General features: G+C 49.3%; 3 protein-coding genes across 15 annotated transcripts; all 3 read right to left on the reverse strand.

The window, feature by feature from the left end:
• Window positions 1–151: 151 nt before the first annotated feature.
• LOC132651446 (host cell factor 1-like) lies at window positions 152–13,711 on the reverse strand. 4 transcript variants are annotated; one of them, XM_060376650.1, is made up of 12 exons: window positions 13,482–13,711; window positions 12,971–13,069; window positions 12,527–12,585; window positions 7,829–7,977; window positions 7,189–7,349; window positions 6,323–6,531; window positions 4,755–4,839; window positions 4,174–4,280; window positions 3,374–3,553; window positions 2,364–2,723; window positions 1,899–2,059; window positions 152–475 (listed from the first exon to the last, which is right to left on the reverse strand). In XM_060376650.1, exons 2-12 carry the CDS (start codon window positions 12,988–12,990, stop codon window positions 167–169), a joined length of 1,800 nt encoding a protein of 599 aa, XP_060232633.1. In that variant the 5' UTR covers window positions 12,991–13,069; window positions 13,482–13,711; the 3' UTR covers window positions 152–166. The 4 variants fall into 4 exon arrangements, with proteins under 4 accessions (XP_060232633.1, XP_060232632.1, XP_060232631.1 ...); XM_060376649.1 differs by having other exon boundaries at window positions 12,971–13,711; XM_060376648.1 differs by lacking the exon at window positions 12,527–12,585 and having other exon boundaries at window positions 12,971–13,711.
• Window positions 13,712–13,839: 128 nt separating this feature from the next.
• Window positions 13,840–22,577, reverse strand: LOC110542610 (N-acylglucosamine 2-epimerase). 2 transcript variants are annotated; one of them, XM_021629164.2, is made up of 11 exons: window positions 22,431–22,577; window positions 22,108–22,217; window positions 21,870–21,945; window positions 21,684–21,759; window positions 21,352–21,524; window positions 20,649–20,873; window positions 19,897–19,978; window positions 18,859–19,034; window positions 17,995–18,126; window positions 14,059–14,146; window positions 13,840–13,980 (listed from the first exon to the last, which is right to left on the reverse strand). In XM_021629164.2, exons 2-11 carry the CDS (start codon window positions 22,212–22,214, stop codon window positions 13,889–13,891), a joined length of 1,227 nt encoding a protein of 408 aa, XP_021484839.1. In that variant the 5' UTR covers window positions 22,215–22,217; window positions 22,431–22,577; the 3' UTR covers window positions 13,840–13,888. The 2 variants fall into 2 exon arrangements, with proteins under 2 accessions (XP_021484839.1, XP_021484840.1); XM_021629165.2 differs by having other exon boundaries at window positions 22,356–22,524.
• Window positions 22,578–25,039: 2,462 nt separating this feature from the next.
• Window positions 25,040–49,242, reverse strand: LOC132651444 (host cell factor 1-like). 9 transcript variants are annotated; one of them, XM_060376642.1, is made up of 28 exons: window positions 49,061–49,240; window positions 48,550–48,648; window positions 48,106–48,164; window positions 43,408–43,556; window positions 42,768–42,928; window positions 41,902–42,110; window positions 40,334–40,418; window positions 39,753–39,859; window positions 38,953–39,132; window positions 37,943–38,302; window positions 37,478–37,638; window positions 35,858–36,055; window positions 35,324–35,548; window positions 35,060–35,164; window positions 34,614–34,833; window positions 34,366–34,508; window positions 34,111–34,249; window positions 33,623–33,843; window positions 31,568–33,071; window positions 31,272–31,429; window positions 30,192–30,768; window positions 29,554–29,883; window positions 29,291–29,409; window positions 29,057–29,194; window positions 28,446–28,631; window positions 27,464–27,764; window positions 26,939–27,002; window positions 25,040–26,768 (listed from the first exon to the last, which is right to left on the reverse strand). In XM_060376642.1, exons 2-28 carry the CDS (start codon window positions 48,567–48,569, stop codon window positions 26,729–26,731), a joined length of 6,159 nt encoding a protein of 2,052 aa, XP_060232625.1. In that variant the 5' UTR covers window positions 48,570–48,648; window positions 49,061–49,240; the 3' UTR covers window positions 25,040–26,728. The 9 variants fall into 9 exon arrangements, with proteins under 9 accessions (XP_060232625.1, XP_060232624.1, XP_060232626.1 ...); XM_060376641.1 differs by having other exon boundaries at window positions 48,550–49,240; XM_060376643.1 differs by lacking the exon at window positions 48,106–48,164 and having other exon boundaries at window positions 30,192–30,636; window positions 48,550–49,242.
• Between the last annotated feature and the right edge of the window lie 3,686 nt (window positions 49,243–52,928).

A 52,928-nucleotide genomic window follows, 5' to 3' on the forward strand; every position in this document is an offset into this window, starting at 1 on the left:
GCCAACATACTAGCTATAGCCCTGCTCGTCCACTTGTCCACTCTGCTTGGTTGGCTGAGCAAGAGAGCAGCCTTAACTCCCCATAGGTCTTACCTAAAGCTGGATACCCTTAATGGCAACTGCATGTTCCACAGCCCATACCAGGACCGATTTTAAACCAGTTGCCTCAAGGGTGGTCCAAAGCCCAGAACAAATGGCCACTGCTTGTTTGATCATAGAAGTCACCAAACCCAGGGCTGTGCAAGCTCATAACCAGGCTCAGAAGATAAATGCTCACCATTACAGGGGAGGAGGCCACCTTCACAGTGGCTGGAAGAGTGGTTGTGCCAGGTGTCACAGCCACTGTCTTAACAATGGTGGTGCCTGCTGGGACACTCAGCACTGTGGGTGCTGAGGAAGGAGGGATTTTCTGTGTGGCAGCAGCAGCAGCAGCCAATGCAGCCATCCCACTCATCTGTGGATTACTGCCAATCACCTGTGGTGGGCACAAAGCATGTGAGCTGCAGGGGTTCCACCTGCCACCTGCCTCCCAACTCAATGACCCCTTCAGAACCTGCCAGGAGGGCTCAGCAGCATCCCTTGACTTTTCCTAATGCAAACAAGTAGGCAGGTTGCCTGCCAAGTGCTCTTGAGTTGTTTTTGTTTGTTTGTTTGGTTGGTTTGTTTTGTTTTGTTTTTTTTCTTTTTGGTTTGTTTTGTTTTGTCTTTTGAAAAGGGGTTTCATGGTTGGCCTCAAACTTGCTCTGAAGAGGACCTTCAATTTCTGATCTTCCTGCTTCCTCCTCTCAAATGTTGGGATTACTAACATGCAAGCACATACTTGGCTTACACAGTGTTAGAAACTGAGCCTAAACTAAAGCTTTGTGCATGCTAGGCAAGCACACAACCAATTGAGCTATAACCCCAACCCCGGAACAGATTTTTAAGCAAAGAACCATAGTCAAGCTAGGCCTGGAATACATGCTTGTAATCATAGCTACTCAGGAAGCTGAAGCAGAGAGATCACAGCTCAGTGAGTCTCTGATTCAAAAGTAAAAGCTAGGGGTGTAGTTTGTCTGTGAAGTACTTTCCTAACAGGGTTCTGTCCTCAGCACTACAGAGATAAAGAAAAAGACCATAGCCAGAACTGGAGATGTAGCGCAGTATAAGAACTCATTCTTAGCATGCAGGGAGTAATGAGTTTCACATATAACACCATTAATACCACCACCACCATACTGCTGGGTGTGATGGTTCATGCTTAGAAGTCTAGCACTCAGGAGGCTGAGTCAGGAGAATCCCTCTAATCAGTAGAAGCTTGGGCTATAGAACAAGACTCAAACACTAAAACAAAGCACAATCTTTGCACTAAATAGAGCTCATTAGCACGGCCCTGGGTCAAATCCAGCTAACCAGATTTTCCCCGTTCCCTTCCAAATCAGGAAGGCTACACTGAAAATGCCTCAAGGATCACACTATCACAAGGCCCCCTTAAGGCATTAATTTTTTTTCTCTCTCTCTTTTTGGTTCTTTTGAGACAGGGTTTCTCTGTGTATCCCTGGCTGTCCTGGAACTCACAGAGATCCTCCTGCCTCAGCCTCCCGAGTACTAGGATTTAAGATGTGTGCCAGTTTTGATGCGATAGTACCTTACAAAACAACTAACGCATATGATGAGAGCTGGTAGGCTTCATGCACGATAGGCAAGCACTCTATCAATAAGCTATATTCCCAGGGTATGTGTGTGTGTGCTACATACACACACACATAATATATATATATATATATATATATATATATATATATATATATATATATATATATATTTTTTTTTTTTTTTTTTTTTTTTTACAGATCAGACAAGAACTATGTTTATACTTTTGGGTCACCACAAAGCCCCCCTCAGTAACAGATCCTCACCGTTCCCTGGGCACTCTGTGTGGGCACAACCATTCGCACACTGGCAGGCAAGGAGGTCACAGTGACAGGGGCTTTTCCAGCCTGGCTGGCAGGTCTCATCGTGACCAGTGGTGTTCCTGTTGTAGCCTGAGGACCAGTCACTTTGAGAACAGCAGGGACACCTGATGAGAAAGAGTGTTGATCCTTAGGAGGTCCTCTTCCACACATATCCCACCACTCTGCTCAGTTCTTTACGTATGAGTTTTCAAGGCCCTCAGCACAGTCCCTGCCAGCAAGACAGAACACTCTTACCCCTAATCTCAAGACTAAGCCTGAAGCTAAAATCCACCAAGAAGCCACCAGCAAGACAGAGCACTCTTACCCTTAATCTCAAGAATAAGCCTGAAGCTAAAATCCACCAAGAACAGCAGAGCACCCACTATTCAGGCAATGAATATCTTTAGTGACTAGGCCCTCATGACTTACCTTGAGTCCTGGCTGCAGTGGGCACAGAAATGGAGCTGCCTGGCACTGTTGGCAAGACCTGGATGGTGGTCGTGCTTGGAGGTGCAGTGGCAGCCTGGGGCACAAGTGTGATGCCTACTTGGGTCAGTGGCTGTACGGCAGGTGCAGCTGCTGCTGGCGCAGGGCTCTTGGGAGGGTTGGCAGGCACAGATGGAACTGGATTGGGAGTGGGGGAGCTGGCCGTAGCAGCCGTGGCAGGAATGTCATATTTCTGGAGTTGCAGAAGGTAACTGTCGGCTGTTGCCACTGGGCCCCAGCTAACCTCCAGCGAGTTGGTATTGGCTCGGACTAGTTGTACTCGAGCCGGGGGTGGTGGCTTTTCTGTAATACAACAAACCAGTTATTAAGATAGGTGTATAGATGACCTTCATTCACATTACATGAAGCTCTGTCTCTGCACATCAATCGGTAATTGCTGAACTTCTAAACTAGCAGTGAGCTAAATGAAAACAGATTCTGGTATTGTCATTACTTTCAAAGGATCTCCTGCCTCGATGTTGTGTAATAATTGTTCTCCGTTACCTCTGACTGGTCAATAAAGAGTAGAACAACATACAGGGCAGTTAAGGTGGGACTTATAATCCAGGTGTGTGTGGGGTCCCAGGTGGGAAAAGGGGGTGAAAGGGAGGGAGGAGAGAGAGAAGGTCGCTGGGACAGCATGGGGAGGTGTCCCTGGGGGTGTCATGGAGGTGTCCATGAGGGCAGGAGTAGCTAGGGCAAGACTAGAGGACAGGTAACAGGGAATGTGACTGGGAACTAGGCCAAGCTGGCACAGACAGGTTAGAATAAATGAGAATCTACCCAGCTAATGCTCATTATAAACGTTAACAGGTCTCCAATCTCATTATTTAGGAGCTAGAGATGGTATAGGAAAACAAAACAAAACAAAACAAAACAAAACAAAACACTAATTCAACAATAGGGAGTAGAGACGCTTTAGCAGCGGGAATAACAGTGGCCTAGCACCTTACCTGTTTCCAGATACCATAGGTCCTTGCAGCACACCTGGTTGTTCCAGGCCTTACGGTAGCCATCACGGCCACTCCAGATGTACAGGCGAGTATTGATGGCAACAGCACAGTGGCCAGCTCGAGCTCGAGGAATGTTGTCCTCCAGTGTATCCATCAGGATGGTTTCCCAGGCCATGGTATCTAGAGGTACACAGGTGCTAGAGTCACACAGAGGACAAAAGAAACCTGTCCCCCAAATCAAAAGTGGCCCTCTATTCTTTCACTGTCACGAAAGGTAAAGTTATTGGAGTATTAAATTAAAACTAAACAGAAAAATAAGGCAACACACCTAAGAAGAAAATTAAGCCATGAGCTGAAAAGTTATTTGGAATATATAACTCCTTGAACATTAAAGATCTTAAGAAAATGTGTGAATCCAATGTCAAAATAAAACAACTCAATTTTTTTGTTTGGTATTTTGTTTTTGGGATGGGGTTTCACTATGAAAAACTGGATGGTCTCAAACTTAAGAGATCCACTTGCCTCTGCCTCCTGGATGCTAGAAACAAAGGTGTATATCGTAATAAAGTGATAGCCAGGTGTGGTGGTGCACACTTGTGATCACAGCACTTGGGAAGGCAGAGGCGGGGGGTCGGTCTCCGTGACTTCAAGACCAGCCTGGTCTACAAAGCAAGCCCAGGACAGCCAAGGCTACAAAGAGAAACCCTGTCTCAAGATGAGCCCACCCCCCTAAAAAATGAGAATAAAAATGTCCCAGGGCCACCCCACCCCTCACCACTCTAAGCCTGAGAAGGCCATACCCAAGTTGAGACAAGCCAGTGTGTTGGTACACTTCCACTCCTTCTCGTGTGTGGCCACTTTGACATCGTCCATGACAAGAGGCACCCAGCCACCAAACACATACATTCTAGTAAAGCAAAGAAAAAGCAAGAGAGGACTGAAGCAGAACAAAGCTAGAGGATACATCTTTTACCTAGTAACTTTTGTACATGCTCAGTTCTCTAGAAGTCCTCGGAGTCCTTGACGGTACATGAAGCTGTTTAATATGGTACTTCCTATCTGATGGTTCATCTCTTACCTGAATCCCCATGGATCTAGTCCTTGGCAGTCACAAAGAATGCTATCTATATGATTCAGCAGCCTATACTCTGGATGGGGTAGAGCCTTACATGTCAAGGAAGGGACTGGGGCTGTTGCTGCAGTCCCTCCACCTTTAATCTGTCCTTTCTATGTTGGAATAAGGTGGGCATGGGGCTGTTGAATGCCAGACCTGCCAGAAAGAGGTCTTCTTGGGATTGAGGGACAGTTGACAAAACTTGCTTGAGAACCCTTCAGGAGTCAGGGGCAGCTCAGGTCAGGGAAGAGAAGAGCAGACACTCACTTGTTTCCTATGGTGGTTGCAGAGTGGAGGCTCCGAGGAAGAGGGGCCACCCCACTAAGGCTGGGCTTATTCCATGTCAGTGTCTCTGCAGAAATGGAGAAAGAGATTACCTAGGCTGGTTCAGATACCATAGTCCCAGGGCTGGGGCCAAGCGGGCCCCAAACCAACACAAGAACTGCATTCCTGTCTTCCTAAATACTTCTGCAGGCTCTCCAATTTATTGCCCTAACGGCTAGGCTTCAGCATTTCCAAAGCTCTTTGGATGACCTGGGCAAGATTTCTTCCCAAAAGTACTGTGTACCTGCTATAAGGCAGCACTATTCTCAGGGATGACATAGGGGTGTCAAGCTCACCTCAACCTCTCCTTTGCACGTCTACTCCCTGTACAGCATTTACGTCCATGCCACCTTAGCACTGAGCAGACCACACTTAAGGAAATATTGCTACTTAAGTTTTATTTCAATGCTTAGGTGCTCTGATCCACAGGGCAATATACCCCCACCCAATCTATCACCCACTTTGTAGCGTAGGTAAAAGATCTAACTGGTCTATGAGGAACAAATTTTTACTGTGCTAGCCATATAAGAATACCCCATTCTGGGCTGGAGAGATGGCTCAGAGGTTAAGAATACTGGCTGTTCTTCCAAAGGTCCTGACTTCAATTCCCAGCAACCACATGGTGGCTCACAACCATCTATAGTGACATCTGGTGCCCTCTTCTGGTACGCCGGCACACATGCAGACAGAACGCTGTTTAAATAATAAATAAATCCTTAAAACAAAACAAAACAAAAACCAACAATAGCACCATTCCACTCCATATACAGACTGTCCACTGAAGAGTTAGTAGGGACTGTAGTGGAAGTTTTGGTTTCTTTAAAAACTCAGTCATGTTTTACGTAAATATGCTTTTGTTTTAATCCCAAGTGTGGGAAATGGGACTGACTGCCTTAGTTTGTCCACAGCTGATAACTGCTTCATGCAGGGGCATGGTCTTTGCCAGCCGCAATTATTACAATCTGGGCGCTCAGAGCTCAAAGGAAGAAAGCATAGCAGCTTGGAGGAGACTGATGAATGAGAGGACACAGATGGAGAAAGAAAAAAGTTGCTGGTTACCTGGACGGCTAGATATCCTGACTATGACATTGCTACTGCCGCCAAAGAACCCAAAGACCCTAACCTACTGGAATTAAGTCTAAAGAGACCTACGTTCACTTTCCCTTCTAACCTTCTTTCCCTTCTACTTAGGGTTGGGTGACTGGAAGGGAGGTAGAGGCTTAAGGAACACGAAATAAAATAGGGTTAAAAATGATGTGACAAGGTACTCTACGTAGATTGAGAGAATTCCATTCTAAAGATTGTGCTCTCTCCCTATTCTCCTGAAAGCCGGTATGGTAGTGGAACCAATGATTCTTATTGTTTGTTTCCTATCCACTGGTAAGACTAAGGGGGGATACTACTAGCTCTCTCCATGAGCCCCACCTCACCAGGCAATGACAGCCACTCAAGGATAGCTATCCAGAAGACTGGCTTTGCTCTGAAGCTACTGAACAGCATCAACTTCTTACCAATGTCCAGGGTCCAAAGGTCCCCTAGCCTGCAGCCACTCATTCCTCCATAGATCACCAGCTTGGATTTCTTGTTCTCTTTTTCAGTGTAGACCACAGCAGTATGTGACTCCCGTGGTGGAGGCAGGACCCCGTAAGTGATGGGGATGTCCCAGGCAACCACTCCAGAGCCAGGCCGTAGTTCAAGAATATATAAGTCATTCAGGTACCTGAGGAAGATGTCATAGCAAACCTGGAGCACATGCACCACAGGCCTCAACAGGTTCTCAGTGAGCAGTACATTTGTTAGGACATAAAAGAGCAAGGGCCACGAAAATTCCAAACTCTACCATCCTTGCCCCCAAAGAGAGGACTGCCAGAAGCTCACAAGGGGAGTGCAGCATGATGGCAGCCTTAAGTTCAGACTCAGAGTAGGCCCCTTCAAGCAAGCATGTATACAATGCCAGGCATTATACCTGGGCCTCCCTAGATCAAGGGGGCATCAGCTTGCAACTACCTCCAGACAGTAAGATCTTTGGCCTTGGAAACAAGCAGCAGAAGCTGCAAAGAAAGCAACCAGGTCTAAGGTATGAGGGATAGGGACGAGCCCAAGGCAAAGCAGGCTTCTACCTCTTGCCCAGTTTTCTCCTGTAAGACCTACACAAAGGTTCAGATTTCAAAGTCAGAAACTTCTTGAAAGGACACTGAATGCACTGTTTCACTGACAACCCAGCACAGGAGAGAAACATGGCTCTAGTACAGTCAGTTGGCATAATCAACTTTAGAATTCCAGATGAGTCTTGTACCTATGGGAAGTAGAACCACTCTGATGGGGTTCTCCAGAAAAAAAAAAAAAAAAAAAAGAAAAAAGAAGGACAAAGACTCACCTTGGAATGTTGTTCTTGGGGTCTTCACTATCATTGGCCAGACCCCCAAATAGGTAACATTTATTGCCCACGAGGGAGAAGCTGTGTCCAAGTCGAGGACACGGAGGTGGCCCATTTTTGGGCGTCTTTGCTTTCAATCTCTTCCATTCCCAGCGACTTGCCTGCAAAATCAATACTTAAGAGAGTGACTCCTGACATGAGAAGGCCATTGGTGGGGAGCTTAGAGCATAGGACTGAGTGAGGACACTGCTGGAACATTTAAATCCTAAAGAATATGGTCCTGTTTTCTCCTCTGATACTGTTCATGAAGAACAGTCGTTATTTAAAATAAAATTATAATTTTTTAATGTTATTTTATGTGCGTTAGTGTGAAGGTGTCAGATCCCTTGGAATTGGCATTACAGACAATTGTGAGCCACCACGTGGATGCTGGGAATATGAACCCGGGTCCTTTGGAAGAGCAGACAGTGCTCTTAACCACTGAACTATCTCTCTAGCCCCCCTTGGTAGACTCTCAACTGACCCCTTCTACTGCTTCTCCTGTCTTAACCCTCAAACTATTGTAAGAAACATGGAGAGTCTCATGGGGCCTGAGGCAGTGTAAGAACCCAGGCCCACAGAAGCTTTAACTTATTATTACCTGGAGTTCATAGAGGTCGTTGCTGTATTTTCCATACTCCACCATCCCACCAAACACCAGCAGACGAGTACCATCACACACAAAGCCATAGGCTGCACACCCTGGCTGGATATCCCCTCTCACAGCTGGGATGAACCACTGGTTGGTCGCTGAAGAACAAAAGGAAACAGAAGTCAAAACATCCAGGAGCTTCTAGCCCTCGCCTCCTGACCATACTTCCTACTCATTAAGTCTTATATTCTCCCAACTCCTAGTCGTCAAATATAGCCAAGAGAGAAGGGGCTAAGCCAGCACACTGTCCTTTAAGAGCATTATCACCCCAAATCTCTAGCCACTCTAGCCAAGCCATCTGCAGAGCTCTGGCTTTCAAACTACTACACAACTGCATGCTTCTCATCAAGGTCATCTCAGAAGGCAGTAAAGGCACTAACCGAGGGCTGGAGAGATGGTCCAAAAGTTAAGAGTACTGTCTGCTCTTCCAGAGGTCCTGAGTTCAACTCCCAGCAACCACATGGGGGCTCACAACCATCTATAATGAGATCTGGTGCCCTCTTCTGGTGTGCAGGTGTATGTGTAGACAGAATATTGTAGACATAATAAATAAATCTTAAAAAAAAAAAAAAAGGCACTAACCGAGATAATTCATCAGCCTCTGGGAATCTGGTAGCCCTGACTTCCTTCCCCTGTTTACATGATTATCAAACTACTGTATCCCAGACGTCCTCCAGGGCCCAGGATTCTCTCCCGGTACCACAGAGTTAAGAAAGCCAGAGCCCACAGTACCTGTAGGTAGTCCTGGAGATACCAACTGTTACATGCAGATGCTTTTCCTCCATGTAAACAGCTGACAGCAAGGTAAGAGAATGCTCGCTAAGAAAAGCTTGAGTCCAGAATCAGCCTCTGCTGACCTCCCGAGCCTAGCTGTCTCTGCTTTGACTTCCCCACCCCCTAGACCAGGTGATGGTCCACACGCTCCGTGGCAGTACCCTACCACCACCATATCCGCACAAGTCCAGAATATGCTCAAGCCTCAAGTGGCAACCAAAGCAGTGATTCGGAGACAGAAACTTCTCAGGAGCCCCTCACATTGCCCGAGAAAGGGAAAAGCCTACCTCAGGGACCTTGTGGTTCTCCTAGGACAGTACAAGAGAACAATCATCCTTCAGCTGGAATGGCGCCCTTCCCTAGCTTGCCTGGCAGTTTGCTCTTTCACTTAGGTTCCTATGTCCTTCACATCTGCAGTGGCAAGGGTTCTGGGGATGTTACAGGCAAACATATTCTATCATGTCATATCTTTTAAAAATAGCATCTCCCCCATCTCTCTGTCTTTCTCCAAAATCTCTAAGACTGGGGCCCAGAGGCAGACCTGCTGCATGTGCATGTCAGTCAGGTGAGATCTGAGAGGGCTGTAGGATTTCAAGCCCCAGCTCTGGGCAAAGGGGGCTACAGCCAGCGTGGGGAAGGGCTTCAAAGTCAAGACCAGTCCCCCTCCTAGAAGTAGATGGGAAGTCAGGTTATGTTTTGGAGGAGGGGACACAGGAGGCTTCTGTGGACCAGTCTAGGCCTTTCATCTGCTTCTCAGCCATAGTGTCCATACAGGGAGGCAGATATACTTCTACAAGTTAAGAAATAGATGGTTAGCCAGGCACAGAGGCCTGTAATCCCAGCACTCTGGGAGGCAGAGGCAAGTGGCTCTCTGGTCTACAAAGTGAGTCCAGGATAGCCAAGGCTATCCAGAGAAGCCCTGTCTAATACATACATACATACATACATACATACATACATACATACATACATATATATTTGATGGAGGCCAATGTACTGAGAAAAAAAGGGAAACTGCTCGTTTTCCCTTTTCTCCTTTATTCAGATACATTTTGGAAAAAGCTCTCTCCCCTGATGCCATTTGTAAAATCCTGTGTTCTCACCTCCAAGGCTCCATAGGCAACAACTATGCCCCTGCCTTGCCTTAGAGGGGAGGGTCTCCTAGGGGCACCTGGAACAGCCAGCTATTAGACTCCTCGGCGGTTTAGCTGAGACAACAGGCTGCCTAAACCCCATCCTCTCTGCCATCTTCCTGCTGGAACAATACAGTTTGTACTGCTGCTGCACATGCATGCATGTGTCTACATACCCAAATGCTGCCTACTGTCCTCTTTTCTCACTCCTAGTTCAAACATGAAGAAATGCAGAAGCTTTCAATGCTGAGGTAAATCAACCTTGCACAAGTTGGGAGAGACAGCCTTAACAATCCACGGAAGGAGTTTCATCCAAATTACAAAGGTAAAGAAAGCCACAAGGAAAATCTGAGGCAGCCTCAATCTAGTTCTCAGTTAATAAAAGAGCGCAGAGCATGCCTGTAATCCTAGCACTTGAAAGGTGGAGGCAGAAAGAGCAGAAGACGTTCAGGGTTATTTAGCCTGGGCTATCTAATAAAGACCTTGTCTCAAAACAAAAACTCCCACAAACAAAAGACTGCAAGGAGGAAAAAAGCCCAGGAAGGGAAAGGACTCACCTCAAGTCAGAGTAGGACCCAACAGGGACATGAACCTGATTCAGTATTTTCCTCATGTATGGGCAGTACCTCACTCAGTTGAGAGCCTTTGTGTTAAGGCATATAGGTAGGGAGTCATGAGGCAAAACTACAGCTTTCCTGTCATGCTGATTCACTGACCCTGCTAGCCAGCCCAGAAGTTAACTACAATGTTCCTGAGCCTCCCAGATCACCAGCGTCTCCTGAGACCTAAGACGTACTTATCTGGCTTTAGCATGTTTCTTCTGGCAAGGAAGACCTTCCCAACGCCCACCAGGAGTCTGTCAGGGAGTACAGTTTCTGATATGGAGAGAATACTGCCTTCTTACCTCACCTATGAATCCCTATTTTACTCCCTGCAAGTGTGCAAGTATGTGAGCTCTTCTCTCCATCTTATAAATCTAACAGCTGCTCTCCATTGCCCTCAAACACCCAGTAGAGTATCATGTAACCTAATCCCTACATCCCTCCTTCTTGATATGCCCTGGCATGTCCCTGGCCTCCTAGCCTGACCCTCACCAGAAGACTGGAATTTTTAAGAAAGGAGGCCACCTGTTTGCAGGCTCCTGCGTGAGATGCTTTTTACTTTCCCTTTCTTCAGCCCAACTTCATTTACAGCTTCTGCCTCCCCATCACCACCTAGACTGATATCATGCATCAGAGAACACGGTGGACTTCAAGGAATTATCTTCCTTGCAGTGTGACTTGTTATACCAAAATAACTTCTCATGTTGCAGGCCCATGCTAAAAGACACAGAGGAGCCCCAGCCTCTTATTTCCCATCTGGTAGGTAGGCTGTGTACCCCTCCAAGGAAGAGAAGAGAACCTGGAAGGGCCTGGAACCACACCCAACCCTTGGGAGCAGAGCAAGGGTGATTGATGAAGTGTGTCCTAAAGTATCTCTGAGTAAAAAACATTTAAGCCAGAGCTTTGAAGAGTAAACAGGCTATCTCCTAATCAGCAAAATTAACAGGCCAATCAGGAAGTGAGCCTGCTAAGAAGTAGGGAGGGCCTGATATAGATGGGGGAACAGATGTGACAGATAGCCATTCGACTTAGTGAAATTTAGGTATATGGAGAGGAAATGGGTTACTTCTAAGAGGGTGGTTTTCAGCCTATTAACTAAGTTAAGAAACAAGTGCTACCACAATCAGCCTGAGAAAAGAAGAAGTGGGACCTCGGCTACTCATTCAATTATCTCCAGCCCATCTCGGCCAAACCGTCAGTAGCTCTACTCACCAGTGAGGTGATATGTCCATGGGGCACATCATCCGGGTCCTCTTCCCTAGAAGAGAAATCTAGAAAGGAGCCTGGTATGGGTGCAGTCTATCTGGGACGCCTGTGCACAGCAGGTGCACAGACTCTTTGTGGCTGATCCAACAACATCCCAGACCCAGGCAGAGAACTAGTAACTTCTGAATCAAAATAACCAAACATGCCCCACTCAAAGCTCCATGCTACACCCACCAGATATGTGCACTGTCAACAAAACATCACCATGTGATTGAAAAAAAAAAAAAAAAGTCAGCTGCCAAGCCACAAAAAGTAATGCTGAACGCAGAGCACTAAGTGAAGGGAGCCAGCATGAAAGAGCTATAAGGTACTATTCTAATTCTGCAACACCCGGAAAAGGTGTCCTTGTTGTCAAGAGGTTGAGGGAGGGATGAATGAAGATGGACATTCTTCAATTGTCCAACTCGGAGAGTGTGCAACACAGACAGAAGCACAACAATAAAAACACGAATTTGCTAGACAAAATCTGTTGGTTTCTCACTTCTAATGTGTGTACCACACATGGTAGCGAGAGAACAAATGTAGGGGTGTGTGGAAAGTCTCTGTACCTTCTGCTCAATTTGTCTGTCAATTTAGAGCTACCCTGCAAACCTGTTAATCAGAAAACAAAACACACAGCCAACTCTGCACAATTAATCCCAGGCTTTGAGGAGGCTATTGAAGAATGCTGTTTAAGTTTGAGGCCAGCCCGAGATACACAGTGAGAGCCAGTCTGGACAACAGAGTGAGAACCCTCTCAAACGAATTCACAGCAGCATTCATGAGACAGGGGAGGTGCTGGCTTCCCATCCCCTTCCCCAAAGGCTTTGCCCCAGTCCATCGACACCCAATCTTAGCATTAGGCTCCTTTATTTTCCTCCTTGGTGACTCACATTTTGGCCAAGACGTAGCCAACAATCTTCCCATTCTCATCCTCAGCAATATAAGAGAGCTGGTGACAGAAAGGAAAAGGAAGTCAGGCAGAGCAGGCAGCAGGCTAGAGCCAGCAGCCTCCTGCCGTGTGGGATAGTGGGAAGTCACAAAAATTGGTGAGTTGTGCCATCTGGTGACCAGGAATGCAAGGGGCTTGGTCTCCCTACTCCGCACTTGTGCCTTCTCTTTATCTGGAAGAGGGCAGGCACAGGTGGGAATTCCATCTCCGTCCCATGTCTAGCCTAGAGATCCTACACGCACCCTTTCACCTGTCAGGCTTCCCATCAGCCAGGTCCTCACGGAACCAAAGCTCTTACGGCCTTGCACACTGCCTTCAGCCCACTCGGATCTATGTTTTCCTCCTGCTGCGCCCTACACCCCTACAAGACGCAAAAGCTGCCCACCTGGGGCCAAGAAAGGCCATGATAGAAATAGTACTTCATCTGGTAGTTCTCGGGCAGGCAGAGGAGGTTGCAGTGCTGCGTGTTCATCAGGTCCTCGGGCTGCATGACAGCGGGACATGGTGAGTCTAGGGCTACACGGACTAAGGGGTCTCACACACGCGGGACCCCGTTCTGTGTCAACCTCTGGGCCGCCTCCCCTTCCCCCCAGGCAGGGCAGAGTTAAGACTCCTCGACTTTGAAAAATCCAGGTTTCTGTGTGCCGTGCAAAAACGTGCCAGTTCCAGGACTGAGCAACAGCGCCCGTAGGTTGTGCAGCTGGCTTAACGCAGTCCTGACATTAGGCAAATGTGGCAAATCGCGAGACGTCGAAAGCAGGTTGCAGCAGCAGCCTTAAAGTCTGGCGGCCGTAGACGTGCCGGGCCACAGCACCAGGTCCCTCGGTAGCATGCGCACACGATCACCCGGTAAGGCGCCCACGCTGCGCGCACAGGCTGGCTCCCCGTCACCTCACCCTAGCATTGCGGATGTTCATCACGGCGGCGGAGCTCGCGGGTCCTTGTGGGTCGTGAGCGCGCGCGCTCAGCGGCCACTCAGAGGCAGGGCACGGACGACAGGGGCCAGGGCTGGCTGGGACTGGGGCCAGGAACTCCAGGGCGGCGGCGGAAGGGGCGGGCAGCTCCAAATAGCCTGCAGCGGAAGTGCGCAGCTACGGGATCTGCTTCCTAACCACATGCAGTGAGCGAGGCACTTAGAACCAATAGGCGCCGAGGTGCTGTGTTTGAGGCCACTGCAAAGGCCCGACAGGGCGGGTAGCGTGGGCAGTAGTTATCCCCTCCCACAGGGCCCACAGAGGTGCGCACACAAGCACGCCAAGTAGCATCAGCTTTATTTCGAGCCTCCGCAGGTGGGGACAGCGGCTTAGGAGCCAGTAGGCGCGGGCCCAAGGCGGCGGAGGAGGTCTCCTAGAATCTGCTCGCACATGGCCAGGCACCGCGGTACATGGAAGCAGCCTGTGGGAAGAATGGTTGGGAGCACCAGGCAAGCCGGTTGCCACAAACCCCTGCAGTCTCGTCCAGTTCCTTGCTCACCTTTAAAAGGGCCTCCCTTGATGGTGAGGGCCACCTTTCCCTCTCGGTTCAGATAGCCAAACCATTCCCCGTACTCAGGATCACGAAACTAGAGGAAGGAGAGAACGAATGACAGCTAGTGTCTGGCAGGACCCATCCCAATGTCACTTTTGCGCTGCTAGCGGTAGTCAGAGTAAAAATGACATGGATTCACGATCAGTAAGTCCTTTTGACGGACCATAGCCGGGAAAGCCGGGGGTAGTAGGCAGCAGGCCTTCTCGACAAGTCACCTGATGGGGAAGGGGCTGCGGGCAGTGAGCTGCAACACTGAGAGAACAGCTGCTCTATATTCGATTGGGGCGTATTATCTAACACCTTGAATACTCAAAGACGGACACAGTTTACTGATTCTGGTCTTTACCACTTGTGGCTTCTTCTCCATCACTAGAAAGGAGAGCAAGAAGGATACAGAAGGAAAGACAACCCCCTCCCCCCAGCTTTTATAGACCCTCTGAAAAGTTCCCAGAATTCCAAACCTCACACAATTGCAGAAACTGTCTGCAGCTGGCAAATCAGTCAGCTGCTGCAAAACGGCCCCACATCCCCACACCTGGGATTAAAACAAAAATATATTCTTACACTATTTTGTGTTGTTTAATAACTTATTTACTGGAGGTAACCTAGAACCCCTGCACAGGTGCGGTCCATGGCAGTTTAGTGTCCAAGTGGGTCACATAGTGATGGGGAACAGGGAGTGCCTCTGACATAATCTGATTGGCCTGCTCTTTGATCACCTCCCCCTGAGGGGGGAGCAGCCTTACCAGGCCACAGAAGATGACAATGCAGCCACTCCTGATGTGATCTGACAGACTAAGATCAGAAGGAAGGAGAGGAAGACCTCCCCTATCAGGGGACTTGGGGAGGGGCATGCGTGAAGAAGGGGGAGGGAGGATGGAACAGGGAGGAGAGGAGGGAGGGGTTTATGGGTGGACACAATCTGAATAAAGTGTAATTAAAAAAATAATAATTTATTTGCTTTTATTTTTTGTGCATTGGTGTTTAGGCTGTGTATGTGTCTGTGTGAAGGTGTCAGCTCTTGGAGCTACAGACAGTTATGAGCAGCCATGTGGGTGCTGGGAATTGAACCCAGGTCTTCTGGAAGAGCAGTCAGTGCTCTTAACCACTGAGGCATCTCGCCATCTCTCCAGCCCTGTTCCTTTGTGTGTCTCTGTGTGTGTGTTTATGTGTTTAGACCAAAATTCTACAATTCTCACTACATTTTACCTTTTCTAAGTTAAAAAAGAAAGAAAGAAAGAATCCTAGGTTGATCTGCCAGCAAACTCTGCAAACCAGTGACTTCCCTGGAGTTCATGTCCTCTCCTTCACAGGCCTTTGGTCTAACAGGTCTTTGAATCATCAAGCAGAGACACATAACTCCTGTCCTTGGATACCAAGGTTTTTATGACAGGGTTTCCCAGACTTTCCTTTATCCCTGTGGAATGGGGCATGCCTTTAGTCCCAGAACTCAGGAAGCAGAGGGTGACACGTTTCTCTAAGTTTCAGGCCAACCTGGTCTTCTGCCTGTCTTCACCATGGGTTCTGAACATGTCTCTTACTTCTCTTGATCCTGTCCAGTGAGTCTGATGCTTCAGAGATGTGTGTGGAACAGCACCTCGGCTGTTTGGACAGACCCATTGTACACTCATTCTTGTGTCACTGAGACTTTTCGATTCCCCAAAATGTAGCCCAGGTTCTTTTCCTAGTTCCTTCCCATTTTCTACTCACTGATAAAATAGTTAAGTAGAACACCTTCTTAGAAAGCTTAAAGAACAAACCACTGAAATGCTCCCTTAAAATTGTGACATGAGTTGTAAATTTTAAGCTGTGTAATGGTTCATTTCTGTAATCGCAGCACTCAGGAGGCTGAGGCCGAACAGTCTCAAGTTTAAGGCCAAGTTTAAGATTTTGTCTCAAGGAGTGGTATATTCTTCAAGTGAAATATAACCAGCTCTCTATATATTCCTTGTAACTTTTGAGTAGTCTTGTCCTTATCATGTATTTAAATTTTGTTTGTTTGCTTTGGGGGAACAGGGTTTCTCTGTGTAGCCTTGGCTGTCCTGGACTTGCTTTGCAGACCAGACTGGCCTTGAACTCACAGACATCTGCCTGCCTCTGCCTTCCTGAGTACAGCAATTGCAGGCCTGCACTGCTGCGCCTGGCTTTATGTATGTATTTTTGAGATAGAATCTCACTATGTGTCCCTGGCTGTGCTGGAACTTGCTATGTGGCTCAGGCTGGCCTGGAACCCAGTAGAGTTCCTACCTCTGCTTCCCCAGTGCTGGGACTAAAGAAAGGCACGGTAACTGGCTCATGCCCTTATTTTTAACTACTTGATCTTGACACAAGATAACGGGTGGGTGCAGAGAGAAGGAAAACTTAACAAATTTCCAAGTTGCTTTTCTGTGGATTGTGCCTTAGCCATCTGAATTTTAGGCACTCAGTGACTATCTACCTATTGATTATTATACCTTTTGCAATTAATTTGCTTGGTTTTTTTTTGGCGGGGGAGGGGAGGTTGATACAGGGTTTCTCTGTGTAACGTTGGTAGTTCTGGAACTCACTTTGTGGACCAGGCTGGCCTTAAACTCACGGAGATCCACCTGGATCTGCCTCCAGAGTGCTGGGATTAAAGGCATGTTGTACCACCGCCTGGTGCAATTAATTGTCTTGCTTTCATCTGAGACAGCAGCATGGGCAGGCTTTGAACTCACAGTCCTCCTGCCTTGGCTTCCCAAGTGCTGAGATTACAGAGATGCACTCCACAATGGGCTCTTGGAATTGTTTGTCATGTCCACCTTCTTCAAGGGCATTCTTATTTCATTTTATGGTTAAGATTGGTGACTTGGAATCCTTACGCGTAACAAATATATTCACTATTCAGGCAGAGATGTAAACTAATGGCTCACGTTGTTTGGAAGTGGTGCTGAGTATCTGAGAGAATTCCAGTTGCTTGTTTACATACAATGTTGTTTGTTTGTTTGTTGGTTGGTTTGTTTTGCCTTTAATGATAAAAACCATGCTGGATTTCAGTTACAGTTAATACAAAACAGTCATATGTAGTGGCACACACCTGTCATCCCCAGCGGTCAGTCAAGGTGGAGGCAAGAAGAGCAGAATTACAAGATCGGGCTGGAGAGAGGGCTCAGAGGTTAAGAGCACTGGCTGTTCTACCAAGGGTCCTGAGTTCAATTCCTACCAACCACATGGCTGTGGCTCACAGCCATCTATAATGAGGACCTGTGCCGTCTTCTGGCATGGAGGTGTACATGCAGGCAGAATGATGTATTAATAATGAATAATTCTTTTTTTTAAAAAGTAGTACGAGATCGTCTTTAGCTATATAGTGAGTTTTAAGGCCAGCTTGGGTTACATGAGACATCTAAAAAAATAATCATGGGCTGGAGAGATGGCTCAGAGATTATAAGAGCACTGTCTGCTCTTCCAGAGGTCATGAGTTCAATTCCCAGCACCCACGTGGTGGCTCCCAACCATCTACACAGGGATGTGATGCCCTCTTCTGGTGTGCAGGTGTACATGCAGATAGAGCACTAATCTACATAAAATAAAATCTTTAAAAAAGAAAAAGTTCCGTATCATTTGCCATCGGCTTTGTTTTCCACAGCTCACTGGTCTCTGTGTTTGCTTGTTTGCTTGATTAGAGTCTGATCACCCCAGAAAGGTGAATTGCTTGAGGTAGGGCTTCTGGGTGCACCAAACAATAGGCACTCTTGGGACTCTCAGAGCAGCTGAGGTCAGCACCTGGTCAATGGGCTGGAAGGGGCTGAGGGAAAGCTTTCTGGATGCCCTTATACAGCCTGTTTCTCCATCTCCTGCTGCCTATCATAACCTTCATATCCCCCATACTGGGCTTCCAGGGGACAAAGACACAGCACTTACCTTGTGGAAAGTGTACTCAGCCACCTGACAGAAGAGGTGCAGCAAGGCAGGGTCCCCACTGTCACGGTAACCCATGAGGAAGGCAATCATGGCTTCACTGTGTGGCCACCACAGCTTCATGTCCCACTCCAGCTGAGAACAGAGCAGAGATGGGCAGCTGAGGTCCCTGTAGGCCTTAGAAGGACACCTAACACCCTCTGTTCTGGCTCAGGACTTGGTACTTAACCACGAGACATGCGCTGTGAGGTGTGAACAGTCCCGAAGAGGCAGGGCTAACATTCTGACCTGTATGTACCCCAGGCAGCTCCTTAGAAGAGACAAGTACTCCCTTTAGCCCTTGAATTGGAACGCTGTCTGCCTTGTCACACTGTCTTTAAGCCCCTTGGACACTGCTGCTACGAATGGCTGGGGATCCCCCTGCAGTTCTCCAGCAGGATTAGGAAACAACTGATCAGAGGAACCATTCCATTCCTGCCTGCCACCAAATGAGAGTCACCCAATATCCCTTCGAGCCACTGGCACCAGACAAAGGGGACATGTGTCTTGGCATCAGCCTATGCACAAACTCTCTTTAATGGCTTTTCCAGGATAGGGGCTGGAGAGAATTGGTCTCTAGGTTCAATTTTCTTGTTGATATTGCTGCTGGCTTTTGTTTTCTTTTGTTTTGTTTTCTTTTGTTTTGAGACAGGGTTTCATTATGTAGCTCTGGCTGTCCTGGGACTCTCTGTGTAGACCAGGTTTGCCTCAAGTTCACAAGGATCCTTCCCCCCCACCCCCGCCTCTGCTGGGATTAAAGGCATGCACAATTACACCTGGCTTCTACTACATGCCAGGCTTCCAGCAAGCTGCCCTGGGTGTTCCCACCTGGGTAGGGCAGAGATCATCAGCATCCTTGAAGTAGAAGAGGCCTCCATGCTCAGGGTCCCATCCAGAGTGGAAAGGCAACAAGAGAAACTTGTTGATAACGTGCATTCGAAGTTTGGGGTCACCTTTCCTGAGGGCATACTGAAGCAAGAACCAGCCAGCTTCCAGTGCATGGCCTAGTGAGGGTTGAGGGAAAAAGTAAGGCAGGAATCAGATTCCCCCTTCCAGGCATCTGAGGGCTTGAGTTCCTGGCACCTCCCTTCCTCCTCAAGGGTGAGAGATGCTTGAACTCTGTCATAGGACCCTGTCATATGACCTCTGTCATAGAACCCTGCCTTTCTGCCTAGACTCCATTCCCTGAAGAAAAATGAATTTCAAAAGCCCCAAACACAGACATGCACGTTCTTGCAGCCAATGCCCAGTCCTGGGCGGACTATGACCTCCCTGTGCTTAATCCTTGTTGAAGGGAGGAGGAGGGCAAGCCCTGTCCTGACATTCCTAAGAATTCTGGAATTTAGGTTGCTTTTCAAGGACACAGAAGTATTATGAGAATGTGTTTTTATTTTAATCCCAGGTGGAGGGATCTAGGGCTGCTTCAGACTGCTGCAGTGGACCATGAATTGCCTCATGAGCTAACAGAAGCATGCTTTGGCCAGCTGCAGAGAGTTTCTTTGATCGTGTGACATTTGCAATTCTGGGAACTTTTCAGAAGGTACATCAATTTGAGGGCCCTAAGAGGCGGGGTCATTGGTTGTTGGTCATTTAGGGAGGTTGGCTGTGGCTTGATGACAGCTGTGATCAAAGAAGAAACAAAAGGAAAGACAGTAGATTCAAGGATTTTCCTAATTCTTCTCTCCCCTCTGTCCTTGTTTCTCTCCTATCTAGGGATAGGGGGTGAAACAGTGAAGGGGGGAGGATAACGGGTGGGAAAAAGAGGAGCCCACAAAGTAGCGAAGACTACTACAAACCCCCTCCATCTGACGATGCCCCAAACTCAAAGATGAGCTTTTTCCTAACAGGTCCAGCACATGCCATCACCTGGGTTCTGGTGTCTTCCAAGGCAACCAGGAAGTTCTTTGCCATCCTGTGATACATTCTCCAGTACAGCTTGTCCCTCCCTCTGCCAAGAAAGGGACAAGAGATATTTTCAGTTCCCTGTCACCCAACCAGAAAGATCTAACTTCAAAAATCCCTTCAACAATCCACCTGCTCAATTGCTGTACCAGACATCCACCTGCTCAATAGCTCCAAAGGGGCACTTTTGGTTGTGTGCTTTGAGAGTCTTTGCTAGCCCAGGCTAGTCTCAGACTCACTGTGTGCAAGCAAGGCTGACCTTGGACTCTAGATTCTCCTGCTTCCACCTCCAGAGTTCTGGAATTACATTATATGTGTACCATGTCCTGCTCCAGAACATCTTTGGAATGGCTGATTGTCTCCCGTGGGCCTCGTAGGTTCTGATCCTTCCTTGAGGTCTGGGTCTCTCAAGTGAGGAGGGTAAAATACTGAATAAAGAGGCATGGCTAACTTGGATGTAACATAGTTGGGGTGTAACAGAGATCCTGATCTCAGGATGTGTCTGAGTTCTGTACTCTTGTTTTCTGTCTTCAGACCCACTCATCTCTGCCCCAAGCCAGCTGGGCTCTACCTTCCTGAGGACCCTGGGCTGTGTTTCAAATGATGAGCTTCCTTGGATCCACCTGTCTAGAAAGCTGGAGAACAGATGACTTCAGGCAGAGGGGCCCTGGAGAGTGGGAGAATGGGGTTCACTCTGCGCCTGTCTCTGTGCCCACCTGGACGTGCTGAAGAATCCTGTGGACACACCAGTCCCCTAGTTCTGCATACTTTCTGGTCAGCTCCTCGTTTTCCTCTCCAAGCTGCTCCACCAGGTTGAGCAGCATCATGGGCACCGCCATGGACTCTGCGTCCGGGGCCCCTGAGAGCTCAGGCCGGCCCAGCCCAGCTGGGTCCTCCCGCACCCAGTGGACGATCTGATCCATCATCTCCACAGCTTCGTTCTGTGGGGAGACCAGGCAGAGGCTACATGCCCTGTCCCGGACCCCCCAACCACTCGGGAAGGATGCAGGACTCAGTTTGTTCTCCGGGGACACCTGCTCTTCCTGCAGCTCTCCAGGGCCAGCCCTACAGCCAGGCACCGGAGGCAACGCTGCTTTGGGTGCGGGTGCGGGTGCGGGTGCGGGTGCGGGTGCGGGTGCGGGTGCGGGTGCGGGAGTTGGTGGACGACTATGGGATTCAGATCCACAGACAGAAGGGTCCAGGGAGGAAAGAGAGGACCTTTTCTACCTGGACACAGGGCACTGAGGGATCCCTGTTTGCCCAGGGTGCCTATGGTAGTACAAGAGGTGGGAGTGAGTTAGAGAGGCGAGGTGGTCACAAAACGGTAGGAAAGGAGTGAGTGGGACTGGTGGCAGGCTCCCAAGCCTGTCTTGAGAGTGCCCTCATACCCAACAGCCTGTGGCCATCCCTCCCACACACCTGATAATGCATTTCGCCGGTTACTTTCCACAGCTCGTCCATGGCCATGGTGTAGAAACACTCGCTGAAAATGGTCCGCTGCACCTTTATTGGACGGCCATCCCTAGTCAGCACAAAGGCACACTTCTTGGCAGGTGGTGCCACCCGGGCATAACGCAGCAAAAATTCACCACCTGGTAGTTGGGTGACATGCATACTAGGTGAAGACTCTGAATGTACCGCCTCTTGGGACCTACCGAGCCCCCCTCCTCGTCTAGATCCCTTTAGGTCCATTAAATAAACGACCCACCGAAGCTCCTAGGCAGATGGGAGATGGAGGTAGCAGAGGGTACCTGCTTTTGCTGCATTCAGAAGCTCAACACGACGGAAGCGCTCAAAACTGCGGTATAAGCGACAATACATCCACACCTGTGAGGGAACACAGTTTAAGCAGGAGCAGCTGTGGCGAGGGGAAGCCTAGGCATCCCTGAGTGGTATACACTATTTGTTACGTGACAGCCTAAAGTGTGCAAACTGACCTGCCTTCCCTGCAGCCAGACATACTTGAGGTGATCGTACACCTGTCCATCACGGCCAAGGCATGTGAAGAAGCCCCTGTGACACATGTATTGTTAGAAAAAGAGGGAAGGAGCCTTGCACCCTTCTTCACGGCGTCACTACTCTCCTAAAGCCAACAGATGTGTCAGTCACCTTCCAGTGAGCTTAAGGGTTTGGGAAGGGCAAAAGCCCTGGGAGGATCATGGTGGAAGAGCTAACCCGTGTTCCTGGTCATGGGAGTGCTCCATCCAGAAAGCGACCACACGATCCAGCTCTTGTCTCACACGTTCCTTCCAGACCTGCAATGTCTCCCATGCCTTCTCCATGTCCTGTGAAGTGAGTCTGGTCAGGGCATGGAGGCACAGCTCTTCCTTCACAGGGACTTCTTAAACCAGTTTGAGTGGCCACCAGAGCTGCTTGATCCCATCCCACCCCCATAGGGCCTCCAGCCAAGAACATCCTCCTACCTTTGCGATAGGCTTCTGACCCTACCGTTGGCTGGAACCGTCTAGAAAGCACCTCTCGGCAACACTACCACTGACCTGTAACTCTCAGAGTCCTCTGTCCGTCATTAGATTTCCTCCAGGAAACTGGAGTTGGTCGCTCTCCCGTGGCTGTAACTCAGCTGACTGAGCAGTGCCCCACCCACCTGCTCTTCCTCAGGGTTCTGCAGGGCCCTGACGTGGGGGCGGGACAAAGGGCGGGACAAAGGGCGGGGTCTCAAGCCCCGCCCCCTGCCCTCCTAGGTCTGGGGTGAGCGCCTTGGCTCCAGATGGTACCTGGGTGAGGAAGTCTGAGCCCAGAGGGCGGAGACTGGATCTGGGCCTGGCAGCTAAGGCTGGTGATCCCAACAGATACTGGATAAGGGCGCCCCTGCAAATGTCTGAATCCTGAGATCCTATGACCCTTTTCTGCCGATTTCGTCCTTCAGCTGCTTCAGTTTATCAAAGCATTTGTGACCATTGGCCCTGGTTAGAGAACTTCCCTCCAAAGGGAAACAGGGTAACCACAGAGCAGGGCAGGCATCCTCCAGCTTTCTGGGCTTGCCTCCTAGCTACACAGTATAGGTTGACTTGGAAACAGGCTGGTTGGTGTTCCCCATTCTTGCTACCCATTGGGCACCCTCACTGCTCAGCAGAATTCTGTGGAGGCAGAGTTCCAGCCAGAATGCCTGAGGTACTTTGGGGAGCTTCACCATGTTTTCAATGCTTTTTTGTTTGTTTGTTTGTTTGTTTGTTATGTTTTGTTTCCATTTTATGTTTTGGTAGGTTTCTGCCACCCCCCTCCTCCCAGCCCCCGTTTATGTCTGTGTATCACATGCATACACTATCTTCAGGCCAGAAGAGGGCATTGGACCCTGTGGGGCTAGAGTTACAGATGGCTTTGCGTCTCCACATGGGTGCTGGGGATCCAATCTGGGCCACCTGGAAGAGCTAATACTGCACTTCACTGCTGAGTCATCACTCCAATTTCTTGATCGTAATGGACTGCCACCCAGGAGAAGATGCTGGGAACTGACCTCCGGTCTCTTGCAAGAACAGTACTCTGTTGTTCCAGCCCTGTATATTCCTTGCCTCCCAGAGTAGGATGAGAAGCTGAGCGAGGGGAATAGGAGGGAGTGAGAAGTAATGGGAAGAACCCTTGCACTTCTGTCAGGCTTGTGTCCACGTCTTAAGAAACCTGCACAGGTCTCTCCAATGGGCAACTCACCTGCTGACCCATGTCCTCCTATTCCTGAACATTGCTCCCACAAGCTGCTACCTAAATGACAGGCTATCTATCGCTTCTCGTCCTGGGACTGAGGCACACTCGTGGAACTTCCCCTAGTGACAAGCAACACTCAGCAAGAAGCCTTGGAAGTTGTGGACCCAGTGAGACTGCGCTCCCAGCCCCAAGTTGTTTCTTAGCTCTCCCAGGCAGGGTTCCAACTAAGGCAGGGAAGAGCCTGGATGGGAGGACATGCTAGGAGGTGTTGCTGTGGAGCCCAGCGATGAGGTGAGCACCAAGGGCTCCTCAGAGGAGGCCTACCACACTGGGCCTGCACGCAGGCATCAGCATGCGCTGAGCGCACACACCTAGGTGCAGAGCAGCACCAAGCCCGCAGGAGACAACTTTTGGGACCAAAATGGGTTAGGAAGACTAGCAACACATGGGGCTGAAGAGACAGCCCAGTACTGGGTTAAGTGTGTACTGGTTTTGCAGAAGACCCAAGTTCAAGTCCCAGCAGCTCATAGCTACCTGTAACTCCACCTCCAGAGGACTGTGCCTTTGCTATCTGAGGGAACCTGCACACACTCTCCCACACATGTAAACAAAATTAAAAAAAACTGGTTGTGGTGTCCTTCACATGCAGCACTTGCGAAGCAGAGGCAGTTCGAGGCCTGCCTGGTCTACATAATGAGTGCCAGAGATGCACACTGAGACCCTGTCTCAAAAAATACATCTAAATAAAGGGAGTAGTTAACAGAAATGTCAGAAAGATGCTGAGGAAACATGTCCCCACATCCCTTTTTGTCTCTAGCTCAAGCACCTAGAGACATGGGAATGGTAGACTTGCTCCTCAGCTTTGCTGGCACCTGCCATTCACTTTCTGCCCCTAGTCAACTAAATCATAGCTGTACCACCCAACTGGCTGACTGCTGGGTTGCCAGGGTCAATGATTCGGCCTCTTCCTCCTTGGAGGGTTGACTTGTGCACAAGGCCACAGGATTTGGTCCTGCGGGAGTATCTGTCATGTGTCAGACATACCTATCCTGACACCCTGGGGCCTCCTGAACTCATGGAGGGAAGTTTATAGAGGCTGTCGCTTACTCACATGTCCAGGAAAGCCAATTGCCAATGTTCAGCTAGGTTTTCTAGGTTCTAGGTCTTTGCCTTGGTCTAGACCTTAGAGAGAACAGGCGAGGATTTCCAAATGCAAAATCAGCAAGTCCTCAAGAGGGCCCTCAGCCTTGGGGCCTAGCATGTCTCTAGAGGCCCCCCGGCCCTGGTGGTGTACTTTGGAGTCTTCTCAAAAGTGCAACTGGGAATTTCTCACCTATGGTTCCTTGCTACAAAAGGCCTCCAGTGGCTCAAGCAAACCTTGGGCAGGTCCCAGGTTCCCCCTCCCAAGGTCACAAGACACTCTTGACACAGGGGTAGATAGCAGATAGTTATTTCAAAAACAGTCTTTTTAATTGTTCAAAATAGCACAAAACAACATCGCACTATGGTAATATTGAGTCACAGGGGTTACTCTACAATAGATGAACAGGGTAGTACTGTTCTCAGAAATCAATGGGTGCTTGGGAGAGTGGATAGGGAAAACAAAGGGACCAGGTGAGTAGGCTCCAACTTGACTAAACAAGACGTTTTCCACAGAGAAATATAATACAAAACACTAGAGGCCCCAGGGGGTAGGGGCCAGAGTGGCTGAAAACATTGGCCGTCCATTTTCAAATCCTTCGGTAACGTTCTCGCAAGCATACTCACTGCCTAAAACTTGAGTACTGGAGAGAAAAAAATCCAGAGCTTCGGAACAATGCTACGAAATTAATTACTGAATTGGCATCAGGAACCTACCCTCACCCTCTGTGGGATATGGCTGTCTACCCCCTTCCTGGGCTGCCTTCAAGGGGGAGCAGATCCCACCTGTTCCCTGACCCTGCTGTGTTATGCAGTCTCTGTTAGCGATGCTGATGAAGGTGGACTCCACTCCATCTTCAAGCCCAAGCCTCTACCTACATGTTAAGTGCTAACCCACTGGGAATGGACTTCAAAAATGTCTCACGCTGTTCCAGAAACAGGCAGGGCTTAAGGAACAGGAAATTGGGCTGGGCATGTTTACCAGGTCCCACCCAGGACACTTGTTTCTCTCCTGCCCTAGCTGCTCTCTCGGCTTTTCCCCAGAAAGATCCCTGCCAATGATTAGCCAAGGGGGAGAGGGGAGAAGATACCATACACATTCTGTACACAGCTAACAGAAAGGGATCAAACCCCCACACGCTAAGGCTAAAATTACAATAAAAATGTTAACTTCATTAATTTCAACTTAAAAAAAAAATACAACAAATGCAGCAGTTGGTGATGTGGCCCCCAGGCTCAAAAAAGGTGGGCCAAAGCAAGGGTCACTGGGGTCCAGTCTGTGCCCGTTGGGAGGATTTCACAGCCACTGCTCAGACCACCTTAGGCTCGTTCTTTTCCCTCTTCTTTTTCATACGAGGGAGAGGTGTTAAGTGGGAGCGCAAAAGGTCTCTGAGACGTGTTACGCTTCATTCACGTGAGTTCACTGGGCAAGACAGTTCTGGCTAAGACTGAAGAAGGGATGGGAGGTGGCAAGAGATACAAGGGTAATAACAAAATACAAAAACAAAATAGAACCAGACACACACCCAGGATGGGGCACCTGCTGGGGAAAAACTCTGAGGGAAACTGAGGGACACCCCCCACCTCTAGCCCTTGGCTGAGGCAGCCAAGGGCGACCAACTACAGACAAGTGCAGGCTTAAGTGTGCGTGCTATCTCCTTTGTTTTCAGTTTTAATTTCTCTTCCCAAACTCTCTGAACTGTCCAATTGTACTCAGCCCGAGGAGGGCACCAGGTAGGGAGGAGGAAGGAGCACAACTTTCTCTCATTTGCTTACTCGCCACTCTTTCCAATGTGCCTTCTGCTTCCTCCCAACAGCAATGGTAATGTGCTTTCTTTATTGTAAAAACAGAGGGAAGGGGTGGGGGGCGACTGAATGACGGCCAGTGGCTGCTGAGGGTGAAGTGCAAAGACCGGGTGGGCAGGGTGGGAGGGGAGGCCCTATAGGGCATTCCTGAAGCAGAGGTGTCTGGAGATCCAGATGCTGGCCAGCTTCCTCACTGACCATCAGCCTTAGACTTCTTTGGAGCAGATTTCCTTAAGTGAGAAAGAAAAAAGGAATAGTTATAGATAGCCCCAAGAGCATCACAAGAACACCACCTCAGGACCCTGTGTGGATATTGTCCCAAGCAGCTGCTGAGAGGTGGCGCCTACTTCTACTCTAAATAACCCCTACAGAAGATTACTGATAGAGACTTGCTGCTTACATTTCTGGAGACGACATAGGCCGCTTGCTGGCCGGCTTGGTGCCCGAGCCGTCTTTACTGGTTTCTGAAAGGAACGGGATAGATGGTGAGCAGACCAGCAAGAAGCAGGAATACTTGGGTGTACCCCACTTGTCACGGTCCTGACCGCCCATCTCTTCCTTCAGGTCCCCGATTTTCCCAGGACAGGAGTCAGAAATCCTTCTGGTTCAGCTCCTGCCTTTCAATGTCCCTCCTGAGACAGATGCCTCCTGGAAGCTGGCCTCAGCCTGAGCTTCCCATTTTAAGGGCCTTACTTAGGACATGTTCTTGGTCCTGACAGCTTCTGCTTTCTTCTAGCTCTCCCTAACCTTTCATACTTTTAGATACCCCAGGGTTTCCCTGCAAACCCTCAGAGCACAAGAGGCCTCTCTAGTGTACTCTATCTACACCCTCTTATCCCACATCTAGTTAGGTATCTTTGCTCTACTCAGTGCTCACCCCTGTGTCTTCCCTAAAAATTGCCTCAAAAGCCTTATCACCACTCACCTTGCAACCACCTCACTTGTGTGGCGGGGCCGTAGCCCTTTTCATTGCGGGCGGCAATGCGGAAGATGATGGCAGGCTTGGTGGTATAGTCAATGTGGGCATTGGAGAGGCTGGAGGACTGCACGAGGCAGGAAGGGCTGGGCCCACAGTATACTCGCATGAAGGCCAGCTGGGCTGGGGTGGAGCTCTTGGCCTCACCACTGGCCTGTGATCTCTGGATGGCCAGGAACACAGAGTACTGGATGATCTTGCCGGAGGTCACAGATGGTGGCTCCCAGGTGAGGTGAGCACCATCTGGGCTCTAGAAACCAGGACATAAAGTCAAGCCTTGTCTTCTTCAGCCACTGTAGCTTCAGCCCACCCTGCCGGTGCCCAGAGCAAGAGGGCTAGAAGCCTCTAGAACTACTATTAACCCCCATAGACAACCTCCCCCCAACCCAACACAATAGATATTCCAGGGGCGGGTGAGATGGCTCAGAGGTACGGTAAAGCTGCCTGCTGCCGAGCCTGATAACTGACTTCCTTTGACATTCACACGCACACTGTGGCAAACCTACACCCTCCCACAAAATAAAAATGTAATAAAAAATTTAGAAACCAAAACAATCCAGATATTCCGCATCAAATTTCAAAGTACTTTAAAGAGGCTTTATAATCCCCACCCCCACCTCCCAACCCCCACCCCCACCCATTACCCAATCCTTAACTTGTCACTTAACTTCTTGGTGCTTCAGGTTCTGTATTTGGAAATAAGACTAGCGGGAACCAGGCCTCCCTGAGACTTTCAGGATTACACAAAAGATTTATCAACAGAGCCTAGAACACAACCTCTGTCTAATATGGGTGAGTGTGGCTACCTTGCCCTTGTCTGGTACACTCTTGGTTCAGCCACTCCCCTGGCTTTGTTCGTATGTACCTCCCTAGCGTAGCAGACGGTGGCAGACCAGTAGAGAACAGAAAAGCAGCCCACACAAAGACTCACCTTGCTGATTTTAATGGCACAAGGAGCCCCTGGGAAACCAGGCAGACAGGTCTTAAAGGCTGAGATCTCACTGAAGGGCCCCCGGCCACAAGCATTGATTCCGGCAACACGAAATTTGTAAGCTGTGCCTGGCTGCAACTCCTGCTTCTTCAGCTGGTTATAGTCGGGGATCGTGCCTGAGTCATCCTAGGGCAAGAGGTGGAAAACCAGAAAAGTAGAAGAAAACGGCATGGAGCATGCAGTGAAAAAGAATGCTCTGAAAACTAGAGGGCAGTTTAGTGCTAGAGTGCTTGTTAAGGCTAGTCGATATCCTTGGGGACCACGGGACCAACGGGCAGTTCAGTGATGAAAAGGCCGTAGGAACTTGGTAAGGTTAATTGGGGCCTGGTGCCCTTAACAATGGATCAAATTGTAACCTTCTTACTCTCTGAGGGGAAGGTCTCCATCTTGCTGCCCTCTCCTTTCCTAACTGTTCAAGTGGCACAAAAGGAGTTTTCCTGTGAAACCCTCTTGCAAGGCAGCAGAGCTAAGTTTGTTTCTGTAACAGTTGTTAAACAGGCAAAGCAGGATTCACCCCACTATCCAAGAGTGTCAATTACTGGCATACTTACATCTGACTGAACAGCATCATCTGGTGGCAGAAAATAGTGTGTCACCATTACATTGGTACCCTTAATGACCCCCACATCAAACCACTGGTTCTCCTTTTTCACAGGGGCTTTGCTGGGTGGGGGTGGCAAGTCCGGTTTCTGGAGAACAGAAATGAAATGATATCAAGTCCTTGGGGCCCAAAGGCAGTAGTGAGTGCTACCTACTATCCCCCGGGGCCACCGCACCGGACTCACCACACCCAGGGACTCGATGCCATTGGCCACTTCAGTTAAGGTAGCTGCAGCCTGAATCTTTGCTGGGCTGGCTACAACAACAGGCTGGGGAGTCACAAATGTGTTAGATGGAGCCAGGCCTGGGAAGAAACAAACTATCAGTGGGGAGAAGGCTGTGTTGAGGCAGAACCTCCATGCCACCCTTGCCACACTGTCTCCACCTCCAACCAGTTCAACTCTATCGACAATTTATACCTGCCCTGCCAAAAAACAGCCCAGCTTACTCTCAGTGGCTGTTGAGGGTAGCAAGGCCACAGTGCTGGGGACAGCACTAGCTAGCTCGTTGAGGCAGCTGCTCTCGATGGATGGGTCATTGAGACTGTCAGCTGGGGCCAGAGCCTCAGTAGGAAGGTGGTGCTGCTGCTGGGCTTGCACTTGAGCCTCCTGGAGCTGCTGCTGCTGCTGCTGCACCAGGGCTGCAAGCTCCTGCTGTGTCAGCACAATGGGTATGGTGGTGGCCTGACCCTCTTGGCCCTCAGCTGAAAAGTGACCCAGTTCTGCTTGTGTCACTGCTGCTGCTGCTTCCGACGTATCCATGGGCTCCCCAGTGCCTGCTCCAGGACCAAGAAAACTACTATTCAAAAGGAACACGAGTGTGCCTGGCCCAATGGACATCTATAGTGTCCCTGAGATCTCGTCTTCCTAAGCGGTGTTTTCCTGCTCACACCCTCACCACTAGGCCCTGCGTCACCTTCCTAGGACCACCTGCCCTACACGGGCTTCCCTTGAGGCCCACTGTCTATTCTCACAGGAAGCAGATCTTTTCGCCTCAAGTTGCCCCCACACGGTACCTTGACCCTCCCTGTAAGGCTGTCACTCATCCCAAGGGACCTATCTCTCAAAGCTCCCAGCTGATACCTACCCATGACGGCTTGCTGTGCAGCCTGGAGCACAGCCTGGATGGCCAAGGCTTGGGCTTCTTCAGTGGCAGCAGCTTGGGCAGCTGCTTCAGCAGCAGCGGTCACTGCCAGCTCCTCTGGGGTGAGCCCTGTTACCATAAGGGTTGTGGTGCCTGCCTGGGCCTCAACCATCAGTTCTTGGGGAAGTGATAACTGGTCTACTTCAGACTGTGTAGGTGGGGGTGGTTGGACCACCACAGTGGCCACAACAGCAGAGCTAGCAGGCTCCTGGCCTGAAGTTGGGTCCCCAGTGCTGCTCAGATCCATGGCGGCCTGGAGCTCAGGGGTCTGGGAGGCTGACCGGACCTCGGCGGACTCCCCCAACAGGGGCGCGGAGGCAGACTGCAGGAGTTGCCGTGGAGGCAGCTGTTGGCGAGGTCCTGGTGAGACCTGAAGTTCCTCTGGGGGCTGCAGGATGTCATCAGCAGAGAAGGGCATGTCAGAAGTTTCTGTGTTGGCTATAGTCACTGTTATCGTGGCTGGGATGGGGACTTTGGAAGTCAGAGCCCCTGGGGTAGTCTCAGTCAGTGATGAGATATTCTAGAAAGGGAGAGAAGCCCCCGTCAGAGGAAAAGGGCAGAAGTCAGAGGCTAGAACCAGGCAGTGGGATTGAAAAGCAAGATGGCTTTTGGTTTTGTTTTGTTTTTCTTTTTTTCTTTTTTTTATTTTTCTGTAGGCCTATGGTATCATCCATGAAAGGCTGGCCACCTTTTACCCCATGGTAAAAGTAGCTGGGGAAGGTGGGTCAAGAACCAGCATGAGGGGTTTGGTTAAGAGGAGAGCCCCTGGGTCAAGCTTCAACTCAGGCCCAGGAGGCTTCGCTCTAGAGACAAACAGGGACACAGCCAAGAAGAAAAACAGCAGCTGAAATAAAAGTACCGAAGCACCTCTAAGGGACCCTCTGGCATCCTGTCTCCCAGGCACTAAGACTGCCTGCCCTTTTATGGTCTGAAAGGACCAAGGAGCAACACCACGCCTGATACAAGGGCGACATCTGGTGTCCACCTCTGGACAGCACAGACGGGATCCTCTAGGGGGCTTACCGGCACAGAGGGACCTGGGACTGGTGTAGACTGTGTCACTGTGGTCACTGCTCGTGGCAGTGTGGAAGATACAGTTGTTGTGATGGCACTGGAGATGTTTGCGCTGTCACCTTGGGTGCTTACCGCCTCACCCTGGTCACTGGCAGCTGGTGGAGGGTCTGTGGAGGTGTCAAAGGGGAGACCAGTTGACTTCCACTTGCTTTTACCACCAGTTGTCCTAGAAACTCCCCGCCCCCCAACCCCATGGCTAAAACAGCCAGCGTATCTGCACCCTACTCTACTGGACACTTACTCACCTTGGTTTGAGCTCATGTTAGAGGTGACAGTAGTGGCTGTGTGCGTGGTGCCTGTCTCGTGGGTCTCGCAAGGAGGGTTGGAGCATACCCTCTGGGTTGGGAAAGAAGCCAGGATTGTGGTGCCGGCCTGGGAAGTGACAGTGGGCACTGCTACCACCTCTAAGCCAGACTCCAGGGTTCCATGAGAGGTGCTGGCATCAGGAAGCAGGGCACCCACACTGACTGACATGGTGGTGCCAGTGGAAGTGGTCTGGTGCGTCTCGCAGAGACGGCCACCAGAAGGCTGCTGTCCGCCCTCAGGCTGGCCTGCACCTCCATTTGATGTGGCAGTGGTAGCTGTGTGTGTGGTGCCCGTCTCATGAGTCTCACAAGGTGGGTTGGAGCATACCCGCTGAGCACTGCCCGCATTGGAGGTAGTGGCGGTGTTGGTGGTACCCGTGTCATGGGTCTCACATGGCGGGTTGGTGCAGACTTGGGTCTCGGGAGCCGAAGGGCACAGAAGTGCCTCTAAGGCTGTCACAGTCACGGTGCTGTTGGGAGAGCTTGCCTGGAGGCTCTCATATGTAGACGTAGGGACCACCCGGGCTGCACCAAGTTCCCCAGCACCCATGATAAAGCGGGCCGTGGTTGGGGTACTGGTGGTGTAAGTATGATATGTCTCTGGCTGGCGCCCTGTGGGCATGTCCTTGCTGCTGGGGCCACTCAGCCCAACTCTGACACTTGGAATCGATAGCTGCACAAAGGCAGGGCTGTGGCTCCCAGCCTCCAGTGCCACACTTGGCCTGAGCAGTGGACCAGCTGAGCATGGCGCTCCGGTGGCCTGCACAGTCATGGTGGTGCTGGTCATGCTGGTCTGCTGGGTTTGGCACTGAGGCTTCACAGTACCCTGGGCTCTCTCCAACGGCCCAGGAGCCACAGTGATCCGCACTACAGTGGGGGTGTTAGAGGCACGACGAGTGTCTCGCTGCTGCCCAGTGCCCATGCTGGACATTGCTGTAGTGGCAGTGCTGACGGTGCCTGTTTCATGAGTCTCGCAGGGGGGATTCGAGCAGCCATGCTGCTCAGCCATATTGGAGGTCGTCGTTGTGGCAGTGTTGGTGGTGCCTGTCTCGTGCGTCTCACAGGGGGGGTTTGAACAGACACGGACCACATTACCATTCTGTTGTCCCACAGCCGAGGTCACAAGAGAAGCAGCTGCCTCCTGTCTGTCACAAACAAACTGTACTTGGGTAGGCTGAGGATGTCCCCCAAGGTTAGCCACGACAGTGGTGGTGGCTGTGTTGGTGGTGCCTGTTTCGTGGGTTTCACAGGGTGGGTTGGAGCACACCAGTGTCACAGTACCAGGCTGTACATCGCTCTGGCCTGAGTCTGCAATGGTGACTGTTGCCGTGGGCTGCTCTGTAGTAGGTGAGGCCAAAATGGACACAGGAAGGTCATGGACAGGCTGGGCCTCAACCCCGCTGGGTGCTGTGATCAGAGTCACCTGGGTAGGCTGGGAGACAGGCTGGGGACACAGAACAGAGGAGTTGGTAGCTAAAATATGTGATTTCTCATTTGCTTCTCCTACCAGCCTATGCTTGTGCATGCTGACTTGGACCACCAACTCTGCTAACCAAACCAGGCAAATATACCCAGGATTCACTTGCCCCGTGATCTCAAAACAATGACTTACTCAGAGACAAGGATGGAGGGGCTGTGAGCAGAGATAAGGCAAAAGAGGGAGTTGGGCTACAGTCAAGCCCTTGTCCTGACAATGTGCAAAGGCCAGCAAGAGAGCCCTCCTTACCACTTCTCGTCCATTTTGAGAAAAAAAAAAAAAAAATGACAACATGACAAATACCATATGCACATACAGTACTATGTTATGAGATTCTAGTGTCACAAAAGACATGTCACCAGGAAAGACTGACACAGAGATCACACCACAGTAAAAGAGCTGTTTTAAATGCATAGAGCTGCAGGACACCATCTGGAAAGGGGAGAAAGGACAAAATGCCCCCTACTTTCATGCAGGAAGTGCTGTTGTATGGTGGTAAATCCTTGGGACCCACTTACCTGCATCGTGATTGTAGGTGTGGTGAGCCCACCAGCAGCTGTTAGTGTCGTCTGTGCGGCTGACACGGTGATGGCAGTAGGGTTTATCACCTGGCTTGAGAGAGTGGCAATGGTGCCCAAGGTGGTGATAGGTGTGGCCAGGGAAGCACTGGTGCTATGGGCCCCAGCTCCTGCAAGGCTGGTAGAGACAGTACCTGTCACTGTGCCTAGAGTTGTGACACCTAAAGGGATAAAAAAAATAAAATAAAATAAAATAAATAAAAGAAGCAGAGGTAGAATGAGGCCTATTGCTACCATCTTCTATCTAACAGCATGTCTCTCTAGAGAGGGCTGGTGAACAAGAGCCCTGCCATGTAGCCACCACGGAGAGAAGGCTCTGGAGAGAGCACCTGCCATCCTCCCCCAGCCAGACTAGAGGTGATACCCACAGGAAGAGTAGAGGGACAGAGCCCCGCCACGGCTGAGGACGTGGCCTGCGAGCTACGCACCTGTGGTGCCCTTCACAACCAATGTGGTGACGGCTGGCTTGACAGCAGAGACGGTGACAGGGGTAACCAGGCGAACACCACTCATGGGCACAGTGCGGAGGATGGTGCCTGGCTGTCCAGGGGCCCCCTTTAGCACCACCTGAAACACCAGAGCAAAGCGCCACCAATGTCACTTTCAGGCCGACTGGACCGTGCCGTCCCTCTTAGGCCTGTTACGAGGACACATGCGGTCTGCACGAGATTGAGGTGCCTCACCTGGGTCACTCCTTGCTGCCCATGGCCAGTAGCAATCTTGGGGACAGCAGTGATGATTTTGGCAGGTGCACCTGTTCCCGAAGTCATCACCTTAGTGGTGATAATTGTGATGGGGGACTTAATGCCAGGACTGCTGGAAACACCTACGTTGGGGGAGGGTCCAGAGAAAATAAGCTCTGTGAGGGCTTCTCATCTTCTTGATTTACATTCTGCAGCACAAGCCTTTTGAAATCTGTATGTTTGTTTACCTGTGGCACCCGCCTGGGTGATAATGGCGGACATGGGAATTGTCTTAATGATGGTAGTTGTGCCAGGTTTGGTGGTGCTGGGGGAGACACTACTAATGCCCAGGATGGTAGGCTTGGTTCCTGCCCCACTAGCCTGTGTAGTGGTGATGATGGTTGTGGGCTTGCCATCCGCTGATGTCACCAGCTTTAGGATAGTCCCCGCTGGAAGGGGCCCTTTGGTCTGAAAGGGACAAGTTTTAAATAAATAATAGGAACTTATGCCAGAAAGGAACATTAGGTTTAGCTACTCTACTCGGAGAGTAATTCTGAATAGCGTGGGTGCCGTGATATCAGCAGGCTTTTGAGCCACTTGTTCTCACGGGATCTTCTGTCTTTATTTCCCTGCGCGCATTCGCCCCCATGAGCATGGAGTTTAAGGATGAAAGAGAGAGAGAGAGAGAGCTCACCTGGATGATCTGAGTCACAGGACCTGTAGACGCTTGGCCTGTGACTGCTGAAGTCTGAACTGGTTTGGTCTGGACCACTGACATCACTTTTCCCAGATTGGAAATCTAAAAAGGAAAGGATGGAGTAGGCAGTGATCTGGAACCAAACAAGGGCATGGCCTGGGCTAGGACTATACTGGAGTTGGCCCAAGACAGCAATCCACCAGTGGCATTCACTATAGCCTGGCAGCTGTCACACACAGCCAGGTGGTGCCTGTCACTCACCAGAGCACTGCCTCCTGGGACAGAGATGGGGCTCTTCACTAAGGTGATGGTCTTGGTGACTCCGCCTACCACTGTAGTCACCACCTGGGCTTGCTGGGCCACTGTCACAGTCCCGGATTTGTGTACCGTGATGATAGGGCGAGCAGATGTGTTGGCAGCAGAGGACACAGATGTCCCCACTTGGGCAGCTGCAGTCTTTAGCATGCGAGTGGCTGGGTTGCTCACCTGGAGAAGCAGAGATGAGCGATGGACAGAATGCCAACATACTAGCTATAGCCCTGCTCGTCCACTTGTCCACTCTGCTTGGTTGGCTGAGCAAGAGAGCAGCCTTAACTCCCCATAGGTCTTACCTAAAGCTGGATACCCTTAATGGCAACTGCATGTTCCACAGCCCATACCAGGACCGATTTTAAACCAGTTGCCTCAAGGGTGGTCCAAAGCCCAGAACAAATGGCCACTGCTTGTTTGATCATAGAAGTCACCAAACCCAGGGCTGTGCAAGCTCATAACCAGGCTCAGAAGATAAATGCTCACCATTACAGGGGAGGAGGCCACCTTCACAGTGGCTGGAAGAGTGGTTGTGCCAGGTGTCACAGCCACTGTCTTAACAATGGTGGTGCCTGCTGGGACACTCAGCACTGTGGGTGCTGAGGAAGGAGGGATTTTCTGTGTGGCAGCAGCAGCAGCAGCCAATGCAGCCATCCCACTCATCTGTGGATTACTGCCAATCACCTGTGGTGGGCACAAAGCATGTGAGCTGCAGGGGTTCCACCTGCCACCTGCCTCCCAACTCAATGACCCCTTCAGAACCTGCCAGGAGGGCTCAGCAGCATCCCTTGACTTTTCCTAATGCAAACAAGTAGGCAGGTTGCCTGCCAAGTGCTCTTGAGTTGTTTTTGTTTGTTTGTTTGGTTGGTTTGTTTTGTTTTGTTTTTTTTCTTTTTGGTTTGTTTTGTTTTGTCTTTTGAAAAGGGGTTTCATGGTTGGCCTCAAACTTGCTCTGAAGAGGACCTTCAATTTCTGATCTTCCTGCTTCCTCCTCTCAAATGTTGGGATTACTAACATGCAAGCACATACTTGGCTTACACAGTGTTAGAAACTGAGCCTAAACTAAAGCTTTGTGCATGCTAGGCAAGCACACAACCAATTGAGCTATAACCCCAACCCCGGAACAGATTTTTAAGCAAAGAACCATAGTCAAGCTAGGCCTGGAATACATGCTTGTAATCATAGCTACTCAGGAAGCTGAAGCAGAGAGATCACAGCTCAGTGAGTCTCTGATTCAAAAGTAAAAGCTAGGGGTGTAGTTTGTCTGTGAAGTACTTTCCTAACAGGGTTCTGTCCTCAGCACTACAGAGATAAAGAAAAAGACCATAGCCAGAACTGGAGATGTAGCGCAGTATAAGAACTCATTCTTAGCATGCAGGGAGTAATGAGTTTCACATATAACACCATTAATACCACCACCACCATACTGCTGGGTGTGATGGTTCATGCTTAGAAGTCTAGCACTCAGGAGGCTGAGTCAGGAGAATCCCTCTAATCAGTAGAAGCTTGGGCTATAGAACAAGACTCAAACACTAAAACAAAGCACAATCTTTGCACTAAATAGAGCTCATTAGCACGGCCCTGGGTCAAATCCAGCTAACCAGATTTTCCCCGTTCCCTTCCAAATCAGGAAGGCTACACTGAAAATGCCTCAAGGATCACACTATCACAAGGCCCCCTTAAGGCATTAATTTTTTTTCTCTCTCTCTTTTTGGTTCTTTTGAGACAGGGTTTCTCTGTGTATCCCTGGCTGTCCTGGAACTCACAGAGATCCTCCTGCCTCAGCCTCCCGAGTACTAGGATTTAAGATGTGTGCCAGTTTTGATGCGATAGTACCTTACAAAACAACTAACGCATATGATGAGAGCTGGTAGGCTTCATGCACGATAGGCAAGCACTCTATCAATAAGCTATATTCCCAGGGTATGTGTGTGTGTGCTACATACACACACACATAATATATATATATATATATATATATATATATATATATATATATATATATATATATATTTTTTTTTTTTTTTTTTTTTTTTACAGATCAGACAAGAACTATGTTTATACTTTTGGGTCACCACAAAGCCCCCCTCAGTAACAGATCCTCACCGTTCCCTGGGCACTCTGTGTGGGCACAACCATTCGCACACTGGCAGGCAAGGAGGTCACAGTGACAGGGGCTTTTCCAGCCTGGCTGGCAGGTCTCATCGTGACCAGTGGTGTTCCTGTTGTAGCCTGAGGACCAGTCACTTTGAGAACAGCAGGGACACCTGATGAGAAAGAGTGTTGATCCTTAGGAGGTCCTCTTCCACACATATCCCACCACTCTGCTCAGTTCTTTACGTATGAGTTTTCAAGGCCCTCAGCACAGTCCCTGCCAGCAAGACAGAACACTCTTACCCCTAATCTCAAGACTAAGCCTGAAGCTAAAATCCACCAAGAAGCCACCAGCAAGACAGAGCACTCTTACCCTTAATCTCAAGAATAAGCCTGAAGCTAAAATCCACCAAGAACAGCAGAGCACCCACTATTCAGGCAATGAATATCTTTAGTGACTAGGCCCTCATGACTTACCTTGAGTCCTGGCTGCAGTGGGCACAGAAATGGAGCTGCCTGGCACTGTTGGCAAGACCTGGATGGTGGTCGTGCTTGGAGGTGCAGTGGCAGCCTGGGGCACAAGTGTGATGCCTACTTGGGTCAGTGGCTGTACGGCAGGTGCAGCTGCTGCTGGCGCAGGGCTCTTGGGAGGGTTGGCAGGCACAGATGGAACTGGATTGGGAGTGGGGGAGCTGGCCGTAGCAGCCGTGGCAGGAATGTCATATTTCTGGAGTTGCAGAAGGTAACTGTCGGCTGTTGCCACTGGGCCCCAGCTAACCTCCAGCGAGTTGGTATTGGCTCGGACTAGTTGTACTCGAGCCGGGGGTGGTGGCTTTTCTGTAATACAACAAACCAGTTATTAAGATAGGTGTATAGATGACCTTCATTCACATTACATGAAGCTCTGTCTCTGCACATCAATCGGTAATTGCTGAACTTCTAAACTAGCAGTGAGCTAAATGAAAACAGATTCTGGTATTGTCATTACTTTCAAAGGATCTCCTGCCTCGATGTTGTGTAATAATTGTTCTCCGTTACCTCTGACTGGTCAATAAAGAGTAGAACAACATACAGGGCAGTTAAGGTGGGACTTATAATCCAGGTGTGTGTGGGGTCCCAGGTGGGAAAAGGGGGTGAAAGGGAGGGAGGAGAGAGAGAAGGTCGCTGGGACAGCATGGGGAGGTGTCCCTGGGGGTGTCATGGAGGTGTCCATGAGGGCAGGAGTAGCTAGGGCAAGACTAGAGGACAGGTAACAGGGAATGTGACTGGGAACTAGGCCAAGCTGGCACAGACAGGTTAGAATAAATGAGAATCTACCCAGCTAATGCTCATTATAAACGTTAACAGGTCTCCAATCTCATTATTTAGGAGCTAGAGATGGTATAGGAAAACAAAACAAAACAAAACAAAACAAAACAAAACACTAATTCAACAATAGGGAGTAGAGACGCTTTAGCAGCGGGAATAACAGTGGCCTAGCACCTTACCTGTTTCCAGATACCATAGGTCCTTGCAGCACACCTGGTTGTTCCAGGCCTTACGGTAGCCATCACGGCCACTCCAGATGTACAGGCGAGTATTGATGGCAACAGCACAGTGGCCAGCTCGAGCTCGAGGAATGTTGTCCTCCAGTGTATCCATCAGGATGGTTTCCCAGGCCATGGTATCTAGAGGTACACAGGTGCTAGAGTCACACAGAGGACAAAAGAAACCTGTCCCCCAAATCAAAAGTGGCCCTCTATTCTTTCACTGTCACGAAAGGTAAAGTTATTGGAGTATTAAATTAAAACTAAACAGAAAAATAAGGCAACACACCTAAGAAGAAAATTAAGCCATGAGCTGAAAAGTTATTTGGAATATATAACTCCTTGAACATTAAAGATCTTAAGAAAATGTGTGAATCCAATGTCAAAATAAAACAACTCAATTTTTTTGTTTGGTATTTTGTTTTTGGGATGGGGTTTCACTATGAAAAACTGGATGGTCTCAAACTTAAGAGATCCACTTGCCTCTGCCTCCTGGATGCTAGAAACAAAGGTGTATATCGTAATAAAGTGATAGCCAGGTGTGGTGGTGCACACTTGTGATCACAGCACTTGGGAAGGCAGAGGCGGGGGGTCGGTCTCCGTGACTTCAAGACCAGCCTGGTCTACAAAGCAAGCCCAGGACAGCCAAGGCTACAAAGAGAAACCCTGTCTCAAGATGAGCCCACCCCCCTAAAAAATGAGAATAAAAATGTCCCAGGGCCACCCCACCCCTCACCACTCTAAGCCTGAGAAGGCCATACCCAAGTTGAGACAAGCCAGTGTGTTGGTACACTTCCACTCCTTCTCGTGTGTGGCCACTTTGACATCGTCCATGACAAGAGGCACCCAGCCACCAAACACATACATTCTAGTAAAGCAAAGAAAAAGCAAGAGAGGACTGAAGCAGAACAAAGCTAGAGGATACATCTTTTACCTAGTAACTTTTGTACATGCTCAGTTCTCTAGAAGTCCTCGGAGTCCTTGACGGTACATGAAGCTGTTTAATATGGTACTTCCTATCTGATGGTTCATCTCTTACCTGAATCCCCATGGATCTAGTCCTTGGCAGTCACAAAGAATGCTATCTATATGATTCAGCAGCCTATACTCTGGATGGGGTAGAGCCTTACATGTCAAGGAAGGGACTGGGGCTGTTGCTGCAGTCCCTCCACCTTTAATCTGTCCTTTCTATGTTGGAATAAGGTGGGCATGGGGCTGTTGAATGCCAGACCTGCCAGAAAGAGGTCTTCTTGGGATTGAGGGACAGTTGACAAAACTTGCTTGAGAACCCTTCAGGAGTCAGGGGCAGCTCAGGTCAGGGAAGAGAAGAGCAGACACTCACTTGTTTCCTATGGTGGTTGCAGAGTGGAGGCTCCGAGGAAGAGGGGCCACCCCACTAAGGCTGGGCTTATTCCATGTCAGTGTCTCTGCAGAAATGGAGAAAGAGATTACCTAGGCTGGTTCAGATACCATAGTCCCAGGGCTGGGGCCAAGCGGGCCCCAAACCAACACAAGAACTGCATTCCTGTCTTCCTAAATACTTCTGCAGGCTCTCCAATTTATTGCCCTAACGGCTAGGCTTCAGCATTTCCAAAGCTCTTTGGATGACCTGGGCAAGATTTCTTCCCAAAAGTACTGTGTACCTGCTATAAGGCAGCACTATTCTCAGGGATGACATAGGGGTGTCAAGCTCACCTCAACCTCTCCTTTGCACGTCTACTCCCTGTACAGCATTTACGTCCATGCCACCTTAGCACTGAGCAGACCACACTTAAGGAAATATTGCTACTTAAGTTTTATTTCAATGCTTAGGTGCTCTGATCCACAGGGCAATATACCCCCACCCAATCTATCACCCACTTTGTAGCGTAGGTAAAAGATCTAACTGGTCTATGAGGAACAAATTTTTACTGTGCTAGCCATATAAGAATACCCCATTCTGGGCTGGAGAGATGGCTCAGAGGTTAAGAATACTGGCTGTTCTTCCAAAGGTCCTGACTTCAATTCCCAGCAACCACATGGTGGCTCACAACCATCTATAGTGACATCTGGTGCCCTCTTCTGGTACGCCGGCACACATGCAGACAGAACGCTGTTTAAATAATAAATAAATCCTTAAAACAAAACAAAACAAAAACCAACAATAGCACCATTCCACTCCATATACAGACTGTCCACTGAAGAGTTAGTAGGGACTGTAGTGGAAGTTTTGGTTTCTTTAAAAACTCAGTCATGTTTTACGTAAATATGCTTTTGTTTTAATCCCAAGTGTGGGAAATGGGACTGACTGCCTTAGTTTGTCCACAGCTGATAACTGCTTCATGCAGGGGCATGGTCTTTGCCAGCCGCAATTATTACAATCTGGGCGCTCAGAGCTCAAAGGAAGAAAGCATAGCAGCTTGGAGGAGACTGATGAATGAGAGGACACAGATGGAGAAAGAAAAAAGTTGCTGGTTACCTGGACGGCTAGATATCCTGACTATGACATTGCTACTGCCGCCAAAGAACCCAAAGACCCTAACCTACTGGAATTAAGTCTAAAGAGACCTACGTTCACTTTCCCTTCTAACCTTCTTTCCCTTCTACTTAGGGTTGGGTGACTGGAAGGGAGGTAGAGGCTTAAGGAACACGAAATAAAATAGGGTTAAAAATGATGTGACAAGGTACTCTACGTAGATTGAGAGAATTCCATTCTAAAGATTGTGCTCTCTCCCTATTCTCCTGAAAGCCGGTATGGTAGTGGAACCAATGATTCTTATTGTTTGTTTCCTATCCACTGGTAAGACTAAGGGGGGATACTACTAGCTCTCTCCATGAGCCCCACCTCACCAGGCAATGACAGCCACTCAAGGATAGCTATCCAGAAGACTGGCTTTGCTCTGAAGCTACTGAACAGCATCAACTTCTTACCAATGTCCAGGGTCCAAAGGTCCCCTAGCCTGCAGCCACTCATTCCTCCATAGATCACCAGCTTGGATTTCTTGTTCTCTTTTTCAGTGTAGACCACAGCAGTATGTGACTCCCGTGGTGGAGGCAGGACCCCGTAAGTGATGGGGATGTCCCAGGCAACCACTCCAGAGCCAGGCCGTAGTTCAAGAATATATAAGTCATTCAGGTACCTGAGGAAGATGTCATAGCAAACCTGGAGCACATGCACCACAGGCCTCAACAGGTTCTCAGTGAGCAGTACATTTGTTAGGACATAAAAGAGCAAGGGCCACGAAAATTCCAAACTCTACCATCCTTGCCCCCAAAGAGAGGACTGCCAGAAGCTCACAAGGGGAGTGCAGCATGATGGCAGCCTTAAGTTCAGACTCAGAGTAGGCCCCTTCAAGCAAGCATGTATACAATGCCAGGCATTATACCTGGGCCTCCCTAGATCAAGGGGGCATCAGCTTGCAACTACCTCCAGACAGTAAGATCTTTGGCCTTGGAAACAAGCAGCAGAAGCTGCAAAGAAAGCAACCAGGTCTAAGGTATGAGGGATAGGGACGAGCCCAAGGCAAAGCAGGCTTCTACCTCTTGCCCAGTTTTCTCCTGTAAGACCTACACAAAGGTTCAGATTTCAAAGTCAGAAACTTCTTGAAAGGACACTGAATGCACTGTTTCACTGACAACCCAGCACAGGAGAGAAACATGGCTCTAGTACAGTCAGTTGGCATAATCAACTTTAGAATTCCAGATGAGTCTTGTACCTATGGGAAGTAGAACCACTCTGATGGGGTTCTCCAGAAAAAAAAAAAAAAAAAAAAGAAAAAAGAAGGACAAAGACTCACCTTGGAATGTTGTTCTTGGGGTCTTCACTATCATTGGCCAGACCCCCAAATAGGTAACATTTATTGCCCACGAGGGAGAAGCTGTGTCCAAGTCGAGGACACGGAGGTGGCCCATTTTTGGGCGTCTTTGCTTTCAATCTCTTCCATTCCCAGCGACTTGCCTGCAAAATCAATACTTAAGAGAGTGACTCCTGACATGAGAAGGCCATTGGTGGGGAGCTTAGAGCATAGGACTGAGTGAGGACACTGCTGGAACATTTAAATCCTAAAGAATATGGTCCTGTTTTCTCCTCTGATACTGTTCATGAAGAACAGTCGTTATTTAAAATAAAATTATAATTTTTTAATGTTATTTTATGTGCGTTAGTGTGAAGGTGTCAGATCCCTTGGAATTGGCATTACAGACAATTGTGAGCCACCACGTGGATGCTGGGAATATGAACCCGGGTCCTTTGGAAGAGCAGACAGTGCTCTTAACCACTGAACTATCTCTCTAGCCCCCCTTGGTAGACTCTCAACTGACCCCTTCTACTGCTTCTCCTGTCTTAACCCTCAAACTATTGTAAGAAACATGGAGAGTCTCATGGGGCCTGAGGCAGTGTAAGAACCCAGGCCCACAGAAGCTTTAACTTATTATTACCTGGAGTTCATAGAGGTCGTTGCTGTATTTTCCATACTCCACCATCCCACCAAACACCAGCAGACGAGTACCATCACACACAAAGCCATAGGCTGCACACCCTGGCTGGATATCCCCTCTCACAGCTGGGATGAACCACTGGTTGGTCGCTGAAGAACAAAAGGAAACAGAAGTCAAAACATCCAGGAGCTTCTAGCCCTCGCCTCCTGACCATACTTCCTACTCATTAAGTCTTATATTCTCCCAACTCCTAGTCGTCAAATATAGCCAAGAGAGAAGGGGCTAAGCCAGCACACTGTCCTTTAAGAGCATTATCACCCCAAATCTCTAGCCACTCTAGCCAAGCCATCTGCAGAGCTCTGGCTTTCAAACTACTACACAACTGCATGCTTCTCATCAAGGTCATCTCAGAAGGCAGTAAAGGCACTAACCGAGGGCTGGAGAGATGGTCCAAAAGTTAAGAGTACTGTCTGCTCTTCCAGAGGTCCTGAGTTCAACTCCCAGCAACCACATGGGGGCTCACAACCATCTATAATGAGATCTGGTGCCCTCTTCTGGTGTGCAGGTGTATGTGTAGACAGAATATTGTAGACATAATAAATAAATCTTAAAAAAAAAAAAAAAGGCACTAACCGAGATAATTCATCAGCCTCTGGGAATCTGGTAGCCCTGACTTCCTTCCCCTGTTTACATGATTATCAAACTACTGTATCCCAGACGTCCTCCAGGGCCCAGGATTCTCTCCCGGTACCACAGAGTTAAGAAAGCCAGAGCCCACAGTACCTGTAGGTAGTCCTGGAGATACCAACTGTTACATGCAGATGCTTTTCCTCCATGTAAACAGCTGACAGCAAGGTAAGAGAATGCTCGCTAAGAAAAGCTTGAGTCCAGAATCAGCCTCTGCTGACCTCCCGAGCCTAGCTGTCTCTGCTTTGACTTCCCCACCCCCTAGACCAGGTGATGGTCCACACGCTCCGTGGCAGTACCCTACCACCACCATATCCGCACAAGTCCAGAATATGCTCAAGCCTCAAGTGGCAACCAAAGCAGTGATTCGGAGACAGAAACTTCTCAGGAGCCCCTCACATTGCCCGAGAAAGGGAAAAGCCTACCTCAGGGACCTTGTGGTTCTCCTAGGACAGTACAAGAGAACAATCATCCTTCAGCTGGAATGGCGCCCTTCCCTAGCTTGCCTGGCAGTTTGCTCTTTCACTTAGGTTCCTATGTCCTTCACATCTGCAGTGGCAAGGGTTCTGGGGATGTTACAGGCAAACATATTCTATCATGTCATATCTTTTAAAAATAGCATCTCCCCCATCTCTCTGTCTTTCTCCAAAATCTCTAAGACTGGGGCCCAGAGGCAGACCTGCTGCATGTGCATGTCAGTCAGGTGAGATCTGAGAGGGCTGTAGGATTTCAAGCCCCAGCTCTGGGCAAAGGGGGCTACAGCCAGCGTGGGGAAGGGCTTCAAAGTCAAGACCAGTCCCCCTCCTAGAAGTAGATGGGAAGTCAGGTTATGTTTTGGAGGAGGGGACACAGGAGGCTTCTGTGGACCAGTCTAGGCCTTTCATCTGCTTCTCAGCCATAGTGTCCATACAGGGAGGCAGATATACTTCTACAAGTTAAGAAATAGATGGTTAGCCAGGCACAGAGGCCTGTAATCCCAGCACTCTGGGAGGCAGAGGCAAGTGGCTCTCTGGTCTACAAAGTGAGTCCAGGATAGCCAAGGCTATCCAGAGAAGCCCTGTCTAATACATACATACATACATACATACATACATACATACATACATACATATATATTTGATGGAGGCCAATGTACTGAGAAAAAAAGGGAAACTGCTCGTTTTCCCTTTTCTCCTTTATTCAGATACATTTTGGAAAAAGCTCTCTCCCCTGATGCCATTTGTAAAATCCTGTGTTCTCACCTCCAAGGCTCCATAGGCAACAACTATGCCCCTGCCTTGCCTTAGAGGGGAGGGTCTCCTAGGGGCACCTGGAACAGCCAGCTATTAGACTCCTCGGCGGTTTAGCTGAGACAACAGGCTGCCTAAACCCCATCCTCTCTGCCATCTTCCTGCTGGAACAATACAGTTTGTACTGCTGCTGCACATGCATGCATGTGTCTACATACCCAAATGCTGCCTACTGTCCTCTTTTCTCACTCCTAGTTCAAACATGAAGAAATGCAGAAGCTTTCAATGCTGAGGTAAATCAACCTTGCACAAGTTGGGAGAGACAGCCTTAACAATCCACGGAAGGAGTTTCATCCAAATTACAAAGGTAAAGAAAGCCACAAGGAAAATCTGAGGCAGCCTCAATCTAGTTCTCAGTTAATAAAAGAGCGCAGAGCATGCCTGTAATCCTAGCACTTGAAAGGTGGAGGCAGAAAGAGCAGAAGACGTTCAGGGTTATTTAGCCTGGGCTATCTAATAAAGACCTTGTCTCAAAACAAAAACTCCCACAAACAAAAGACTGCAAGGAGGAAAAAAGCCCAGGAAGGGAAAGGACTCACCTCAAGTCAGAGTAGGACCCAACAGGGACATGAACCTGATTCAGTATTTTCCTCATGTATGGGCAGTACCTCACTCAGTTGAGAGCCTTTGTGTTAAGGCATATAGGTAGGGAGTCATGAGGCAAAACTACAGCTTTCCTGTCATGCTGATTCACTGACCCTGCTAGCCAGCCCAGAAGTTAACTACAATGTTCCTGAGCCTCCCAGATCACCAGCGTCTCCTGAGACCTAAGACGTACTTATCTGGCTTTAGCATGTTTCTTCTGGCAAGGAAGACCTTCCCAACGCCCACCAGGAGTCTGTCAGGGAGTACAGTTTCTGATATGGAGAGAATACTGCCTTCTTACCTCACCTATGAATCCCTATTTTACTCCCTGCAAGTGTGCAAGTATGTGAGCTCTTCTCTCCATCTTATAAATCTAACAGCTGCTCTCCATTGCCCTCAAACACCCAGTAGAGTATCATGTAACCTAATCCCTACATCCCTCCTTCTTGATATGCCCTGGCATGTCCCTGGCCTCCTAGCCTGACCCTCACCAGAAGACTGGAATTTTTAAGAAAGGAGGCCACCTGTTTGCAGGCTCCTGCGTGAGATGCTTTTTACTTTCCCTTTCTTCAGCCCAACTTCATTTACAGCTTCTGCCTCCCCATCACCACCTAGACTGATATCATGCATCAGAGAACACGGTGGACTTCAAGGAATTATCTTCCTTGCAGTGTGACTTGTTATACCAAAATAACTTCTCATGTTGCAGGCCCATGCTAAAAGACACAGAGGAGCCCCAGCCTCTTATTTCCCATCTGGTAGGTAGGCTGTGTACCCCTCCAAGGAAGAGAAGAGAACCTGGAAGGGCCTGGAACCACACCCAACCCTTGGGAGCAGAGCAAGGGTGATTGATGAAGTGTGTCCTAAAGTATCTCTGAGTAAAAAACATTTAAGCCAGAGCTTTGAAGAGTAAACAGGCTATCTCCTAATCAGCAAAATTAACAGGCCAATCAGGAAGTGAGCCTGCTAAGAAGTAGGGAGGGCCTGATATAGATGGGGGAACAGATGTGACAGATAGCCATTCGACTTAGTGAAATTTAGGTATATGGAGAGGAAATGGGTTACTTCTAAGAGGGTGGTTTTCAGCCTATTAACTAAGTTAAGAAACAAGTGCTACCACAATCAGCCTGAGAAAAGAAGAAGTGGGACCTCGGCTACTCATTCAATTATCTCCAGCCCATCTCGGCCAAACCGTCAGTAGCTCTACTCACCAGTGAGGTGATATGTCCATGGGGCACATCATCCGGGTCCTCTTCCCTAGAAGAGAAATCTAGAAAGGAGCCTGGTATGGGTGCAGTCTATCTGGGACGCCTGTGCACAGCAGGTGCACAGACTCTTTGTGGCTGATCCAACAACATCCCAGACCCAGGCAGAGAACTAGTAACTTCTGAATCAAAATAACCAAACATGCCCCACTCAAAGCTCCATGCTACACCCACCAGATATGTGCACTGTCAACAAAACATCACCATGTGATTGAAAAAAAAAAAAAAAAGTCAGCTGCCAAGCCACAAAAAGTAATGCTGAACGCAGAGCACTAAGTGAAGGGAGCCAGCATGAAAGAGCTATAAGGTACTATTCTAATTCTGCAACACCCGGAAAAGGTGTCCTTGTTGTCAAGAGGTTGAGGGAGGGATGAATGAAGATGGACATTCTTCAATTGTCCAACTCGGAGAGTGTGCAACACAGACAGAAGCACAACAATAAAAACACGAATTTGCTAGACAAAATCTGTTGGTTTCTCACTTCTAATGTGTGTACCACACATGGTAGCGAGAGAACAAATGTAGGGGTGTGTGGAAAGTCTCTGTACCTTCTGCTCAATTTGTCTGTCAATTTAGAGCTACCCTGCAAACCTGTTAATCAGAAAACAAAACACACAGCCAACTCTGCACAATTAATCCCAGGCTTTGAGGAGGCTATTGAAGAATGCTGTTTAAGTTTGAGGCCAGCCCGAGATACACAGTGAGAGCCAGTCTGGACAACAGAGTGAGAACCCTCTCAAACGAATTCACAGCAGCATTCATGAGACAGGGGAGGTGCTGGCTTCCCATCCCCTTCCCCAAAGGCTTTGCCCCAGTCCATCGACACCCAATCTTAGCATTAGGCTCCTTTATTTTCCTCCTTGGTGACTCACATTTTGGCCAAGACGTAGCCAACAATCTTCCCATTCTCATCCTCAGCAATATAAGAGAGCTGGTGACAGAAAGGAAAAGGAAGTCAGGCAGAGCAGGCAGCAGGCTAGAGCCAGCAGCCTCCTGCCGTGTGGGATAGTGGGAAGTCACAAAAATTGGTGAGTTGTGCCATCTGGTGACCAGGAATGCAAGGGGCTTGGTCTCCCTACTCCGCACTTGTGCCTTCTCTTTATCTGGAAGAGGGCAGGCACAGGTGGGAATTCCATCTCCGTCCCATGTCTAGCCTAGAGATCCTACACGCACCCTTTCACCTGTCAGGCTTCCCATCAGCCAGGTCCTCACGGAACCAAAGCTCTTACGGCCTTGCACACTGCCTTCAGCCCACTCGGATCTATGTTTTCCTCCTGCTGCGCCCTACACCCCTACAAGACGCAAAAGCTGCCCACCTGGGGCCAAGAAAGGCCATGATAGAAATAGTACTTCATCTGGTAGTTCTCGGGCAGGCAGAGGAGGTTGCAGTGCTGCGTGTTCATCAGGTCCTCGGGCTGCATGACAGCGGGACATGGTGAGTCTAGGGCTACACGGACTAAGGGGTCTCACACACGCGGGACCCCGTTCTGTGTCAACCTCTGGGCCGCCTCCCCTTCCCCCCAGGCAGGGCAGAGTTAAGACTCCTCGACTTTGAAAAATCCAGGTTTCTGTGTGCCGTGCAAAAACGTGCCAGTTCCAGGACTGAGCAACAGCGCCCGTAGGTTGTGCAGCTGGCTTAACGCAGTCCTGACATTAGGCAAATGTGGCAAATCGCGAGACGTCGAAAGCAGGTTGCAGCAGCAGCCTTAAAGTCTGGCGGCCGTAGACGTGCCGGGCCACAGCACCAGGTCCCTCGGTAGCATGCGCACACGATCACCCGGTAAGGCGCCCACGCTGCGCGCACAGGCTGGCTCCCCGTCACCTCACCCTAGCATTGCGGATGTTCATCACGGCGGCGGAGCTCGCGGGTCCTTGTGGGTCGTGAGCGCGCGCGCTCAGCGGCCACTCAGAGGCAGGGCACGGACGACAGGGGCCAGGGCTGGCTGGGACTGGGGCCAGGAACTCCAGGGCGGCGGCGGAAGGGGCGGGCAGCTCCAAATAGCCTGCAGCGGAAGTGCGCAGCTACGGGATCTGCTTCCTAACCACATGCAGTGAGCGAGGCACTTAGAACCAATAGGCGCCGAGGTGCTGTGTTTGAGGCCACTGCAAAGGCCCGACAGGGCGGGTAGCGTGGGCAGTAGTTATCCCCTCCCACAGGGCCCACAGAGGTGCGCACACAAGCACGCCAAGTAGCATCAGCTTTATTTCGAGCCTCCGCAGGTGGGGACAGCGGCTTAGGAGCCAGTAGGCGCGGGCCCAAGGCGGCGGAGGAGGTCTCCTAGAATCTGCTCGCACATGGCCAGGCACCGCGGTACATGGAAGCAGCCTGTGGGAAGAATGGTTGGGAGCACCAGGCAAGCCGGTTGCCACAAACCCCTGCAGTCTCGTCCAGTTCCTTGCTCACCTTTAAAAGGGCCTCCCTTGATGGTGAGGGCCACCTTTCCCTCTCGGTTCAGATAGCCAAACCATTCCCCGTACTCAGGATCACGAAACTAGAGGAAGGAGAGAACGAATGACAGCTAGTGTCTGGCAGGACCCATCCCAATGTCACTTTTGCGCTGCTAGCGGTAGTCAGAGTAAAAATGACATGGATTCACGATCAGTAAGTCCTTTTGACGGACCATAGCCGGGAAAGCCGGGGGTAGTAGGCAGCAGGCCTTCTCGACAAGTCACCTGATGGGGAAGGGGCTGCGGGCAGTGAGCTGCAACACTGAGAGAACAGCTGCTCTATATTCGATTGGGGCGTATTATCTAACACCTTGAATACTCAAAGACGGACACAGTTTACTGATTCTGGTCTTTACCACTTGTGGCTTCTTCTCCATCACTAGAAAGGAGAGCAAGAAGGATACAGAAGGAAAGACAACCCCCTCCCCCCAGCTTTTATAGACCCTCTGAAAAGTTCCCAGAATTCCAAACCTCACACAATTGCAGAAACTGTCTGCAGCTGGCAAATCAGTCAGCTGCTGCAAAACGGCCCCACATCCCCACACCTGGGATTAAAACAAAAATATATTCTTACACTATTTTGTGTTGTTTAATAACTTATTTACTGGAGGTAACCTAGAACCCCTGCACAGGTGCGGTCCATGGCAGTTTAGTGTCCAAGTGGGTCACATAGTGATGGGGAACAGGGAGTGCCTCTGACATAATCTGATTGGCCTGCTCTTTGATCACCTCCCCCTGAGGGGGGAGCAGCCTTACCAGGCCACAGAAGATGACAATGCAGCCACTCCTGATGTGATCTGACAGACTAAGATCAGAAGGAAGGAGAGGAAGACCTCCCCTATCAGGGGACTTGGGGAGGGGCATGCGTGAAGAAGGGGGAGGGAGGATGGAACAGGGAGGAGAGGAGGGAGGGGTTTATGGGTGGACACAATCTGAATAAAGTGTAATTAAAAAAATAATAATTTATTTGCTTTTATTTTTTGTGCATTGGTGTTTAGGCTGTGTATGTGTCTGTGTGAAGGTGTCAGCTCTTGGAGCTACAGACAGTTATGAGCAGCCATGTGGGTGCTGGGAATTGAACCCAGGTCTTCTGGAAGAGCAGTCAGTGCTCTTAACCACTGAGGCATCTCGCCATCTCTCCAGCCCTGTTCCTTTGTGTGTCTCTGTGTGTGTGTTTATGTGTTTAGACCAAAATTCTACAATTCTCACTACATTTTACCTTTTCTAAGTTAAAAAAGAAAGAAAGAAAGAATCCTAGGTTGATCTGCCAGCAAACTCTGCAAACCAGTGACTTCCCTGGAGTTCATGTCCTCTCCTTCACAGGCCTTTGGTCTAACAGGTCTTTGAATCATCAAGCAGAGACACATAACTCCTGTCCTTGGATACCAAGGTTTTTATGACAGGGTTTCCCAGACTTTCCTTTATCCCTGTGGAATGGGGCATGCCTTTAGTCCCAGAACTCAGGAAGCAGAGGGTGACACGTTTCTCTAAGTTTCAGGCCAACCTGGTCTTCTGCCTGTCTTCACCATGGGTTCTGAACATGTCTCTTACTTCTCTTGATCCTGTCCAGTGAGTCTGATGCTTCAGAGATGTGTGTGGAACAGCACCTCGGCTGTTTGGACAGACCCATTGTACACTCATTCTTGTGTCACTGAGACTTTTCGATTCCCCAAAATGTAGCCCAGGTTCTTTTCCTAGTTCCTTCCCATTTTCTACTCACTGATAAAATAGTTAAGTAGAACACCTTCTTAGAAAGCTTAAAGAACAAACCACTGAAATGCTCCCTTAAAATTGTGACATGAGTTGTAAATTTTAAGCTGTGTAATGGTTCATTTCTGTAATCGCAGCACTCAGGAGGCTGAGGCCGAACAGTCTCAAGTTTAAGGCCAAGTTTAAGATTTTGTCTCAAGGAGTGGTATATTCTTCAAGTGAAATATAACCAGCTCTCTATATATTCCTTGTAACTTTTGAGTAGTCTTGTCCTTATCATGTATTTAAATTTTGTTTGTTTGCTTTGGGGGAACAGGGTTTCTCTGTGTAGCCTTGGCTGTCCTGGACTTGCTTTGCAGACCAGACTGGCCTTGAACTCACAGACATCTGCCTGCCTCTGCCTTCCTGAGTACAGCAATTGCAGGCCTGCACTGCTGCGCCTGGCTTTATGTATGTATTTTTGAGATAGAATCTCACTATGTGTCCCTGGCTGTGCTGGAACTTGCTATGTGGCTCAGGCTGGCCTGGAACCCAGTAGAGTTCCTACCTCTGCTTCCCCAGTGCTGGGACTAAAGAAAGGCACGGTAACTGGCTCATGCCCTTATTTTTAACTACTTGATCTTGACACAAGATAACGGGTGGGTGCAGAGAGAAGGAAAACTTAACAAATTTCCAAGTTGCTTTTCTGTGGATTGTGCCTTAGCCATCTGAATTTTAGGCACTCAGTGACTATCTACCTATTGATTATTATACCTTTTGCAATTAATTTGCTTGGTTTTTTTTTGGCGGGGGAGGGGAGGTTGATACAGGGTTTCTCTGTGTAACGTTGGTAGTTCTGGAACTCACTTTGTGGACCAGGCTGGCCTTAAACTCACGGAGATCCACCTGGATCTGCCTCCAGAGTGCTGGGATTAAAGGCATGTTGTACCACCGCCTGGTGCAATTAATTGTCTTGCTTTCATCTGAGACAGCAGCATGGGCAGGCTTTGAACTCACAGTCCTCCTGCCTTGGCTTCCCAAGTGCTGAGATTACAGAGATGCACTCCACAATGGGCTCTTGGAATTGTTTGTCATGTCCACCTTCTTCAAGGGCATTCTTATTTCATTTTATGGTTAAGATTGGTGACTTGGAATCCTTACGCGTAACAAATATATTCACTATTCAGGCAGAGATGTAAACTAATGGCTCACGTTGTTTGGAAGTGGTGCTGAGTATCTGAGAGAATTCCAGTTGCTTGTTTACATACAATGTTGTTTGTTTGTTTGTTGGTTGGTTTGTTTTGCCTTTAATGATAAAAACCATGCTGGATTTCAGTTACAGTTAATACAAAACAGTCATATGTAGTGGCACACACCTGTCATCCCCAGCGGTCAGTCAAGGTGGAGGCAAGAAGAGCAGAATTACAAGATCGGGCTGGAGAGAGGGCTCAGAGGTTAAGAGCACTGGCTGTTCTACCAAGGGTCCTGAGTTCAATTCCTACCAACCACATGGCTGTGGCTCACAGCCATCTATAATGAGGACCTGTGCCGTCTTCTG

This window comes from Meriones unguiculatus (assembly GCF_030254825.1).
Source record: "Meriones unguiculatus strain TT.TT164.6M chromosome X unlocalized genomic scaffold, Bangor_MerUng_6.1 ChrX_unordered_Scaffold_157, whole genome shotgun sequence".
Lineage (NCBI taxonomy): Eukaryota > Metazoa > Chordata > Mammalia > Rodentia > Muridae > Meriones > Meriones unguiculatus.

Bases quoted from the DNA above. Each gene is read 5' to 3' on its own strand.
- LOC132651444 (XM_060376639.1), bottom strand. From the start codon at position 48,667: ATGTCCCGCTGTCATGCAGCCCGAGGACCTGATGAACACGCAGCACTG. The intron at 37,639-37,942 runs GTAAGTCATGAG...CTTTCTCATCAG, and splicing joins CACTGCAGCCAGGACTCAAG to GTGTCCCTGCTGTTCTCAAA. The intron at 31,430-31,567 runs GTGAGTAAGTGT...ACACCTCCACAG, and splicing joins TAACATGAGCTCAAACCAAG to ACCCTCCACCAGCTGCCAGT.
- LOC110542610 (XM_021629164.2), bottom strand. From the start codon at position 22,214: ATGGAGAAGGCATGGGAGACATTGCAGGTCTGGAAGGAACGTGTGAGA. The intron at 14,147-17,994 runs GTAAGTGCTGTG...TCCTTCCTCTAG, and splicing joins CTGAGTACACTTTCCACAAG to TTTCGTGATCCTGAGTACGG. The intron at 13,981-14,058 runs GTGAGCAAGGAA...TTCTTCCCACAG, and splicing joins CAAGGGAGGCCCTTTTAAAG to GCTGCTTCCATGTACCGCGG.
- LOC132651446 (XM_060376648.1), bottom strand. From the start codon at position 13,088: ATGTCCCGCTGTCATGCAGCCCGAGGACCTGATGAACACGCAGCACTG. The intron at 7,978-12,970 runs GTGGGCAGCTTT...TTTGTTCTTCAG, and splicing joins ATGGCCTTTCTTGGCCCCAG to CGACCAACCAGTGGTTCATC. The intron at 476-1,898 runs GTGAGGATCTGT...TGCCCACCACAG, and splicing joins CACAGAGTGCCCAGGGAACG to GTGATTGGCAGTAATCCACA.